The sequence below is a fragment of the Dioscorea cayenensis genome, chromosome 9 (assembly GCF_009730915.1).
Source record: "Dioscorea cayenensis subsp. rotundata cultivar TDr96_F1 chromosome 9, TDr96_F1_v2_PseudoChromosome.rev07_lg8_w22 25.fasta, whole genome shotgun sequence".
NCBI lineage: Eukaryota > Viridiplantae > Streptophyta > Magnoliopsida > Dioscoreales > Dioscoreaceae > Dioscorea > Dioscorea cayenensis.
Window position 1 is genome coordinate 1999605 of NC_052479.1, and position 63118 is coordinate 2062722.

At 31.2% G+C, this 63118-nt stretch overlaps 6 protein-coding genes across 8 annotated transcripts; 3 read left to right on the forward strand and 3 right to left on the reverse strand.

Moving 5' to 3' along the window:
• The first annotated feature begins 2497 nt into the window (after positions 1–2497).
• LOC120269023 (protein GRAVITROPIC IN THE LIGHT 1-like) lies at positions 2498–3982 on the forward strand. The gene is given in 2 exon segments (XM_039276315.1): positions 2498–3729; positions 3731–3982. Coding segments are annotated over 2 exon segments (1203 nt in total). The 5' UTR covers positions 2498–2693; the 3' UTR covers positions 3898–3982.
• A 251-nt stretch (positions 3983–4233) lies between these two features.
• On the reverse strand, positions 4234–7338 carry LOC120269022 (probable potassium transporter 9). The gene is made up of 8 exons (XM_039276314.1): positions 7210–7338; positions 6886–7120; positions 6520–6777; positions 6382–6435; positions 5991–6304; positions 5796–5919; positions 5468–5722; positions 4234–5390 (listed from the first exon to the last, which is right to left on the reverse strand). Exons 1-8 carry the CDS (start codon positions 7273–7275, stop codon positions 4486–4488), a joined length of 2211 nt encoding a protein of 736 aa, XP_039132248.1. The 5' UTR covers positions 7276–7338; the 3' UTR covers positions 4234–4485.
• Positions 7339–17451: 10113 nt separating this feature from the next.
• On the forward strand, positions 17452–18325 carry LOC120269333 (transcription repressor OFP1-like). Its single transcript, XM_039276667.1, has one exon. It carries the CDS (start codon positions 17599–17601, stop codon positions 18289–18291), a length of 693 nt encoding a protein of 230 aa, XP_039132601.1. The 5' UTR covers positions 17452–17598; the 3' UTR covers positions 18292–18325.
• A 7421-nt stretch (positions 18326–25746) lies between these two features.
• LOC120268803 lies at positions 25747–32799 on the reverse strand. Of its 3 annotated transcripts, XR_005539037.1 has the most exons (10): positions 32248–32799; positions 30914–31099; positions 29443–29535; positions 29125–29307; positions 28922–29024; positions 28661–28846; positions 27340–28559; positions 26637–27067; positions 26034–26344; positions 25747–25923 (listed from the first exon to the last, which is right to left on the reverse strand). XR_005539037.1 is itself a non-coding variant. In XM_039276069.1 (9 exons), the coding sequence occupies exons 1-9, from the start codon at positions 32494–32496 to the stop codon at positions 26287–26289; spliced, it is 2709 nt and encodes a 902-aa protein (XP_039132003.1). In that variant the 5' UTR covers positions 32497–32799; the 3' UTR covers positions 25747–26286. The 3 variants fall into 3 exon arrangements, 2 of the variants coding, with proteins under 2 accessions (XP_039132003.1, XP_039132004.1); XM_039276069.1 differs by having other exon boundaries at positions 25747–26344; XM_039276070.1 differs by lacking the exons at positions 25747–25923; positions 26034–26344 and having other exon boundaries at positions 26833–27067; positions 27332–28559.
• A 12266-nt stretch (positions 32800–45065) lies between these two features.
• On the forward strand, positions 45066–49557 carry LOC120269386. Its single transcript, XM_039276724.1, has 9 exons — positions 45066–45242; positions 45339–45401; positions 45496–45551; positions 46207–46300; positions 46494–46554; positions 47449–47530; positions 48241–48296; positions 48950–49013; positions 49157–49557. The coding sequence occupies exons 1-9, from the start codon at positions 45114–45116 to the stop codon at positions 49221–49223; spliced, it is 672 nt and encodes a 223-aa protein (XP_039132658.1). The 5' UTR covers positions 45066–45113; the 3' UTR covers positions 49224–49557.
• A 1055-nt stretch (positions 49558–50612) lies between these two features.
• LOC120268924 (UDP-xylose transporter 3-like) lies at positions 50613–58053 on the reverse strand. Its single transcript, XM_039276192.1, has 7 exons — positions 57802–58053; positions 57354–57538; positions 56877–56944; positions 53045–53177; positions 52144–52305; positions 51805–52068; positions 50613–50872 (listed from the first exon to the last, which is right to left on the reverse strand). Exons 1-7 carry the CDS (start codon positions 57920–57922, stop codon positions 50759–50761), a joined length of 1047 nt encoding a protein of 348 aa, XP_039132126.1. The 5' UTR covers positions 57923–58053; the 3' UTR covers positions 50613–50758.
• Between the last annotated feature and the right edge of the window lie 5065 nt (positions 58054–63118).

Here is a 63118-nt window from a genome sequence, read left to right on the forward strand (position 1 = left end):
CTCCTTTTCTCATATTGTTATTGTGTGTTTTTAGTGTGTATTTTTTAGGGTTTCCTATGTAGAATCCGACTTTCATTGGTGTGTTAGAACGATAATGAGTTTCAAGCTTTTCTATGTAATATACGTCTCTTCCATTGTAAAATATCATATTTCTATGTAATATACGTTTCTTCCTATGTAAAATATCATTTTTCAGTGTATTATCTGCATATTATTTAGAGTTTATATATCTCGCCCACAACAACCTCCCGTGTGGTGAGGACGGTGAATTGTAGCATCCGTTCTTCGCCTTTGAAACGAGCCACTGCACAAAATGTCTCTATGATGACTAACACCTGCGTAAACGTTGGAGAAACCCATAAGTTTAAAAAAAAAACCCCAAGGAGGAAATAAGTGAAATTCAATGGTTGCTTACTTGGACGACAGAAAGAAGGAGAACAATGACAATGGCAAAAAGAACAACGAAAAAAAAAATAAGAACAAGTGAAAAAAAGAATGAAGATGAAGATAAAGTACACCAAAAGAGGATAAAGATGAAGGCTTCTGCCAGTTCAAGAGAAAAGGTTTGATGTGATTGGTAGGGAGGCAAAAAAAGAAGAGCAATCTGTCATTTTAGAAAAACCACTAACTGGGTGTCACCAGTGAGGACTAAAAATAAACATGTGCAAAAAAAAAAAGGACTATATGGGAAGTGCATATGTCAGAGGGACTCGAGAGAGAGAAATTTTTGCAAGGATTTTCAAATAATTTTCCCTATTTTTTATTTTTATATTCATTTTTTTGTTGAAGTTTAGAGACTAACGGTGAATTAAAACCATGACAATTCCAGTTAAAAGATATTGCAAAATTATGAATTCATTTTTAATAAATTATTATTATTATTTATTGTTATCATTCTTTTGCCAATCATTTAGCTGAAATGATTTCTCTTTATCTTTTCCTGATTTTGTTCCAGGAAAAAAAAGCAAAACATTCTTTTAATTTTAGTAAAGCAAGCTTTAGTGAGTAATTAACATGAAATTTGGAATAAAGGGCTGTGGGCTCTTTTCCAAAGTACAAATAAAGATGTTTGATTTGAGGTTTTCACCGGAATCCCCGGATCAAATAAATCTTTGTTGCATGATTTGAGTTCAAAATCAAGATAATGTGATTTGATGTGACCCTATTTTTTCACTTTTTGGGAGTAAACAAACATTAATTGTTATTTTTGGTTGATCCAAGATCATTGGCAATATTAATTGATAAATATATGTTATTCAATAACCCAAGCACAACAAGTTTCTTTTAATTTGACCATGATTTGGAGGGAGCAATCAAATTTTTATGATTTTTTCTTTTTATAATCCCAGGGTAGAAAAATAATTTTTCAATAAATTATGAGTTTTTTCCTGTCTCTTTAATCTTAAAAATTCACAACCAATCACAGTGGTAATCATACTTATTTATATATTAATTTTTTGGGTGTTTATAGACATGTAAGGAAAAGAAAACTAAAAATTAAAAAAGGTTAATTATGCAATACTGTTAAAAGAAGCCTTGTCGTTTTAAAATCTTAAAGAGATGATCTAAGCCTAAAAGATTTATGTGATATTTTAGAGCTGATCTAAGCCTTTAAAAGATGTCTGCTTCAACTTATAATGATATGTGTATCTACTCTTTTGTTTGTAATCTCTATGTTTTTTAATCATGTTATTATATAATTTTTCTGTTTAAAAAAATAATAATTCACCCAAGCTAATATTGTGAGAGGAAATAGATCACTTAACCTTACCCTTGAAAAATTTTAAAAATACCATCCTTCTAATGTCCATGAGGTATAGGCATTTATTTATTTTTATGATTTTTTTACAAAAAAATATAAATAATGAATAAGGTTAAAATATCAAAATGGTTCATCTAATTTGCGTGTTTTTCGTCTTTTTAATCTCTTTAATATAAAATTCGTCTTTTTTTGTCTTCGTATTTGAACATTTTTGTCTTTTTGGTCCATCCAATTGACGGATTTGTCATTTTAGTTATTTCAGCTAATGAACTAGGGGACAAAAAAAATGAAAATGTGTAAATATGAGGACCAAAAGAGCGAATTTTACAGCTAAAAGATGAAAATGTGTAAATATGAGGATCGAAAGGATAGATTTTATATTAAAGAGACTAAAAGGACGAAAAACGCAGGCCTAATAAAAGAACAATTTTGATATTTAAACCTAATAAATAATATTCATCATTTCTCAGGAAAAAAATAATAATCATCATTAAATAATCCAAGTACTACTTTTTTTTTTATTATTTAATTATTTTTTTTTTTAAAAAAAAAGTGGCATCAGATGTGAACAGCACCTCAGTGAGACAGGACAAGTCCTACTTTCCCACAATAAAGCCTTTATTCAAAGCCATGCCAACACACAAATCCACTTCACATCAAACACAAATCATATATTTATCCACATTAATATAAATAAACACAGTTCATAGAACCTCAATAGAACCTCCTCCTCCTCCTCCTCCATCTCCTCCTCCTTCCAAGAACCTCAATATGACCACCAAATAATACAAAAAATACTTGTTTACATTATAATATTAATCTTCAAATCAACTTCTCTTTGTTTCTTGGAATGTGCACCATTGTAATTCAATGCTTGTTCCCACCTCACTTGGTCTGCCATTGATCTCTAGCACTTGAAGCAGCAGCATTCATGGAGACTGGTTCATCAAGAAAAGCAGCTGGCAAGTCTTCTTCTAGTGTGTTTTTCAGGATTTCCCAGCTTTGCAAGCTGAGATCAGTGGGAGTGTTTTCATCCACTGAAAGCAGGAAACCAACACACACTGAACCATTGGAGGAGACTTTGGAAGAGTTTGTGCTTTCTAAGCTTTTTTCCAGTATTTCTGCTTTGAAGTGTGGTTATGTTGAACTTCAGCAAGCTCACATCCCTTATGAGCCTGGAAAAATCAAAGCTGCTGATGAAGTTCTTGTGTCTCAGTTGGAGTCTTTGTCTGAGCTTGAGCATTTTTATGTTGAGAAGCAAAAGGGTGAGTTTTTGGAGTTTGAAAAACATCAGGTTGTTTTACAGGAGTTGCAGGCTCACATCCAAGCTAAAGATGCAGAAATACTTGGATTGAAGTGGGAGATTGAGGAGTTGGATTGCAGAAATGCAGAAATGATGAAGTTGGTTGAGAATGGTACTTGTTGTGTTTATAAAGAGTTAACACCAAATGTTTTCTCTGATGTCTTTGGATTGACATATAAATCTGTTCATCGTTTTGCAAAGCTTGTTATTAGTTTGATGAAAGTTTCTGGTTGGGATCTTTCACTTGCAGCAAATTCCATTGTTGGTTCTGTTGTTTTTTCGGAAAAATCGCATAAGAAGTATGCATTTGAAGCCTACATTTTCCGGAAAATGTTAAGTTGTGAGGAGGAGGTTGAATGGTTGGAATTAGACCATTTGAATCAAATTATGAGTTTCGGAGATGCATTTGATGCTTTGATGCATGATCCTGATTCTAGTTATGCGAAATTTTGTAGATTGAAGTATCTACAACTTGTACAACCAAAGATGGAGTTTGCATTCTTCTCTAATTTGCATCAAAGAATGTTTGTATCAAACGGTGGGCACCCGAAGACGGCATTCTATCGAGGATTTGCGAGAATGGCAAGATTGGTTTGGTGTTTGAGAATCATGGCATGTTCATTTATTCCGAATGCTGAGATGTTTTATGTGAATAACAGGGGATGAGTATTCAGAGAATTACATGGAGAGCATTGTGAATTTGAAGATCAACTATCTCGAAGAGAGGCTTAAGGTTGGTTTTACAGTAATGCCAGGGTTCAAGATCGGCGATAATGTTGTAAGGTGCAAGGTTTATCTTTGCGGTATGAAATTCTCCGATGATGCGCAATAGCTTTTACATTTCAGTAAGTCCTTACTATTCGGGGAATGCATACGACCATGTACAAGGTATGAAAGGCATTTTGTTTCACTTTCAATGAAAAAAAAATACTCTTTTGCTACGATACTCAGTGTGTTCTATTCGATATTTGAAAACAATGAACGAGATAATGCCGTGAATTATTATGTATATATAAGTAGTTCTTGGCTTGTGATTTCCATATCACAAGGGTAATTAAGCAGACAAGCCAAACCAGAACTATGAGTGCAAATAAGACTTATTGAATTAGTTCCATAGTGCTGAAGAACAACAGCTTAAGATTACAAGAGATACTCTGTTTTAACGTCTTTCAAGTACAATCTGAATCTTTTTTACTGCAATGTTAATCCTGAGTTCTTTTTTTCTGCTGATTTATGACCCAGAAAGTTTAGAATACACAAGGCAAACTTTTTCTAATATCACTCCGGGGAGCAAACATATACATGTAGATTTCACATATGATATCCTAGAGATTACTTCGCATTTTTATCAATCGATATATCTCTTGATATTGAGATTACGAATACATTGATTAGAGCTAACAGTATATCTCCTTGTAAGTTATAAGACATACACCATTCCAACTTCCAGTAGTGAAGCTGGAGGCACTCTGAGGGCCACCTCTGAACCCCTGCAGTTCCTTCTAAGGAAGTTGTAGGCCACATTGATGGCCAACTTCTTTATCAAAGACGATCCCGATTTTACCCGGACATGCGAGTGGCCGAGTATGAATGCAGTCCCGGCCTCTTGGGCCTCCTTTAGCTCCTGAAGCTCTTCTCTGACAGCCATTTCAACAATCTCCAGGCCATTGTTATCTGTCATGTTTGCAGATTGGATGCTTTGCATGTTTTCCCGTCCTTCATATGTTATGAACTCAGCCAAATTAGTCAGAAGCTCAGTCTCGAAGCAGTCGATGTCCTGGTGGACATCACGGTAGCCGTATCGCACGATGCAGCGGTAAGATCGATGATCAGGCGGCCCAACACGGCCAACTAGGTACCTCTCTGTTGGAGAAACAAAAGGAACAGGCACATACTTGATGCAAACAAAGACTAGGATCTTGTGGAATGCTGGGAGATTGGTGACAAAGCGAGAAAAGTTAGCAGGCACACAAGAGATTACGTCTGAGTAAACAAGACCAATACCAGGGACACGCGCAATGCCTAGAGTGTCTCCAAGAGCGAGGAGCCAGTCTATGGAAACCTTGTTGTGGAGATCATGCTCGTACTTCTTCATTGTTGTGTAGTGCCAAACAAACATGATGATCATGAGGAAGAATGCTAGAAGGATTGGGAGCCAAGCTCCTTCGAGGAACTTGACTAGTGATGCAGAGAAGTAGAGGAGTTCGATGGAGCCAAAGGCGAGGACAAAGGCGAGTGCAAGCAGAGGTGGTTTGTGCCAACATAGGATCATAACCAAGGATGTGAGGCAAGTGGTGACCATCATCACTGTAATTACTGCTAAGCCTGCATTTGCATTGACATTTGTTAAATATGGCAAAGAAAAATACAAGAGTTCATGATTTGGGAATAAAAGGGTGTACCTGAAGCATTGCCAATTTGTTTTGTATCTCTGAATCCCAACGCAACGGCGACACAGAGGAACATGAGCATCCAATTGATCTCAGGGATATAGATTTGGCCATGAATTTTCTTGGAGGTGTGTAGAACTTTGACTCTCGGAAAACAACCAAGCGAATAGCTCTGGTTTATGATCGAGAATGTCCCGCTGATGATCGCTTGGCTTCCGGCAATGGAAGCTAATATAGCTAACAGAAGAACAGGCCACCTTGCATCATCTAGAATCAAATGGAATCAGCCACTGAACTCAATTCAATTCGATGCAATTCGAGTAAATGAGAAATGCGGTACCTGGAACTGAGGCATAAAAGCCAATCATGTAACTTGTTTTGATTTCATGGTGTTTCGATAAGTATGCAGCTTGTCCCATGTATGCCAGTATCAGTGCTGGATAAACCAGTGCAGTGAAAGCAATCTGAAGAAGAAGAAGATGTAAATGAGAATCAACGAAAGAAATGCATGCAAAACAGTGAAAAATTATATCACCTGAATTGCACTGTATGAGAAGTGACCGAGATCAGCAAACATCGCCTCGGAACCGGTAATGCATAAAAGAATTCCACCAAGAGATTCCCATCCGCCTCGCTTTGTTTTCCTCAAGAACTTGAACATGTAATATGGTGATAATGCTCGGTAAATTTGTGGATTCCAGCGAAATATGTTATATACGCCGATAACACTAATGCAAAGAAGCCAGGCAAGAATAATCGGTGCGAATAGAAATCCAATTCGATGTGTTCCGTAGTGTTGCAGCATGAACAAACATATTATTATGACACAAGTAATCGGCACCACAGCATCTGCACAGATAAATATATAAGAGTATGTATATTCCAATTCCACTGATCAATCTTCGATTTGAAAGTGTAAAACTCACATTGATGGTGAACATTGGACAAGGATAACTCCAATCCTTGAACTGCAGAAAAAACTATCAGAAAAAAAAATGCAATTCCAATCAGTTCATCAAGAACAGTTGAGAACAAAGATCAGAAGAACAAGAACAGGAAAACACCTGAAATGGCAGGAATAAGCAAACCATCTCCAATCACCATACAAGTTCCAAGCATGACCACAAACAACAGAGCAACATGAAACTTCTTGTGATTCTCAATCCAAATCTTAATTCTTGAACTGTTGTTGTTGTTCTTCAATATTTCTGCAGAACATTCTGATCTGTATGTTGAGAGCTCTTCATCTGCAGCCTGTTTGTTTGGCAGAAGACTCACATTTGCATGTCTGCAAATCAATGAATACAGACCAAAAGTACCACCTGGAGAATAAAGCTCAAAAGATTCAAAAACTATATATATATATATATATATATCTAAATTTATATTTTATCTTTGGATCTGAGAAAGAGAAGCAATTAAATGCTGACCTTCACCATTGTCATCAGCTCTAAGAACTATAAAAACATACTTGAGCAAAGGAATGAGAGTGAGAGTCCAAAACACAAAAGAAAGAACACCAAAGACCTCAACATTTGAGTATGAATGAGAGATATCTTCTGCAAATGTGCTCTTGAAGACATACAAAGGGGAGATGCTCAAGTCCCCATAAACAACACCCAAGCTTTGATATGCTAAAATCAAAGTACTCCTCCATGAATTCTTCTGAAAATTAAATGAATAAATAAAAAAGACATAAATGAACTTGTAAAAGATTGAAATTAAGCAACTAATACATGAAAAATCAAAGCAACCTTTGATGAAGAACTCAAGAAGAAGTTCCCATTCTCAGTGTCCATGACAATTGAACAAGAGAACATGCAAGGAATGATACTTCAAGCAATGACCATAAGCTCAAGATCACACTTGAGAGTGATTGAAAACAAACACAACACTTGGATGCATCTTCTTGTTTGTCCTTTGCATGGTGAGTCAAACAAGTTGGGTTGCTTGTTTGCAAATGTGGACAAATGAATGGTCTTGAAGTGAGGGCTAGTTAGGTTTGTTATGAGAATTCTGAATACATGACTCTCTCATTCAATGATCTCTAAAGTTTTGCATGTTTTTTATTATTATTATTACAATTTTTTTTATTAATTTTTATTAATCTTTGTTGTTTAATGTGTGGACAGTTTTTTTCTTGAAGTTGGTGATGATGGGAAAATGATGTTATGTTATAAATGAGTATGATTATTAGACTAGTTCAATATTTTCATATCTAAATTAAACTAATTGATTTTTTTTTTAATCTTACTATAATAAATATTGTATTTATTTGAAAAATAAAATAATTAAATTTTACTATTCAAATTTGTGACTTGTTTATATTTCTTTAAAAAAAAAAGAGTTACATAATTTAAGACTATTGGTTTATTTAAAAGGTTAAAATAAATGAATTTAAACCTAGTCTTTATTATGTAGAATATTATTTAATAAAATTTTTGATAAATAATTATATATATACCATCTTATTTTATAGCCGGACACATTGGTTTCATGCCAGTTGGAGGCATACCATGGACTACCCATTGTTATAAAAATAAATAAATTAATAATAATAATAATACCAAGATTGACATGATACATATAATATTTTAATAATTATACCTGTACATCAATATTACTTTTTAAAATTAAAATTTATATTTATAATAAAATAAAAACTAAAAATAAAATGTGTGGCTATAAATGAAAATAAGTGGATCTACCTAAAACTATTATTACAACAATCATATTTCTTAATTTTATATCGTAATTATTTTGTGCCGCACACAAAGAGAACGGAATTGCATTCACTTATAATTAGTCAATGTTTATATTTTGTACGTGCATGTATTAGTGAAAAACACGTCAGCATTTATTGTAAAGTTTGCCCGGATAAAAAACAAAGTATATATGTTTCTTACTTTCACGGTAGGTAAGCAAGGATGAGTTTGAAATCCCAATACCATATATAGTATTATTCACTGTGATAAAATATTATATGCTGGATCTCAGCATGGAGCTCTTACATGAGAAATTATATTTTTTTTATCTTTTCAGAGTCATACATTAGGGAGATATATTATTATATGGTTATATTTTTAATATATTATTTTAGATATACATAATAGAGTTTTATTGTCTCACATATTAGTTTGACTCATATAATAAATTTTTAAATAGTCATTAAATTATTATAATGTACACTTTTGTATCTGTTTGTCTTTTTAACATTCACCAAGCATTTATTTATCAAAATAATAATAATAATAATAAAATTGAATGGCGTGGCCACACGAAGACCTAATTTATTAATAAATCAAAGAAAATAAATGGCCTTTAACAAGCATCTAATATAATGTACATGCTGATGGTTATGATAACCCTTCATCAGGTTTTATAGTAATTTCAAAAATAATCATGTTGACATAATTATTGGAGTCAAAATCCAACAACTATAGTGTATTTTTTAGTTTTTTTAAATTGTTATTGTTATAGTTTTTTTATTATTATTATTTATGGCAAACTTACAAGTTATTGTTTTTAATTTGATATATATATGCAAAGTCTAATTCGATATCATACATGTAGTCCCCAAAATGAAACTTAAAAGGAATTCCCACCCTCATAGACACACATTTGATGATGCATTTATCATGTACCTTTTTAAAAAAATTTGAAGACTTGAATAATGAATAATATAATAAAAAAATCGTCATAATTAAAGTTGGTCAGAAATACAAGAATTTATATATTTCCATAATTCAGGATAGATTTTTAAAAAAATTCCCTATTGTAGACTAAATAATTAATGTTCTATATATATATATATATTTAAAGAATTTGTCATATGCTCAGAAAACAAAAATTAGGAAGAGGGAGGCAGATACAGAATTAACAGTATTTTAATTAGTTAAAACAAAAATATAAATAATGTCTATTAAATTGTACCAGCCTATATGGTTGGGGTTTTGTTGTTTATATAAATATATATATATATATATATATATATTTGGTTTGTTGGGGTGTAAATTAGTTTGGACGGACAAGATCACACGGATACTGTTCCAAGTAAGGATTTTACTGTTTCAAATTCATCACACAAATTGTGATCACAATTTTTAACTGTTTTTGAGAGATATTGTTTTTAAAAAATACTATTCATCACATTTGCACTGTTTCTAAATATTACTGTTTATTTAATGAATGCAGTCGTCAATGTCAAATGAAAGATCATCACTGAACATATATTCATGGATTTGACTCATTTACGCACGCAAGTAAAAACTGGTCCTCATATATATATATATATATACTCATATATATATATATATATTACATGTAAATTTTAAAGAATAATTAGAGATGTGCAATAATTAATATATATTTTTATATATGTATATTTATACATATTACACTAACACATATCTGATAAGCCCTTGTCATGTTGTTGCATGATCTAGCTCTCAGTAATCTTTAGTTGCATATGTCCAATTGTAGTTTTTTCCCCTTCTCAAAATCTCAAAAAAAAAAAGCATCATTTTTGCAATTATATAACCATGTCTTGCATAGCTATATACATGGTACAAGTTACAACCAGATGCCAGCATGAAGTGCTCATAACCGAGAGTAAAAGAGTACAAATTCCAGTTCATTTAGATGCCATTCTTAATTAAATCTTAATTCTTAACCCTTGAAAACATTCTCCAAATGGAGGGCCAACCCACACACATGAATTAATGTATATAGATATAGTCCATTACTTTCTAAAATTCAAAACACTTAAACATGTATTTATGGTCACTTAATGAAAGACAGTACTAGATCAACAACTTAAACCCATGCATGCTTACAAGTGAGCTTGCGTGCATAACCCTAGAGTTTAATACACCCATAACCATAAGAAGACATAAATGCATGGTTCTCGCCAAACAGGAAGTATCATTCCCACGCTGGTCATAATAGGTCCACAACTTAGACCCATAAATAAAGTAAAATCCGATCTTCATAATATACTAGAAACCTACTTCTTTGTTACTTTTTACAACTTCGAGCTATAAATATTAATCCATAATTCCAACTTCAATGTTTTCTCTTTTTCTTATTGATTTTTTTTTAAAAAAAAAATGTTATCCTTAGCTTGGCTAATTACTTCAGAAGATCCATCATTGATATTTTATTTAATTCATTATTACAATTTAGCATAAAAATTAAAAAAATATATGTATATATATAAAGGGACTCCTTTTTATTAGCATATGTAGTTATTCACTTCTCTATAGAAAAATAAAAATAAAAGAAACCAAAATACATGGAAAAAAAATGACTTTAATCCTAATTTTTAGATAATTTGAAATAAATTACTTGATGTCATTATAGTGTAAGTTTTTTATGTATTAATCAATGACATTGAGAGTTCTCTTCCCAAACCACAAAGTCCATGAATATCTTCACATCTTGAGGTGAACATTCACCTATCAAATGTGCAAATGAAGCCATTTGGAATTTCTACATGAAAGAAAAATCCCTTTTTTATTTATTTATTTATTTGTTAAAAAGAAAAGTTCAACATGATGTTTACCTCTATCCAAATTAACTAATCTACCTACTATAACCTTTTCCATTAATCACCAAGTCAAACATCTCTCTCTCTCTCCATTAATCCCATTAAATTTTTGACCACCTGCCTGTCATCCATGAAGCACAACAAGATCCTTAAAGTTCATCACATCCCTCCATATCCTTGCCATATGCCACCTTTTCTCCTCTCCTCTCCATCTCCATTAATTAACTTTGCCTTCTCTTCCTCTCCCTATATATATATTCCCTTATCCACACTCTTCTTTCTCCTCTTCTTTCTTTCTTTCTCTCTCTCTCAATATAACTATTTTATGGCTACTAGTGCAAAAACTAGAGCTCTTTGCATGTCTCTAATGCTCATTCTCTTCTTTCTCATTATTGGCTTCAAAACAGCAAATGCAAGGACTTTGAAGGGTGTCATCAAGGTGGATTATGAGCATTCTTTGGATTTCAACTTGAAGTTTGAGGAGAAGCTTAATGACAAGTTGGCTCCACTCTTGCTTAACTTCCTCCCTAGAGGAACCATTCCTCCTTCTGGTCCTAGTAAAGGAACTAATGATATTACCACTTGAAGGTCTTTCAAGGAAAAAAAAAAACCTTGTGTATATATATACATATAATATTTATAGATATCCTTTAATTGAGTTGTTATTGTTAAATTATTTCATTATATTCTCTTGTAGCTATATGAAAATAATTGGTTGTAGCTTCACAATTTGTACTTAATATATATATATATATATGTGTGTGTGTGTGTGTGTATGTTTCTCAAAGAAGTCTCCCTGCTTCCTCCTTTTGGGTGTTGTGTTTTGTGTTGGCTACCACTTCTAGTGGTGGGTGGTGTTTGTAGCTCTCTTCCCTCCTGTCTGGTGGGGCTTTTGTACTTTTTGGTTTATTTAGATATTTATGTAATTTATTCATTTTTTTAAAAAATAATAATAATAATAATATTTCATGAGTAAGTATTGTTTTGCTAATTCCGTTGCACAGAAAAAAAGATTGAAGAAGGATATATAGAGAGAGAAAAAAAAGAGAAAAGAGAGGGGGTTAACGATTAAATTGTATATTAGTATTTGGACAATATTAGAATTTTTTATAATTAGTGAGAATTCAAATCAAAACTGAAAGACATATTTTAAAAAATGTAAATAGTGATTTGTGTTTGTAATTCCAGTCACATATGTGTATGAATCTATTTTTACTTGCTTTTGTCGATATTTTTAAATGTCCATGCCTTTTTTAATGACCAGTTGCTGATTTTGGTGAAGAAAAACTAGAAACGTTTTGAGGATTTTATTGAAAAGTTTGTAGACAACGTACGAGATGCATGGTTGTATGTCTAGGGTTTTCAACGTCATGGGGGTGACAACATCTGTGTTACTGTGTAGATTGAAAATGTAGGGCTCACACGGTTAGGATGTAGCTGTAAACTTGGGGTGTGGATGTGGCGTAAATGATAAAAAAGCAAGCGTCATGCTCTCCAATTGAATAAGATTGAAATATTTTTTTTAAAAAATAAAAATCATTAAAAAAATAATAATTATTAAAATAACATTTTATGAAACATTAATAAAACTAAAATTATCCTTACAAAAAACTAATATAATTTTTATTTTAGAAAACAATGGTGATTAAACTACTATCGTAGACTTATTTAATTTTCTCTATTTTTCTTTGGTGTTTGATGTTCATTTGTGTTGATGCAGCAAGACAAATGAAATTTTTATATAAACCTATTTTTTTCACTGTCTCTTATTTTAATTTTTTTAATAAAATAAATTTAAAAATTATTAAAAGTGATATTAACTTCTCATCACTTTATGAAAGTGTTATATTCTTTATTTTTTTCATTTCAAATCATTTTTCATACTACTTCAAAAAAAAAAAAAAATGTTACATCTCCCTTTTCATAATTTCAAATTACTTTTCCTTAATTGAACATGTCTTAATATTAAAGCGCTCTAACTCATCCACCAATTTATGGATTAGTAGTATATAATATTTGCTTCAATAACTTATTTTATCTTTAAATTTTTTTTAAGAAGACATTGTAAAAAATATTTATTTAATAAAAAATATTATATCTTTCATACAAATTATGTCATAGAAATATTTTTCCCTGACATCACCTCTAATTTCAAGAAAAACATTTGTATGATGGAGAGACTTTAAGTGATAATCCCAAATTTTAGAGTTAATATGAATTCAAAATAAGATAAAGTAATGTATGTCTCGCTGAGCACTAACCAGAAATACCATAGATGATGCTTTTAATTAAGAACTAGTTTTATTGAGTTAATTATTACTTATTTACTTAGAAATTATAGTAGGATGATCATTTGTTTATAATTAAAAACATACTTAAAATTATTTTACAATGATAAAGATCTTGCTTGTTTATACATGATGATGTTTTGCAGTGATAATATTCTATTCAGATGCTATTATATTAATTTCTCATGGCATTCAATCGATTTCGTTTTGTTTTTGACATAAAAAGATACGATAATAAAATCTTAAACTAATAATAAATATCATAAAAATCACAATTTTTTTGAATATTAACTTCTTCAAACCTCAATAAAATTTATATAAATCTATTTTAATTTTAAGTTACAAAGATATGAATTGAAGAGAATAATATGGATAAAACTAAAAATAAATAAATAAATAAATAAATATCAAGGGGAATTGGGAAAAATAAAATCTAAAATAAAAATAACATGATGAAAAAGAGCTTTAAAAACAAATATAAAGAAGATGACTTAGTTCACATGGTTGATATATATTATTTGCTAGGTCAGGCACAAGAGCAATAGAAAGTCTATAAGATCAGGGTCTGTTTGGCTGCAACATAAAAAAAAAAATATGACATAATTTTATTATGCATGAAGTGCAAGTGATTATTACGAAAATTATAGCATATTTTATTCATACAGAATGAGTGTTTGGTTAACAAAATAATAAATAAATTACAGAGATTAGCCGGTCATCGGAGGCTAACCGGACCGCCGTCGTGTTACCGGAAACCATCCGGCCGATGGCCGGACCACCGGAGGACCAGTGACGGATCATCAGAGGTCGGCTGGACCACTGGTGGATCATCGGCGTGTCATTGGAGGCCAGTGGACCGGTAGTCGGACTGCCGATGGACTAGTGATCGGTTGCCGGAGGTCGTCCGGCCCGCTGGCAGGACCGGTGGCCGGTCACCAGAGGCATCCCGGATCACCGGTGGATTGCTGGTGCGTCACCAGAAGCCGGTGGATTGGTGGTCAGACTGCCGTGGACCGTGGGTCGGTCGTCGGAGGCCAGCCAAAGCCGAAGGCCCGGTTCTGGGAGGCCAGGGCCACCAATGACCGGTGGTTGGGTGGCTGAATAGAAAAAGAGAGAATTTTTACAATGAAAAAATATTCCACTAAGAGTGGAATATTTTTTTATGACATAATACCTATATTATGTCATAATTTAATACTCTAAAATAAGCACCCAAACATTCAATATGACATAATTCTCTGAAAATATTAAATTATGGTATATTGTATAGATTATGTCATAATTTTGGTATATCCAAACAGGCCCTCAGACAAAGACCTTTATTATTATTTTTTTGTTACTCTAATAAAATGTGATAATTTTTTTTGTTAGAATAATAAGTTGTGTTTCTTATTCATTTGTAAAATATTAAATTACTTACACTATCATAAATTAATACATAATTACTTTTAAATGTTTTAATAAAATATATGAATATAGTTATTTGATTAAAATTTAAAATATAAGATATGCATAAACGGTATAAAGTAAATAAAAGAACAATTGAACAATGAAAATTTTAATATTAAACTCAAAAGTTTTTTTTGTTGTTACTTCCCTCAACTGTTTGACAAGTCGATATTTTTCTTAAAGTAGAAATACTTTATAAAATTATTGATTTTTTTCTATTTTTAATGATAAGATTTTTTTTTTCCATTTCTATAAATAGAACTCTAATCTGTTTGTCACTCTCTTGTATTGTGAAACTAAGCCATCCAATTAATCTGTAATGCATGACATGATCTCTTCCCACCTTGAAAGATGCATGCAATATTCCAAAAAGAAGTATTAATAGCTAAAAATTTCTACTATATGTGGATTAATTGATTAGTCTCCAAGTTGTATAATTAATTACCTTAATTTTATTTTTCTTGTCTTCTAATTACCACTTTTTATAATTTCTCTTATTTTAAGCATACCAAATTGATGACAAGTCTAAATCATCTTCCCTTATTTATAGTTCTAATGCTCATCTTTGATTGGTTTAATGTGAATATAGACAAAAAAAATAAAACATTTAAGGTATGACAAAGAAGACTTACCAAAGCCTTATGTTTGCTTGGAGTGGCTAAACGTTGTTGTGTGGTCTATCATTGAATTGATTTTAACTATTTATCTGTGTTCCATTTTTTTTTAACATAACTTTAATTTTAATATTAATTAAATTATATTCACATAAAAAACTAATAAATTCTGATTAATCAAAATTACAATGTGATTTTGTAGTTTGTACTATCAACAAATCATACATTAAAAAAAAGATTATGACCAGCTAGCATTAAATCAAAAGTGTGGTCCTTATTTGTTATAGTGTTGGTGTTTCTATCCAAGGGTTTAATAATCGGACCGGTCGCAGAACCAGTTGGCCAACCGGTTCGATCGGTGCCGGTTCAATAATTTTCATTTTTAATTTTTTTAAAATAAATAAAAATTATTTAAAAAAATCAGAAAATTATAAAATAACTCAGAAAAATCAGAAAAAATGGGGAAAATATAAATATAATAAATATATATAAGAAATTATAATTTTATTATTTTTAAAAACTCATTTGCCAAGTATTTTTGTTTCCGAAGAAAGCTCAAGAGACATTATTTTGTTTCTTGATTTATGTTTATATAGAAAAAAAGAGAGAAATTTTAATTTTAATAAAAGCTTGATCCTATTCTACTTTGATTAAAAATTTAAATTTAATTTTAAATAAAATTTGATTTTTTATGGATAATGATCCCGATTTATCTATATAAAAAAAATTTCAATTAAAAGTTATAGCTCATCCCTCAGATAAAAAAAAATTATTAAATTTGAGTTTTATATAAAAATTTGATTCTATTCTAATCGACAATGATACTAAAGAAAAAAATATTTTTAAAAAATATGTATATAAAAGCTATGTACCGAATATAAAGGTAAAAGAAATACAATTTAAATTTTTAAATAAAAATCATAAGAAAAAAAAAAGCTGGAGAAATGGAGGAGATCCATGTGCATCTCCTTCTTTGATGGTGGGACCCGAGGGAGAGAATGGATGCTCATGATCTATCCATCCATGTGCATGTGTATCTCATTTTTCTTAATGGTGGGACTGGGGGATTTTTTTTATAAATAAAAAATCATAGTAAACCGGTCTGGTCCAATCTGATTCTTCTGGTTCAAAACCGGTTCATAACCGGTTCAATCAAAACCCGGTTTATATGAGTGAACTAGAGTGGTGGCCGGTTCTTGGTTGAACTAGTTGAACTGGCCGGTCCGGTCCGGTTTTTAAACCTTGTTTCTATCTCTTTTATTATTTTTATTTTTAAGATAGAATTAATGCTTTGAGCTCACATAACATCAATTTTAATTAGCTTAATCATCTTTGATCTCTTTTTCATCTATCAATTTAAGTTCTTAAACTTTTAATTGAGCACATTTAATTTAAAAAATTGATATGATTAATTTTCTATTGATTTAAAATTTTAAATCAGGATAAAATCTATTTAGTGCATCTCACAACCAATGCACAAAATTAACAAAAAATAATTTTAACTTTTTTCTAATACATCAATTTTTTCAATCATTTAACCATATGATCCGATGGGCTCTATATTAATATGAGACAAGATTATTAATTAAGAGCTTATTATACTCCTAATAATAAAGAATTTTTTTCAACCCAATAATATGAACTCAAATCATTTGTTTAAACGATTCTAAATTAATCTTTGCCACCATGATCAACTTCGTTGACTCTAACACATCAGTTTAAAGTTTTTTTAGCGGCTAAGCGTTAAGAAGGCGGAGATATATACAATTCTTAGTTGAGCAAGTGGAGACAACGCTTAATACATGTGAGCGCTTGAACCACGGCTTACATTCCTAAAAATATACATCAGTTTAAAGTTTTTTTAGCAGCTAAGCGTTAAGAAGGCAGAGATATATACAATTTTTAGTTGAGCAAGTGGAGACCGAACAGTGTTTAATACATGTGAGCGTTGAAAACTACTGCTCACATTCCTAAAAATATACATTCATGCATTAATCAAACTTTTACCACTTACAAACAATTTTGCAGGACCTTATATCAATTGGCCTCTTGGCGGTTGGCAAGACATCATTTTAAAGGTGCAAAGAGCCAAAGAACGTCAACTCTACATCCTAAACTCCATTTCATATTTGTTAATGCCATCCACTAAAACCATAGGACACTCCCAACTATTTATCCCCCTTCATCCTCCATCGCTTCTACTAAACTCCATTCCATATCTAGTGATCCCAAAAGTGTGAAACAATGGGAAACTATAGGTTTACACTATCTTCCATGATCCCCATTAATGCATGGCTCTACAAACTCAAGCACATGAACAAGAAGAAAAACACCACCACCACCACCACCACAAAGAGAGACCACAAAATCATCACCTCATCATCATCATCATCATCTTCATCTCCCCCAAACCAAACCTCCATCCTCCCAAGAAGACCCTCAAACTACCTCTCAACAAGACCTCAAACTCAAAACAACAACCTCCCAAACTCCCTACACACTCCCTCACCTCTAGACCCTCCAAGGAAGTCCAAGAGAAGATCAAGAAGAAACCCGGAAACCGATCAATCTTCATCAAACTCTAATCATGTTTTCCATGTCATCTCTAACCTTCAACTGCCACCGGTTGCAACAAAGTCTACGGTGAAAAACAAGGTTCACAGGAGAAAAGTGCACATAAAGTCTCCAAGATTGAGCGTGTGCATGACAAAGAAGAGCCTTGCAATGGCGCAAAGTTTTGCGATAATGAAATCATCATCTAATCCACAGAAGGACTTCGAGGACTCCATGATGGAAATGATCGTCGAGAATAATATTCGGTCACCCGGTGATCTTGAAGAACTCTTAGCTAATTATCTTTCACTCAACTCTTATGAGCATCATGGTCTTATTGTCAAGGTGTTTGAGCAAATATGGTTCAATCTTGGTCATTCTTAGAATGATATCATTGTTCAATATTCATGTGTGTGTATATATATATATATATATATATCAAGAACTCTTCTTGATTTTTTCTTACAATTTCATATCATAGTGCATGCATTAATAGATTGAATGAGAAGAAGAATGGTAAAACATAGAAAAATTAAAGTAATCCATGTGAAAGTAATTATATTCTGAATGGAATTCATTTGAAGGTGTCATTCTTTCAGTGTTTTGGATTCCTAGAATATATAACATATGTTTGATATGTTGCCATGTAGACATGAAAACTTTGCATTAGATATCATGAGACATTAAAACTTTGCATTAGATATCATGAGATGGAAATAAAACAAAAGGGTTGTTTTTTTTTTTCTTCTTTTTCTTTTCTAATTATCTATGTTTGAGGATTAAAAGCAAGAATGAAGAAAATGGAAAGGTTGTGAGGATTGGTTTATTGGTAGCAAGAAACACGATTTAGTGTGGATGATAATTAAAGTGTACCAATTGAGAATAACTCCCTTTGTCATGTTAAGAGTCTTACACTCAAAGTGCTTTTTTTTGCTACATGAGTTGAATTCATTAATGTTGAAGTAAGAAATTCTTGCTTCATTTTCATTTAAAGATAGGGTGTTAAATAGTATATATATTCACAATGTGTGGGTGTGTTATATCGGAGTGATGTGCAATTTTTCATCATATAAAAGGTCAAATTAATCAACATGATTAATGAGAACTTAATTATTAGAGAGATGGTGAGTTCGACTCCCATTGCAGAATGAATGATTGAGAGATATATAATAATAATAATAATAATGAAAGGGTTTATATTTTTAGAAACATATATTATTAATTTCATTTAATTTTATCCATAAAAATTATTTTATAATATAAGTCATTTTACTAATAATTAGTGTTCCCAAACCCTAATCTCAAATAAAACATAAACATGCAACTACTGTTTAGTGCAGTGGTTAGTCACATGGGTAGTGGAAGAGCAAGTTCTAGGTCGAATTCTTATGTTATAGAGCTGTAGTAATACTGTTTATACACTATTTTTCGGCTCAGATACTATTTATATTATCGTTTAAGTTGGTATGTGAAGTTCTTTATAGAAAAAATTAAATTGTGAAAAAAATTATTAGCTCTATATAGTTCCTACAAATCTTCTAAGTAAGCATGTGACAGACTTTAATAAATTTTTAGATGGATCAATTAGTCATTATAACTAGTGTAATTTGATGCCTATCTATCTCTTAACAAGCCTAAGGAGGGGAAGCTAGTCACCTATTGTTATTAAAAAAAAAACAGAAACAAAAAACCATCCCATCACCGTGAGAGATATAATAAAAAATAAATAAATAACCCTAAAATTAATGAACATATATTGAAACATAAAAAAGCAGTGGATGCAGTGAACGAGAATCAAAAAAGGGGTGGACCAAGAGAAAGTGAATCCTTGAAGTGTCTTGTGAATACATAGTAACAAGAAAACATTTTTGTGAAAAATCCATATCTTCTCTCTAATTGTCTATCCACATCTTCCTTTCAAACATACCAAATATCTTTGGATTCCACTTTCATTTGGAGAGAAATAATAAACCAAAGGAACAAAAAGAAATTTCACAAAGTTATATTAGGGTTTTAGGATAATTTTAGGGCTTGGTCTCTAGCTTTTTCTCTTTTTTTCTTCTTTTTTTTCCTTTGGAAAAATCAACTAGCTTTGTTTTATTTGCATGGTAGCATCCAATACCAATCACATCCTATATATCTTTTGCAAAAAATTAGCATCAAAGGAGGGGGCTTTCAATTGAGATTTTGACTACGTCTCTGCACTTTTTCACACTTTTTTACTTTTTCTTGTAATCTATTATTTATTTTCTATAAATAATCATTATAAGTTTTTGTCATCTATTATTAGAATCATTGGTTAATTAGTTTACTTACAAAATTTGAGAATTTGTATACTAATAAATATATTTATACGTTTAGTCTAGTCTAGGTTAGGGTTTTTTTTTTTTTTTAAATAAAGGTATATTTTTGTTTAAGAATAAAACATCTAATTCTCTCTAAAAAATTTATAATGAATTTATTATCCTCTAGTTAATGAAACAACTATTATATTTAAAACTAAAATAAAATTAGAGAATCCCGGTTGGTGTTAGAACAGGAGTTGACCCAAGTGGGGCCGGGAATGGACCCCAAAGCTTTGGGGCCCACCAATTCCTCTTTTACCAAAATTTGTGGACCCGGCCATTTGGAAGGTCTACAATTTAGAGAAATCAACGTGGCATTTCCTTATTGGATTATAGTGATTAATGTTTGTTTTTAGTCATATCAACTTATTATTATATCTGTTGGCGCTTGTGAAACAGTGGATAGATCATGGGCTGGTCTGCTAGCCATGGATTTTTTTTATTATTTTTATCAATGGACGATAACACCCCTTAAAATATTTGTCAAATCATAAGACAATAAAAATCTATCATGTATATATATATAATATAAATACTCAGTTATTTAATTTTCTAATTATACAACCCTAAAAAGAGGGATATATTTCTTCTCACAATAGATCTATTAAACACATTTAAATAATACTATAAACAGTACCCATACTTAAAAACAATACATGAATATACTATTGTAAATAATATTATAGGCACATAATTTTGACCCTATACTTGTCCACCCATTGTCATGTGATAATTCACCCGGCATGGGTTATCATGTTTCCAAATTCTTTCTTCCATCTTCAATGTCAATTTTCATCACTTTCTCTTCCACCAAATTCAATCTGCATCAATACAATGAGATTTAGGACCGCACAAGATATATTTATAATTTTTTTTTAGTTTTATAGTGTAATTTTTTAATAATTCATAATTAATTATAAATTTGTAATTTAATCTTTGTTGATTTATAATTAATTTGAGTCTATATTAATTTGCTAAATGACAAGCAAAAATTGAAATAATTAACATAGAAAGATGATCAATTAGAAGCAAGTAAAGATATTGAACTGATCATCATGGTCTATGAACGTAACAGATAGTAAATATAAATATGTAATTAATATCTATTTAAATGATGTCATAAATATGTAAACATTCCTACAAAATTTTATATGTTATGGTGTACAAACTATATTAAAAGAAGAAAAAAAAAATCTAAAAACCAAAGCAAGAATGGACAGGTATAATATAAAATGAAGGTAACAAGTTTAATTTAAAAAAAGTTAAAATAAATAAATGATATAAACTGCATGATAACGTAAAATGATTGTGAGTCTATATGTGATCATTATTTAAATGTGCTTTGTGTATCATAACAGTGGATGGATAGACCCGAAATTATGTTTTAGTGTAGTGTAGCAGTATTTTATTGATATTATAGTAATATTATTTAGTAGTCAATGAGTCCTCAATTGTAAAAAAAAAAATATTTAAGATATTTTGTATATTATAATATTATTAATATTATAGTAATTAATATTCAATATTTAGTAGTCAACAACTCTATCTAATCAAGAGTACAATCTTGTAAGAGTGTGAACAAGTGTTGTGCTGATTAGGTTTATTTTTCTGGATAATTTTTATTCTTTTTATTATCTCATCTTATTTAAGAGTTTTTTTCCTAAATGGATACTTTATGTGGTTAGATTAAATTAATCGAGGAATCAAAACATAGCTTAATAATTTTTTATTTTATTTATGTTTGAGAGATTTCAAATTTAAAATTTTTCAAGCACAACGGAAAAAAGATAAAAAAAAATTACTTGTCATTAATTTGTCAAAAAAAATTAAATCAATCGTCTAAATCCTACCATTTTATGAATAAAACTTAAACATTTAATAAACAACCCTTTGTCAAGAAGATGAATATAAAAATTAAGACAGTCAACCATTGGATAGTCCAGATCAGTATGACATCAAAGTCAGAAGTGGGAGCTCATGGGATCAAATCTCTCCCCAACAGTGATTGCTCCCCGTCATCGTTTATATCATCGCTCACCCGGGATTTCATATTATTCTCATACCGTCATATATACTATACATCCCGAGTCCCCAAGATCTGCTTAAGATCGCTTTATATTCATAAAAATTGACATTATTGCCTATTATTCAAAAAGACAAGAATGAACAAACTAAAGGTATACGGTACACACAAGAGGATATCTCATCAGCTTAATTGAAGTAATGAATGGCGGGTGTGTAGTCACTTAAGATATATAAGCAGTACATTCTCGAAAAATACAAAAATAAAAAGATAAAATAGAACAAAAGGACAAAAATAAGAGTGAAGAGAGAGGACAAATATCAGTAACAAAGAACAATGATACTAGCATTAATTATGCATCCCACTCTATAATTTTAAGTAATTATAATACTATTTATTCCACCTCACACCGTTCATCTCAGTATTTGACTATCAGATTGACATTACTATTTACATTTAAACATGATCTGTAGTTGTTAGATTTGAATTTTCAAATCTAAAGACTGATATATATAACAACATCGGTAGAATTATTTATTTACTGATATACTTAATATATTCGTCCTTACATATATATATATATATATAGTAAGGATTCTTTAGGACGCACTGATTTGGCCTTGTTATCCTTCAATGGGCATCACAAAGGGACAAAGGAGTAGGGCAAGAGCAGCAGGACTCATATATGGTGGTGCAAAAGAAATAAAGTACTGTTCATTTGCCACATGAAGAGGTAGAGCAGAGGGGGTTAGGGACATTGTCAATCAAGTTTTGTTTTCATGATTGCTTAATTTGTTTTTGATTGGAGAATTTTTGTCATTTATTATCCAAAAGCTACAATAAGAGTGTTATCAACTTTGTTTTTAGTTGTTTGAATTTCATGAATAATTATATACTAAATGATTATTTAATTATCACTAAGTGGAATCATATGTAAGTGAAAGTACAGTATAAATAAAAATACTGTATTTCAATTTATATCTGTTTGGTTTGTTGTAATTAAAAATGATGTATTTATTTTTTATTTATTTAGTTTGATTTAAATTTAAAGCTACAGTTCAATGTATGTGGATGGTGAGATTATCCCAATTATCTATTATTAATTATTTAATACTATTCATAAAAATTAATTTAAATAAAAATAATTAATTAAATTAATAAATTATTTATTAAATTTAAAATATTTAATATTTTTTTAAATTTTATTACTTGAAATTTTTTTAAAAAACTTATACTATTAATTATTTTTATAATATTTTCAATTATAAAAATATTTTATGATGAAATTAATTAATTATATAAATATTTGCATTATAAAAAATATAATATTTATTTAATTTTAATACCTAAAAAAATTATAATAGATTTTTAAAATAATTATAATATTTTCAATTAAAAAATATTTTTGTTATAAAAATATTTAATCATATAAATAATATTTTTATAATTAAATATGAGATGAATATGATAGTGACTGGATGCCACTCATATTACTGCAAAAGTACTCTAAACTATAAAATATTTTACATGTAAAACTCATTTTACGGCAGACCAAACAACTTTTACATATAAAATCAGTTACATTACAACTACTTACAACTACTTATAGGTAACCAAACAGCCTAAATGATTTTTGAGACATTGGTTTTTATTGTGAAATATTAAAAAGAATATGTTAAAAGTTGGAATATGTAGTTATTTAAAAAAGAATTTATTTATTATACAATATCATTACTAAGCAACATCATATTATTAGAATTAAGCAAGCTTTATAAAGGTGATGTTTTTATTATTAATATAGTTTGATTATTTGAATGAATCATCTTTATTAGGTGGGAATATGACAAATAAATTTTTTTTTTGTTTAACAAATATGGACAAGCCACGTCAAAGATATATACAGATGTGGTGTTACTATATTCATACAAGTATGATCTAACATGAGCTGAGATTCAATCCTGACTTCTCTGTGTAATATGAACACTTTATGCAAGGTACTGGGTGTTAATAAAACATACTCATAATCTATCAATATTTCACTCAAATCACAATTAGAGAATTAATAATAATAATAATAGTTTTAATTTTAATAATAATAATATAGAAAAAGAAAAACTACTCACAAAAGAAAGTTTTCAATACCATAAACAACATTGCTATGCGAGTAAAACAGTTTTTATCTTGAGATAAATATAATAACCCAAAAAAAGTTAATTCTTTTGATTTTTTTTTTATTCTTCCAATTTTGATAAATTAAACCACATCAAGTAATTATACAAGTTCATTAAATGCAAATTGTGCATGTCCAAATGTGACCAAATTGTGACCTATAAATCTTATTAGGTATGAGATTAAATACCATATGAAATGAAAATATATCCACCCAAAACTTTGTTGCCATTCAAACCAGCAATTAGTTCTCATATACAAACACTTGACCATTCTCTTGTGAAAATTAAAGCACATCTTGAATGCAATTCTTTAGTGGTCCAAATTCATTGACTTTTATTTTGGTACCAAACTTATCTTAAAATGCCATTTGTATGAATGTGTTGCATCCTTCATGTTATTTGATTGGTTATATTTTGTTGGGCCTAGTTTGATAGAAGAGGTGATATTTGTTTGTTTCAGTGTATGTGGTTCATGGATTTAATTAATAGAATATGAGAATTATTATTATTATTATTTCTCTCACTAATCTCTCAAATTCCATTTCTATAATTAATTATATCATTATCATTAATCACTCATTATTTGCAGAGAAAATTGGTTACTTAACCTGTATAAAATGGATAACTATTGTTAATACACCCCATAAGTATTATATTTATTCATTCATCTCTACAAAATATTTTTATTCTTTTATATAGTTTTATGTTTATAACTCAACTAAAAAAATTTATAAAAATAACTCTTGATTTTTTTTATTTAGCTTTTTTTCAAGAAATATATGATAAAAATAAGTAAAAATAACTTTTTTCATATAAAAAAATTTAGTTGGTTTTTTTTAAGGCTTATAAACAAATAAGGTATATAAGTAAACATAATTGTTATAAAAATACACAATCAATTATTCATTTTTACAGGTATATAAACCCCTTTCAAAACTTATATATATATATATATATATATATATAGATATATTACATACACTGTGACACTACGACACTTTAAAAGAACTTTTTTCAAATGGATCAGTATAAAGATAATATAATCTGAAGGAGTTTTACTAAAAACAACTGCCAAATATAAAATATATTTTTAAAAAAATTTCAAATTAATTCAGATAGTCCTTGAAAACAAAAATTAATTTTATTCAAGTGCTCTTTTTTTTTAAAAAAAAAAAATTATAAACAAGCTCATTTGCAAATATGGAACAAGAAGAATAAAGAGAATGGCATCCATCCAAGCACCAAATTTTCCCATTTTTATAAATATATATTAAACTCTCAAAAACCATCATCTAGATTCTAGTCTGAAAAGGTTTCATCAAATTTACAAAGCTCTTTCCAGATCCATGCAACAAACCAGACAAAAACAAGCCCATACAACATGCTCATCATAACAACCACATGCAGTCGATTTAATGCCGATAACCGGATGGACGACGATGAAGCAGCAGCGATGATCACCGGTATCTCCTAAAACCTGAGTAAAGATGACTCTCTAAGTAACAAATCGAACGACGACGATACAACAACTAGTTTATGTCTGAGAGACTGTTAAAGACAACAAGCTACAACGACAACCAAACTTACTGCTTTCACCACCCACAACCGGAAAACTGGGCCGCGACAGGAAATAATTTTTAACAACAAATCCTGTTTATCCCCACCTGACGAGGGTGGAACGGTTATTGACATTTACATGGAGCACCGATGAATACGGCGTTCACTCTTGCACTTCGGATGTTGCTGCTGCCCCCGGTGAATTTCCACCACGAGGTTCAACAGTTTAACACTCTCTTTATGTAATTGGATTATCTTCACATGTATTGAAATTACAGTGCTGTCAGCCAGAGAGAGGAGGGAAGTCGTCATCGTCTTTCAATTGATAGGACTGCTTCGGCCTGCAAAAAATTTGAAGGTATTTGGTAGCATTCGCTACGATAAAAAGAAATTACCAAATGCCGAACCTCAATGCAGTTAATAGATTAGGATAAGTTTTTCACTAAATAGCATGCCTGCCATGTAGAAGAGACTGTTAAGACATATGAACTATTGACCATATTTATTTATAATTGTGACAGTGAACTTGAAGACCAAGACAATAAATGAGTTAACCTAATATGCAAATCGGACTGGTAAATATTGTCTTGTTTTTCATTGTTTGTTAATATTTTGTATGGTAACGATAATTACCTTTCACTAGTTGAGCTTGGAACAAATTTTTGAGCTGTTGGTGTAAGAATCACTGATGCAGAGCTCTGATTATGAGGACTGACAGAATCCAACCTCCTACCGGGTTCTAGCAAAGATGACCATCCAAGTGGAACACTGCCAAATTCTACTCTGCCATCAGGTGGAAACACAAGTCCATTGGCTTGCGAAACTCCTTTCACAGTGGGACGAGGAGCTTGCAGTATGTCCAACAACGCAGGTTTGCCACGGCCACTACCACCTAAACCTAAACTGGGAGACTGTGATGGCGAAGGTGGGTCATGACTGACTTTCTCTTGGAAGCTCATGTCAGGTGGTGTCATTGGCCGGCCATTGTTCCGGTTCCTTGGTAGAATATTTGCTGAAGCCCTTCCTCTTCCATGTGTTGGTCTTTCTCGGTAAGTACGATAATTCTACAGAACCCAAAGAGAAAAAGAACTTTCAACAAGATGAAAATAGAAAGGTAAAAGTAAATACTGCAAGGAGCTAGTATCAGTATATTATTTTCTATAACAGAAATGATTTCTCAACGTAAGTTGTTCCATTAGCATATATATATATATATATATATATATATATAACTCCTAAATAGATTAGTTAACCAAATCCAGAAACATCTATGGACAAAAATTTAAACAAAAGATAGATCAGAGTCAGAAAATTAAGTTGAGTTATACATGCATACCACCGCATTTGCATTTGGAAAGTAAGTGCCAGTTCCACGTGGCTTCTGCAAATCTTCTCCATAAGTGGAAGGTGCTATGGGGGAGCTTACAGGATAATGACCATGAAGAATTGGTTGTCCATGCACAAGTCCATTTGCATTCACAGGCATATAAAAATTTGGCCTACGAAAAGCATCCCATGAGGTTTTGCCACGATATGGGGGTGGTGATGATCTATGATTTGGATATCCAAACCCACTTAACATGAACTCATGGCAAGATTGAGCATACAGAAGACTTTTGTAATGTATTTCAAACTCCCCAGTAAGATCTGCCAGGCACGTGGGTTTTGGACTTTTATTATCATTTCCATCACTGCTTCCTGCAACGATGTCAACATTGCTCAAATTTTCTGGTTGGTGAATCTTCCAATTTGACGGTGTGAATTCCTCAATGTAACTAACAGATGTAGAAACCCCATGGTTACTAGATATCCAAGACGGAGTACCACCTGATGACTCAGTCTCATGAGAGTCTTGCTGAGTAGGAATAGAAAATTCATCACTTCGAGTAAAGCCTCTAGTATATTTCTCTGTTCCAAATTTGGTAGGACCATTTCCAACCACATCTTCTGGCTGGAAAAAGTGGTGTGGTGCATAATATGCTGGACTGGATGGTGAAAGGCATGTTTCACTGTTTGAGGGTGACTTCAATGTGTCAGCCATGTTTTTTGAACTGTTAGTTCTACTGGTAGCAAGATCCCTAGCATCACCAGTCAAACGTTTTCTTGACACAGCATTTCCATCTCCAAGACCATCTGCTTCCACTTTTACATGGCTCTGCAGGTAATTGACAGGAATTTGGTGATTGAATTGATGTTCCCCTGATTGGGCTCTGGAACCACGGTCCTCATCCAAACCCAAAAATTTAAGTCTGTTGATTTCCCATACTCCATAGGATTCAGCATGAGGTGATTGCAGAGTTGACTCATCTTCCTTGTGTTTATTGGCCCTTAAATCGAATGGTGCAGGGCCAAACCCATCATCATCAATGATTGTACCATATGTATTAAAGGGAGGCTCATCTTGCACATCAGGTCTTTCCCCACTCCCATGCCTCTCCAAGGTGTTTGTGAAGAATTTAGAAAGTTCCTCTGCAATTCTCTCTTCAGACAGTAGAAGAATCCGACCAAGTTTTCGGGCACCATACGTAAATGCGCTGCGTATCCGATAAAAGTTACCTACAGAAGTGTCAAAATATTAAAACAAAATAAGCCAAAATTGAAAAGACATGTAAGAACCAGAACAAGAACTTAAAGGAAGCGCAACAAAGGATTAAAACCTTTGCTAACACTACGTCCCAGATTATTGTTCTCTTTGAGCGGATCAACTATATTCAAATGTTTTGGCATAAAAGCCCGAGGGCTGTTCTCTCCTGGTCTAGGTGGAACTGAGAATGAATCCATACTGCTTCTGAGGAACTCCTTGCTGAGTAATAATTCACCTCCATCATTTTCTGGTACCTCAGCTGTAGAAATAAATGTAAGCATCAAGAAATCTAACTTGTAGGTCAAGTGAATCAGATTAATTAGAAGTCACTTACCCACAAGTTCCGGTAGGGAAGACAGAGGTATTGGACCATGTAAACTAATGCAAAAGTTGTCCCAATCAAATTTGCTGTAATAATCCAAAAACCTGTATAGAACCTACAAAGAGAGACTATTATGAAGATGTAATAAATATAATAAAAAAGAACTTTACATTTGGAGATCCCTTAATAAAGGTGAAGCTCCTTTAAGAACTCACCGCTAGAGGGCCTTCCAAAGATGAATGGAAAAGATGGAAAATATACAAGACCAAGGTCTCCAATGCATATGTAGAAATTAAGCCATGATGAGCACCGAGAATTCGACTCTCATAGTAACACCATGCTTTTATCAGTATGATACTTTGTTTGAAAAGATTTTTCTTTCCAATGACTAGGTCAACCTGAATTGAAGAAACAATGTTGATGTAAGCACCTATGAAGACCAGAACAGTTTGAATAGATGAACGGTCAGGAAGAAGGCACAATTATATTTAGAAAATTATGAAGAAGAGAGAACAATTAAAGTTGGTAGATACCTTCTCCAGGAAGCATAGTGTACAGAGCCCTCCAATTTGATTAAAAGAGATATCTACAACAATATTTTGCACCAGGCATTTCACAAGTTTTACCTAGAACCAGAAATCCCATCAGTCATCATCAAATTAAAAGTTTAAATGTCAGTGTAATCTGTTTGCCAGTAACTTCACATATACCCAATGTGCAGAACTCTACAAAGTTGGACCATGATAAATTTACAGAAAACATTACAATATCGCCCAGACAACTTGTTGTCCAAACTTTGCAAAAACTTTATTTGAACATAAACATGCAAATATATATGACAGAAATCAGAATGAGTACCAAACCATAAAGAATCACATGGCCTACTCCAGTAATTATGACCATGAAATTATTACGATCGCATCTAACAAACTTAAAAAACATTCAGGTCACAACTCTCATTGTTAAGCATACACTAAAAGGTTTTTCCAGTTATTAATAGCATAACATATATATAGTATAAGCTATAAAATGGGTCAGAGAAATTGCCATGATTCTGGCAATCTACTAAACTTCAGAGACCAGTAAAATCTAGAAATCTATGAAGAAGTATGAAACGTTTTGGTAACATCCAAAGCCAACTGAATGATACAAATATGAGACCCAATATATTCTATAAACTAATGAAAGCAATATTAAGGATTAGGTATGCAAACCATGTTTAGATATATATCGCTTGGCCAAAACATGACTTAAATAAGAGAATAACAAAACCTGCAACAGACATTGAAAACAACTCAACAAAAGCAAGTAGCCCATGCTAACTATTGGTTATAAAGAGAGAAAAATACCTCTATAAACATTGTTTGATTCAATTAAGTTATACAGATTTGGCATTGCCAAGTATAATGGAGCATGATGCAATATGGAGACAGTCATGCATAATCATCTAATAATCTCAAATGATGCAAACTATGGAGGCCTACTAGTTTTATAGTTTTATAGTGAAACCTTCAACAAAATAGCTTCATGCTTACAAATTTCTTACAAAGACATTGAGTTGTATTCAACCATGAAACCTCCATAAATACATTGAAAACGTGTCACCAATATGCGGATAGGACAGTAAACACAGATAAACGGTTATCTTTAACAAAGTATTCCAAACTATGAATAGACCCTCAGCTTGATAACAAGCGCTCAAAAATACCAAATATCTTCAGTTTGAGAGACTGATTAGTTTGACAATGGACAACAAGAGCGGCTAGAATATCCAGGCAGAGAAAAGAGTATCAGCCAACCTGATATGGTCAAAAATGGGAAGAGATTGCTCATCCAAAAGAGTGGAAACCACAAGGATCCATCAGGATCACACACCACATCACTCAAAAATCTTTTACAATAAAAACTTTTGAAAAAACTATATATGTCCTTCTCATGGGGAAAATAATAATCTGAAACAAGTAGCATCTCCTGATCATGAACAAAAATTAGCAAAATTTATACCTCTGCATTTATGTATTGGACATCTTTCACTTCAAACTCAGAATCCTTATTCTTCTCTTCAGCTTCAAGTACATAACGTACTTCATTGGCCAAAGCATCCTCATATTGAGGCATGCCAAGCGCTGTAAGATCAATATCCCCATCTGGAAGATATGTCTTCAATGGAACAGAACCAAATGGAAAAACCTGCAGATAGCAGCATAAAAGAAATTGAGAGACAAAAATTCTGGAAAAAATATAAGTGATAAGAACAGAATGTATCCTCTAGTTATTGCCAAAGAAGGATAAACTGCATTTCACAGGACCCCAATAGCAGTGAGACAGCATTGATTACACAAATCAAACACTTAAACATCAAGAGGTCTATAGGCTTTAAAGAAAGAGACATACATACTGGCACTCACAAGCATGCGTGCAAATTGTTCTCTATAATAGTTGCCCAACAAACCTCATAGCAATGCATTCAGTATATTAATTTTCCTGCTCATCAAAACACTAGAAATGCAATATGAAATTACCATCTACCTCACTTTTTATCATATAAAATTAATCACATTCCAGCTAAGGGTCTAAAAATGATTGGTTTTTTTTTTTACATGCCATGATTTTAACATCCTTGAAACATGAAGGAACCATAGATAAAATAAAAGTCAGATACTAAACATTAGCGCTGACTATTTTATTAAATTGCATTTCGACTATTAGATTCTCCAAAAATCAAAATTGGAGTGATGCTGACGCACAATTATTTCTCAACTACTACACGAGCTATGAAACGCACATAAACTCAGAAATCATGCACATGTGCATCCCTGCATAAAAGTAATTTTTTCCTACGCTTCACTGTCAAGTTGAAACTTTATATTTCAAAGCTCTAAATAGGAGAAAATCGCCTAATTCAATATCCACTAAATGCCTTGCCATTATTGCTCAGTAACAATGGCACCATTCATGTCAATCTTTACAAGAAGCCACATCCACATATTCTATACTACCATATGAAACAAACGTCGCTTATCGACAAACACAAATCACTGGATAAAAGCAAAACAAATAAAAAAAAAAAAACTCCGATCTTGTCTGTGTCAATCTGACAAGTAAAAATACTCTTTACAAAGGGGACAACTCTAAACAAACACACAAGCATTCATCACATTTGTACCAATGCCAAAACAATAGCAGAAAACCAATAATCCAAAGAAACCAGAGAAATTCAAACACATTAATCAGTAAATTAACAATAAAATAAAACAAAATTGTATAGCACAAACAGAACAAGTATGAAGTATAAACACAGCAAAGTGTTTCACCAGCAAAGGAGTTGAAAGAATAACCTCAGAACCAGTAAAGTGTTTCACCAGCCTTTGAACATAATCCACCACAGCCCGTCTCCGATCCTCAGACACCCGAGTGGGTTGAATCCTCTCTATGATCGCCCCGGTAGCATTCTCAGCACGGCGCCACCGCACAGACTCGATCACCATCGGATGAGGGTTCTCCACAGCCGGAGGCGACGCCGGCGCGGGGTTCAACTCCCCGGCCACACCATCAGCCCGCGGCAACCACCCTTGCAAATCCCCCATGCTAAAAAAAAACACCTTCACAAACAGATCAAACACAAAATGATATATCAAAACACCATCCGAACACCAAAAAATCGCAAATTTCAGCCAAAAACGTCATCGGCGGGGAAGATAAACATCAAGTTGATCGCCAAGATCCGATCTTTCCACTGCGAATGATCGAAGAATGGAAAAAAGAAGGGAGATTAGGGATCTCCCAAGGGTTTGATGGTAGATCCGATGGTTTTGATTTCGGATTCAGTCTCCAAAAACCCTTTGCGGAAGGCTCTCTCTGTTTTGGGGTCTCTCGAGTCTCTACTTAGCTGATTTGTGGAGACATTGGAAAGCAAGCGTTTTTTATAATATATTTTATTTTATTTTTTTTATTTTTTTTCTTTTTTTATTTCTCTTACAATAAAGACGTGTCAACGGCCCATTTTGATAAGGGCCCACCAACTTGGCAAGCTTGTAAGAATTAAGGTTTTTTTTTTATTAAAAAAAAAAAACCTTGAAAGAATGAGGTGAATGGAATTTTTTTTTTTTTCATTTTTGAAGTTAATATTAAGAGCAAGATAATGTAAAATTAAGGGAAATTTCTACTGAAAATATAAAGGTTTGAATGAAAATTCAAATTTAAATAATAGTAAATGATTTTGAGTTCATTATCCTTACAATAGGTGAGTGGTAGTACCATTAACTCTTATGAGACAGATTGAGAATTTGACTATTTCTCAAAACATAGTTGAAAATTTAAAGTGTGTAGGTGAGATTGCTTCTCTGTATTGTCAAAATAAATATAAATAAATGAATAAATAAATAAATAGAGTGATTTTAATTTGAAATTATTATACATGTAAAAAAAATAATGTAAGAATTAACTATAATATTAAACTTACTATATAAAATTTAGTTAATACAATTTTGATACACAAAGAGATTTGAATGAAAAATCTAGTCATATATTTATCGGTATAAAAGAAAGGATAATTTTGATTATTTATTACCTAACCATCTATGAAAATGTGTTGTGAAATAATTTTAGTAAATACAATACCATGATGATTATATTTATAAAGAGATTTGAATGAATGTAGTTTATGGAAATTTCTAAGAAGTAACCCGTGGACTTCTTTTTCAACTAGAATCAAAAGAACCATCAAGTTTTGAGATCCCCTGCGAGAGAAGAGTGTGATTCGGAGGTTCAGGCCTCTATTTAGTCCACCAGCTAGTTCTATCTAGAGTTGTTTTTGACCCCCTAAGAGGAACTATTTCTGTAATTAGGGGGATTTTTCTTTCAATATTTTTTTCAACTTTTAGCGAATTTTTTTTTTCAACTAGATGAGAAAAAAAAAATGAGGTGAATGGTTTTTGTTTTTTTTTCCTCATCTTTATACACTATTATCCTTTCATGAACTCTGTTCTTGTATTTTTTTTTTTATAAATTTATTGTTTATCCATTAAAAAAAACTGAGTGAGTGAATATATTTCTATTTTTTTGTGAAAATATTGAGCATGATATGTAATAAATAATATAAATCAAAATACAATTTTTTATTCACTATAAATAGCCTTTGAATAAAAAGCTAGCTCATAAGTTAATTTATGGACATAGAAAATTCATTCTTATCTCTTATTAACCCGTTCTCTATGTGCCATGTGATAAAATTATTTAATCAAATTTAATGTTGTGGTTATTATATTAAGAACATTAAGAGACTGGGAGATTAATATTAAATTAGAGATAAAAAAAAAAGTTAATAGAGATTCTTTTAATGTTAATATTTAATTTGGTATAATCAGTGATACAGGACATTAATTAAAAGATATTTTTTTTGTGTTGGATAAAGATAGATATGAATGAAATTTCAGTGAGGTTTTGATTAGGATGTGTTGTTAAATAATTTTAGCTATGCATGTGATTTTTGGTGTATATATTGACTGCAACCACTGATAAATGAAGTGAATTAATTTTTAATTAGATATAAATAGATTTGAACAAAAAATTCACTTTTTATCATTGACCATTTTAATCATTTGTAAAAATATTCTGTTTAAAATATGTGTGTATATATATATATATTAACCACACACATCCTTTTTAATTCTCAAGTATGTATTTGGAAAGAGTTAAATTTTTTATTTACTTTAGGGGTTGTTTGGTTACCCGTAAGTAGATGTGATGTAATTTGACTTACAGGTAAAATGCCAATATAGGTTGTTTGGTTTGCTGTGAAAGGATATATGCTGTGATTTAAATCACTGATTTTTGGCTTTTTGCTGCATTTGGACTTACGGCCAAATTGGTCGTAAGTCAAAATGCAGGGAAATGTTTGGATTAAAGTTACCCTCTAGCCAATCACGTGACCCTTTCCTCTTCGTTCAATCTTTTCATTCCCAGCAGCTCCTGCGATCCAACGATCTGATCTCCCTCATGTTGCCAAGCCCTCCCTTTTTTCAAAGCCTTGTCCACCAGTCGTCGATCCTCCGATCTGATCTCCCTCTTGTTGCCCTCCATCTCTCCTGTGATCCCATCTCTCTCGGCTCCAGCTTGCAGGTAATCTCATTTTTCTCCGCCGATGCAATGAATCAGATATCTCATGTATTTCTCTCTGATTATCCACAGATTTGGTAAAGAGTGGTGACTGCGCTCTTGTCCCGTGCTTTGGTTTTCAAAGGACCATTGAAGAAGTGAAGTAGGAGAAGGAGAAAGAGAAGGAAAAGAGGAGTTTTTCAAGATTTAAAGAGGTCCTTTGATCTATTTGCATCTTTTTTTTCCTTTGTTTCTTTAGGTTTTCTGAGTATTTCCTGCAAGCATTTTCTATCATCCATCTATGTTCATATTAGATGCTTTAAGAACAAAAAAAAGTTTCGATTTGTATATATAATTGTCCTTTCTCTAGTTTATGTTATGCTATTCTATTTAAATGACTATTGTGAATCAGTTAAAAATGTTAGGTGGAATAAATTTAATATTATAATTCTATGTTAAAAATAAAGAATAATATATCAACCGTTATAATTTATATATGAATAAAAAAATAATTATAATGTTATATTTGGAATATAATAGAGAATTTAGGGTTTTTTTTTTAATTTAGATCAATGACAAAGATAATTAAGAAAACTTATTTAGAATGGAGATTTCTAGAGTTTTTTTTTAATTGGATAAATTTATCCCACAGTTATTTTTATTTAGATTTAATTTTAATAAATATGAAATATATTAATGATTTTTTTCATCAAATGCACATAACCTGTTAATTATGAATCATCTAATCAAGTCTTTATAATTATAGATAAATTTATCAAATTTACAATTAAATATTAGGTTTTTCTTGAATTACATTAATTTAGATTAAACTTTTATAAATTTCTAAAAAGTCAAATTTTCAGAGACAAACTTACACCACGTGTTAATATTGTCATTCAATAAATGCATCCGGCAAAGTCAGTAATAAGTATTTAATACTATGTTTTAAATATTAAATGACACATTGTATTTTGTGGGGACGGCATATACGACAATTTTATCAAAAAAAAATTTTTTTTTTTTGATAGCCACGTGATTTTGCACATGGATTAAATTTTCAGAGAATTATTTTTCAAATAGTTAAATAAAATAAACATGAAAACATGTGATATTAGTTTTAATGAGCACGGATCTCCTGAGTACATTGCGGAGATATAAAATTTACTAATGTTTGTATAACTGATCCATTATTTGGATTTCAAACTAACGGTTATCTATTGTTTATTTAATAGTATTATTGTGTTTATAAATAATTATATAGTAAAACATGGGATATACAGTATTTTGATTTACACCGTCCAATCAATTGTTGTACGGTATCGGAATAAATCTCAACCGTTCAAATCAATTTTAACTAAAACTTGATAGTAAAAAATGAAATGTACAGCATTTTGATCTGAACCGTTCAATTAATTGTTGTACAGTATTTAAATAAATCTTATCTATTCAAACCTATTTTTACTAAAACTGTATAAGTTAAAAAACCAAAACTTAAAGCTAATCAAGTCAACTAAATCCTAATTAATCCTAACTATAGCTTTTTTTTTTTTTTACTGTGCTCAACTACAGACATTATAATATATTTGCTTTTATCTTGTATAAGCTGAGCTTTAAATAGCTTTTTCAATGGAACACGAACATATTACGTAGGGATTTAGTGTTAATAAACCCGATGATCATTATATACATAGCTAATGTTTGATTAAAAATAAAATAAAATAATATATTATATATAATATTACGTATTAAAATAAATTAATTACCAAAAAAGGTTAATTTATGTACTTTTTAAAGTTGTATAGTGATTATTTTAGTGCATTGTTAAAAGATGTGCATATAAACTATAAAGTGTGGCATTAATGAGGAAAATATTGTTTACCAAACTAATTGGATTTTTGCGATAAAATTAAAATGAAATAAAAAAAGAAGAATAATGATTGTGGGAAACGTGAATATCTCAATTTTTTTAAAATAGGATAAAAGTTTTGATTAAAAAAAAATCTCTTTCTTTTGACAAAATTACCAAAAAGCCCTTACATAATATGTTCATTTTTGGGGATAACTCAAGATTGAACTACAAAGTTCATATAAGATGATGGCACATGTGCGTTGAGGTATTAACTTTACATTTGTGCAAGTTATTAGCTTCTTTAAAATAGAGGGTGCTCATCGCCAATTTGTCAAAAAAAAATATATATACTTCCTCTGACCTTTGGTCCTTTTTACTAGTCTATTTTAAGTAATTCACATGGATTAAAAAAATCGGTTAAAATTAGTTAGTAATTTAAATTTTATAAAAAAATTATATTAAATTTTTAAGATTATTTTTATTCAAAATATGATTTAATAAAATATGTAGTTGAATATAATTTATTAAAAATTGTAAAAGTACATTAAATGTAAAAAAAGAGTTTGAAAAAATAATATTTAACATTTTATAAATGGATAAGAAAAAAAACTCTAAAATGGGACAAATAAAAAAACTGAATTAGGTATATAAAAATGGATTTTTTTTAAAAAAAAAGTAAGACAGTATAAATATAATGGGACAAATAAAAAAAACGGAATCAAGTTTTGAAAAATATGGATTTAAAAAAAATATATGAATACGATAGAAAAAAATAATCGCACTATATCTTTTTTAAATTTACAAATTTAAAAGTGTTATGACACATAATAGACTGGATGCCTATTAATGCATAATTCTTCATTTCCCCAAACTCCTAAATTTTTTTTATCTTCAAAACTCCTAAAATTATTAATCTTCTCATGTTTTTTCCTCTTTCCATAATATTTATGAAAAAATTTAATATGACTTTCAGGGGTCGTTTGGTTCACAGTAATGTAAAAAGATTACCACGTGTTACATGGCAATCTGAAAATATTGCTACGTTTGGCATTGCACCGGTGGTATCTGGATGGTAATATTACATTAGCAACTTATAAATATTACTAAGAAAGTTGGTAATCCGATTACCACCAAATTTGATGTTTATTTTGTATTACCGTGGTAATCTTATAACTTTTTATATTTTACCAAATTGATTACCATAACAACCAAACACGGCAATGAACTATTCCGAATAATAAGAGTTCCCAACCAAATATGGTTATATCAAATTACCGCAATATTCCTAACCATATAACATTCTCACTCATATTACCATGGTAATCTTATTATGTGGTAATATGTCATTACCACGAACCAAACGGCCCATCAATGAATTTTAGTCTATAAATAGAGGTTTTGTAATTTTGTACAATACACAAATGAAGTGTATTAGAGCAAAAGAATTTTAATCGCCATGATTTGACACTAAGTTAAGGTGACGTGGCAATCATTGTGACGTGGCATAAATGATGACATGGGAAGCATAGTGACGTGGAAAGGAGTCTTAGATTGCAGGAAAATATCTTGGGAGATCATGGTGGAGCTATTTTCAGTATGTGCTATACAACTTGAAGGCAAGATCTTATCAAGACCATATTTAGGAGATTTGATTGAAGACTAAATAAAAATGGATGCTAATTGAAGAAATGCCTATCAATTGTATGATTGAAGACTATTGAAGGTATGAATTGAAAATTATTAAGGGTATGATTGGAGACATGCCAAATTGGAGAGATACCTCTTGTTCGTATGATTAGAATGATTGATTGAAGATCTATTCTTGGGAAGATTTGAAGGCCAAACTTGGGTGAATTAAAGATCAAATTTGGATAGTTTTATGAAGACGCACAAAGTCGTGCACCCCTTGCATGGGGATTGCGTGGTGAATAACTAAGGAGGTAGGCAAGTTGCTAGTAGTCGTGATCGGGAGATCTAGCTGCATCGACTCGGACTAAGCATGACCTGCAGATTGATGGGTCTTGAGGTCGCTTCGCGATGGAACCAAAACTCAATCAAGTCAACAGTCAGGGCCATATTGCAAGCTGAGTTACAACAGGAGTTGCAACAACTAATTTTAGAAAATTCTAAATTTAGTAGCCGCGGAGATTGTAAAAGAGGTTTATTTTTGGGACGTTGAGGTGTCTATATAAGCTACCTTGCTCTGAGATTATAGGTGACACACGAGCTAGAGATAGTGTGGGCACTAGACAATCTAATGAGGGTAGTGATATTTACTTTGTGAGTGTGAGTAACAAAATGTTTGTACTCATGTATTTTCACCTCTTTTAGTGGATTGTTTATCTCCGTGCTTGGCCCCAGACGTAGGTGAGTGTACACCGACTGAGTTGCTAATTTCGTTTGTCTTCTTTTGTTTGTTTTGTATGAAATTTTTATGAGTGTTTGAGTGTTCTCTAAACCCACAAACCACACCGACGGAATTAACAAAGTGAATAAGAAAACTATTTTTCTCCTCTCCATTTTAAGTATTGTGTTTGTTTGTTTTCTTAATTTTATAACATGTTATCAACACGAAATCTCTACCTTTCAAGCTTCAAGAATGAATATTCATTTGGTTAATAACAACATCAATGATATAGATATGTGTCTCGCTGATAGTACAACAACTCGCATTATCCTCAAAGATAAAAAATACTTCTCTTATTTAGTAATGCAAGAAGCCAATGTTAGCACTATAGCAAGTAGTACAAAGTTAATTGAACGCTCTGGAATAACTAATTTGTCTTTATGTAGAGGAACAAAATTTTATATCAATAATGTATTATATTCTACCAAGTCTTAAACAAACTTGTTAAGTTTTAAGAATATCCACCGAAATGGATTTTATATTAAGACAACTAATGAGGGAAATATTGAATATCTGTAAATTACTAGTTTGATCTTAGGTAATGAATACATATTGAAAAAATTACATGCATTTTCCTCTGGTTTGTACTACACGTATATTAGTATAACTAAAACATATGCTACCATAAATCACAAGTTTACAAATTATAATACATTTATTATTTGGAATGAGCGGTTGGGTCATCCCTAATCAATTATGATGCGAAAAATGATTGAGAATTCGTGTGAACATCATTAATCAACCAGAATATTCTTCAATCTAAAGATTTTCCATATGTTGCTTGTTCTCAGAGAAAGTTGATTTTTTTATCATCACCGGTAAAAATTGAAAATGAGTCTCTTATATTTTTGAAACGTATGCAAAGGGATATTTGTGGGCCAGTAGACCCACTATGTGGACCATTTAGATTTTTTATGCTTCTAATTGATGCATCAACTAGACGGTCTCATGCATGTTTATTATCAACATGCAACCAAGCATTTATTAGATTGCTTACTCAATTAATTCGATTACGAGCACATTTTCCTGATTATCCAATTAAGAAAATATGCTTTGATAATACTGCTGAATTTTCTTCCCATATTTTTAATGACTATTGTATGTCCATTGAAATTGATGTTGAGCATTTTGTAGCACATGTTCATAGACAGAATGGTCTTGCAGAATCACTCATCAAGCGTTTGTAATTAATTGCAAGACCATTACTTATGAGAACAAAACTTCCAATTTCTTATTGGGGGCATATGCTATTTTGCATGCAACAACTTAAATTCGCATCAAACCAACAAGTTATCATAAGTACTCCTCTTTACATTTGGTTTTTGGTCAAGAACCTAATATTTCTCATCTAAGAATTTTTGGATGTGTTGTTTATGAAGCAATTGCTCCACCACGTACAACGTACTAAATGGGCCCTCAAAGGAGGTTAGGAATTTATGTTGGGTATTAGTCTCCATCTATAATAAAATATCTAGAATTATTAACAAGAGACTTATTCAAAGCTCAATTTGTTGATTGTTATTTTGATAAACAATTTTTCCAACATTAGGGGGAGAAAAATAAACAACTGGTAAAAGATATTAGTTGGAATGAATTATCATTATCTTATATTGATCATCGTACTAAACAATGTGAACTAGAAGTTTAAAAGATAATTTATTAAAATAGTTTAGCTGAACAACTACCATATATATTTATTAACCCAAAGAAAATGACTAAATCACATATACCAGTTGTTAATGCTCCAATCAAAATTGATATCCCTGTAGGACAAATTAATGTCGCAAATGAATCCAAAGCATGCATGAAGCGTCGCAGGCCTGTAGGTTCCAAAGATAAAAATCCTCAAAAAAAAAGGAGCTAAGAATCTATATGGCCAAATCGAGGATACAATAATTCTAGAAGAGTCTTTAAAACAATCCCCAATTGTAGAAGAAACACAGGTACCTAAAATTTGTGAAAATAAAGAGATCTCGATAAATTATGTTCTAAATGGAATAAAATGGAACCAAAATGAAGTCAACATTGACAATATTTTTGCATATAATATAGCGTTAAATGTGATAAATAATGATTATCATGAACCAAAGTCGGTTGATGTCACGCCCCGCTCCGCGGGCTCTAGGACACAACAACTGCTACGACAATCTGAGGAGGAATACTCTACCACTCAACCCTCGAGTTGCCGTAAGGCTAATAAAAACCCAGGAATCAACGATATCAAATAACAAGTACAACATGATAAAGAAAGTTATGGAAATGTAGGGAAAGCATCAACGATACCAATGGATAGAAAAGTATGAGAAATATCCCAATAAACAACCAAGGATCATGGATACAACAATTTAAAGAAATAATAACAACCTAAATCAAACTCTTTACTTCTCAAAGTAATAACTAACAAGAAGAACTAATAAAAAAAATGAACAACCAACTCAAGATCATCAATTCTCTATCAATGAAGAAAAAACAAGGAGAAGGAGCTTAGCTCAAGGATTTAAAAATCACAATGGATGAATCTTGGCTCTAAGGGTGGAAAGGCAATGCAAGCAAACTCCTCTTCTAACTCCAATGGAAGCACAAGAGAGAGGAGGAAGAAAGAAGAAGAGAGATGGAAGAAAGGGGCAGCCAAAATGACTCAAAAACAAGGCTTAGCCTTAAGAACGAGGCAAGCCCTGCCGGCGCACGCCGCCTGTAGGCTCCTGGCTAGGCTAGCCTGTGGGTGTAAGCGGCCCGCAAAGGCTTGCTTAGTGAGTCTCATGAGCGCGGCGACCCCAATGGCTGTGTGCACACAATTCGTCCTTCAGTTGAAGCCTTGAAAATGAGCATGCATGTGCACGTACCACAGCGCCAGGGTTCATTTTAGCACATTCAAGTCATTTCTGGACCCGTTGTTCGTACGCCTAAGTCAGTTGAATATAAATGGGTATTTGTGTGAAAACAAAATGATCTTATTTGTCTATGTATTTTTATAAAGAGATCCGAAAAGAATGAGTTTGTTATAATTGCAGTTTATGTTGACGACTTAAATATTATTAAAACTCTAGAAGAGCTTCAAAAGACTGCAAATTACTTAAAAAAAGAATTAGAGATGAAGGATCTTGGAAGAACAAGACTTGGGTTACAAATTGAACATTTGAAAAATGGGATTTTTGTGCATCATGAAGCTTACACTACAAAAGTGTTGAAACAATTTTATATGGATAAATCACATCCATTGACTACACTGATGGTCGTAAGGTCGCTAGTTATGAATAAAGATCTTTTTTTACCTCGAGAAAATGATGAGGAACTACTTGATTATGAAGTACCATAATTTAGTGCAATCAGAACACTAATACGATACTTGGCTTGTCACTCTCCTTCTCATTTTCTCTTCCTTGGCCATTAGGAGGATAGAGGGTTTCCAGGGCATTTATTGGGTTAGTTTGGGTCATTTGAGTAATTATCACCCAAGCTTACTCACCAATGTCTTTTCTTGAATGTACAAGGACATTGTTGTCTTTTGCCAAATGCTTATTCACTCTTGTCTTTGTTTCATAAGCATGAGGGTAACTTAGTCATTTTTTGAAGTCCATGGTATTTTGGTTAATACATTAAATATTTAGGGGAAAATGGTCATTTCCCCTTAAAACCTTATCCATTCCTTTAAATTCAAGGTTCCTTAGAGGCTAAGCTTCTCATTCATCCCTTAACACTTCTCTTCTTCATTCCAACGGCTGACCCTTTCTTCTTCTTGCCTAATTTTGTTTGGTTTGAATTTTAGAAGGTAATTATCCATTCCTTTCATTTATTTGGATAAGGTATGCATCTTCTATGTTGTGCTTGTGTTTTTAGCTCTTGAAATGGTTAGTTAACTCTCATGCTCTTCCTTGGAAATTTGTTCTCAAAATCTTTGTAATTGTTTGGCTATTTAAAGGTTGTTTGAGTTGTGAATACCTTGTATTGCACCTGTGCATCCATGGAATTAGTATTCCTTTGAATTCCATGAGTTTTGATGGCATTTATGTAGAGTTTTGGTGGGGGAAAGAAGGGTGTTTAAGAGCTCAAAATGATGCCATAGATTTGTTGATTCATGTGCCTTTTACCTGTCAATTGTATAATTGTGAGAACTTGGTGTCTTTCCCTTGGATTGTTGATGAGTTTGGTCTCGGGTAATGTAGCAATCCTGATTTTACTATAGCACCGATAAGCTTTAGTTGTAGAATCCTGAATATCCAGTCAAAATTCTACACTCCCACTTGAACTGACCCTCGTAGTAATTAGCTAGACACATGAATCAACAAATCTATGGCATCATTTTGAGCTCTTAAACACCCTCCTTTCCCCCACCAAAACTCTACATAAATGCCATCAAAACTCATGGAATTCAAAGGAATACTAATTCCATGGATTCAAGGGTGCAATACAAGGGATTCACAACTCAAACAACCTTTAAATAGCCAAACAATTACAAAGATTTTGAGAACAAGTTTCCAAGGAAGAGCATGAGAGTTAACAACATAGAAGATGCATATTTTATCCGAATGGATAATTACCTTCTAAAATTCAAACCAAGTACTAATGTATCTTGTTGGTCACACAAGACCTGATATCTCATTTGTTGTTAATTTATTAGCATGATATAGTTCTTCTCCCACACGAAGGCATTGGAATGGAGTAAAACATATAGTTTGCTACATTCGAGGTATAATGGATATGGGCTTGTTTTTCTCAAATTTACATAAATCAGATATAATTGGTTATGCGGATGCAGGGTATTTATCTGACTCACATAATGGTCGATCACAAACAGGATATTTGTTTACATGTGGTGGTACCATTATTTCATGGCAATCTATGAAACAAATTATAACAACCACATCATCAAATCATGCAGAAATTTTAACAATACATGAGGCAACCCGAGAATGCGTTTGGCTAAGATTTGTAATTCAACACATTCGATGGATTTGTAGTTTGTCTTCCAGAAAAATGACCCCAATAGTCCTATATGAAGATAGTCCTAAATGTATTACCCAACTGAAAGACGGATAGATAGAACAAAGCATATTTTATCATAATTTTTTTTACTCATGAACTTCAGAATTTTGATATTAATAAAATTCGTTCAAGTGATAATCTAGCATATTTGTTTACCAAGGCACTTCCTACGACGATATTTGAAAAGGTAGTCCATAATATTGAAGTTCGTCAACTCAAAGATCTTTAACTAATATTGTCATGATTTTTAGCCCATTGGATTTTTTACTAGTAAGGTTTTAATGACACATTTAACTCTTCATCTCCTAAAACTCCTAAACCTCTTCATTTGCTGAACTTTTAAAACTCCTAAAACTATTGATCTTCTCATGTCTTTTCATCTTCCCATAATATTTATGAGGACGTTTAATAGATGTGACTTTTCAAATGAATTTTAGCCTATAAATAAAGACTTTGTAATCTTATACAATACACATAATATTATATACCAAATGAAATGAATAAGAAAGACTATTTTTCCTTTCTCTTGAGGTTAACTATTGTGTTTGTTTAATTACTTTCTTGATTTTATAACAAAAAAAAAAAAAATGATATGTTGGCAAATATGAATAAACTAAGGGGCTAGAATGGGAAAAAGGAAAATATAAATAGTTACACTATTATTAATTTAATTAAAGTTAAATATTTTAATATTAAAATTTTAATTTTTCTAATTTATGACGTTTATTAATACCAATATTTTTATTAAAAATCAATTGTTATAAAAAAAATTTAAATTAATTATAATTAATTAAATCTTGTAATAAAATAAGGTAAAACTCTCTCCTTTCTGTTTTTCTCAGTCGCTGAGCATCTCACCGTGTTCTGCCATGGCGAGGGTTTCCCTTCGATCCATGCTCTTCTTCTTCATCTTCTGGTTCTCTCTCTCGGCGTCGATCTCTCTCGCATATAGGCCGGGAGATGTTGTTCCGATGAGCAAAGCCGGACAGTATCATGGGGTGAGAGATCTTGGCATGAGATTTACCAAAACCCTAATTTTTATACATTTTTTGCATTGATTTTGATGATTTTTGTTTAATTTTGTGAAATTTCAGTCAAGGACTGTTTGGCATGATGTAATCGGTCGGCACTGCCCAATGTTCGGTGTTAATCGTGAGGTATTGTGCTACTGCTGTCGCTGTCTTGTTGCTAGGGTTTCCTCACCATTTTCTTGTGATTTTTTTTTATTATTTTTGTTGTTTTTTGGATTAGGTTTTGATCCCGATTGAGAAGCCGGTTGGTTATACTGGAGCTGATCCTTATAAGATGTGAGTTTATTTTGAAGGGTTTTTTTTTTTTGGTTTAATTCTTTGTTGTTATATAAGATATCTATGCTATAATTTGATGTAGCAAAAGATAGTTTTGAAAGAATGCTCAGTTGCATATTATAGTTAAACTATAATTGTAAAGATTGACAATGTTGATTTTTCAGTCCAATTCTAAAAAATTTGAGTATGTGTTAGTCCTGCCTAGTCCCATGTTGACTATGAGCTTTATGAATCTTGAATTGTCAGGAAGTTAAAAGTTTTGAGGAGTTCGGTTCTACATATTCTGCAACCTTCATATTTGGAGGAAAATAGCCAATGTGTTGATCATCATAAGCATGCACACATATTATCATGATCCTTAACAGGAATATGCATGCATGCATACATTCACCCTATTCACTGTATAATATCCACTCAGCAATTAATTTTAGTTTTTGTTTATTTCAGTTTGGGTTGTAGTATTACCGGTGTCACTTACAATCCTAGGTGTCTCATATTGACACTATGATAACTAGGATATTTTTGTGAGATTTGTGTGCAGTCACCCATGCTTTTTGGATATATGGTTAATTAAGTATGCTCCAAAACTTATTCATCTGGAGGAGATATATATTTATGTATATATATATTTCTTTTTGACATGGCTAATCTGCAGATCATTCCAAGTTGGTCATGAAAAATTTCTTATCCCATGGCTTCTTGTTATAAACCGCAAAAGCCCTGAAGTTCCAATGATTGATGTACATTTGGTAAGCAATTGCCTTATTTTTAAATAAGCACATGTTTTCTTTGGCTGTTATGGTGAGCTATGTGAATTGTTTTATGATTATATTTACTCTTTAATAGCAGCTCTTACAAATATAATACTTTCATGAAAGCTCTTAATGTTGGATTTACATTTTAAAAGTGTGATATAAAGAACAACTTGTACTTATCTCACAGAGGTACACTGGAGGTGATCTACATGGCGTCATTGCAAAAGTCATAGATATGCCTCATCATTGTATGTACTATAATCGTCTTCACTTTGTTTTTGTGCATTTACTTTTATAGTTATTACTCTACTTTTCATCAACATAAAACTTCTCACTCTCCACTATTAGGTTTCCTTGAAATTTATCAATGTGAATGATGATTATCCAAGATTTGTATTTTTTCCCCCTTTGGCATACAGAATTTTTGAATCTATAGAGGTCTAACCCAATCATTACCTTTAAAATTACTTGATGAGAGAGAACAAATTTGTGAAGAAATAGTTGACATGCTTGCCCTTGAGGATTACTGATGCAATAGAAGATCTTTATCACCTAACACTCATCCTCCATGGAGTCTTATCTAAGCAATAGAGGATAATAAATGAGCTCCACTTTGATCGAGGACACCTTGTGAGAGAAAATAGCATCATTTATCAGGTTAGGCCATCATCATGCTTGTCTAAGTTCAAGCTTGGTTTGACTTTTAGACAGTTAAGTCCAGGCTGGCCTCAGTCCAAGCTTGTAGCCCTACTGCCAACTCTTGGCAATAAAAATGTTAATTCTATTTAAAGTTTTGAAGTGGAGGTGTAAGGTTTGTCTTAGAGGAAAGTCCACTCCATCCGTCGATGATAAGGGTGGCTTCTCAAGTTTTTATACTAAATGTCTAGGAATAGAGGCAAAGTTACATGTTTTAGGATAAAATATTTGTCATACTTTAACTATAATTAGAAGTTAAAGAGATCCCAAAAATATGTTTTCATTCGACTTTTAAAGCCAGTATTTAAGGTTTTACCTTTCACTAAGGCTTGGTTCTTTTTAATGATTTGTTGCCTATGAGTGTTTTGACCTCAATGGAGTAAAATATACGTTTTTACTTACATTTTTCTTTTTCTTTTGTTTTATTTATGTCCCTTTGCAACCAGATATTGAGGTTCATGAGGATATTCACAAACACTTTTGGGATCCACAGAACTGGCCTAAGCATGTTCTTGTCCGATATACGTGGTTAGTATTATTTCGTGAGATTGTTTGGAATATCTTATTCATAGTTATGATAATTTGCCTTTTGGGGAGCTCTAAAAGAGTGTATTTGGCTGTGATTTTGCACAAATATCATATACATTGGACGCATGAGGTCATCCTTCCATTTTCTCAAATCAATTATTCCTGCTATAATACTTGTATATTAAGCTAATTATATAACAGGACTATGGGTCCATCAAGTTTCATGAAAATATTATCATACAAATCCCATTCATGGAATGTGAATAGTAGCTTTCAACATCATATTTTCCAGAAGGAATTCTTTAATGCGTACCTAATTTGCACACATTATGAAAAAATTGATATTGTAACAAAATATTTTATATGAAAGCCTTGCGTTTTCTTTCTTTCCAAACAAAAGCTTGCCAAAAGGTCTGTTAAGGACTAGTCTAAAAACCACACCTTAGACTAATAATACCTTCGGAGACCTTTAAGATTTCCCCCTTCGTTGGACTCTCAATCCTTTCTTAAATGAGATTTGTTTTCTGGAATTCATATTCTTTTCTGTTCTAAGGTAAACAGAAATAGATCGTGTGCAAGTTTTTGTAGTTGGTATGCTAACTGGCTCTAAAACTAGGACCTTGACCTATAAACTTCTTTAATTAACTATTCATGGTCTTGTCCTTTTATTTGACTGTTAATTGATGTTTACTAAAAATATATTATGGCAGGGAGGAACATTCAGAAATTGATGTTGCAGGAGGGTTCTATGTGTTATTTGGATCAGGTAAATTCCATGTGTATATTTGCTTGAAAGAAACCTAAATTCTTTAAGTTCTGGTAAAAGGCAATCATTCCATTCTTGAACCCCTGTTTTCATCTAGTGCTGTTATGATGTTGAAATTGGGATACTTCAATATGGAGTTGTTCATGAATCAAGTTAATCATATTCTTGCATGTTGGTTTTCAAATATGAATTTTGTTGCTTTTAGAATATAGCTTGCAATCTACATAGGAAGCTAGATTTCTTTTATTCATATTTGACAAAGTTATTTTTATTTTTGTTTACTAACCTTAATCTAACCATGGTGTTTCTGCCCTGAAATTGGGTTTGAGAGTGTTTCTTTGAGGTTCAGATTGTGAAAGAGCTAGCAACATTTTTGCTATCAATCCGCGTAGGAAATGAGAAACAGGCATCACCCATTTTTTTTTACTTTTTTGTCCTTAATTATAGTTTGGTGTAATCTAGAAGCATTTTCATTCTGTATGTAGTGAAATGGAAATATACCATCTGAGATTTAATTTAAGAGGAACTGCACATCAGTAAATTGCACTGATGAATGATCCAGGAAATCAATATTACCACATGTTATACATTTGCTTATAGCAAAGAATAACAATCTAATTTCTAAATTACATTTGCAATCTGCTTGCATACAGGTATTGTCCTATCCTTCATTCTTGCAATTTTTGTGTTGCAATCATCCCAAGATAAGCTCGCTAGGTATGAAACTCCATGCTTTTCTTTTTCTGTGATTGTTTTTCAGCTTTTACCATGAGGAAGAAGAAATTTAGAATATTGTTATGCTTACATTTTACAAACGAGCGCTTTCTTTAAAATTGTAATGCAACATTGTGGTTGCTCAGGTTTGTGAGGGAGACTGTTGCGGAGAGTAGTATGCCTGGGGGAGGAGGAATTGCGAAGGTCGAGTGATGAATGATCTCCTTCTTATATTCCGGCAAGACATATGATTGGCCGGCCTTGAATAATGTCCAGTGAGGAATGAGTCAAAGACAGAAGGGCCTCTTTCGAAGAGAACATTGATTGCTTATTTTGAGATCATGTCTATTAAAGAATACGAGTTGGATATCCGAATGTAAAATGGAAACTAGAGATCAACTGTTGCTAGTTTTTTTTTTCTTTTTTTTTTTTTAGTTGGAAAGCCAAATTTCTGACCTGTCAAGACTAGTCTCAGTAGTAGCTAAAAGAAAAGTGAATACATTGTTGAAACTCTATTGAAAAGATGTAGTTAGGGTTTTCTGTTTCAGTCTGATATTGCATTTGTGTGTTTGTGACTCTAAGATTTTGAGCTCTTACTACTTGTTGGGCCTTGAGGTTTAGGGACAAAACTGGCAAGTGAATAATATATTTAACATTCCATCTCTCCAAATATATATTTTATTTTAGAAAACAGCCTTAATTATCATTTTTGTTCTCTTCCAAACCCAAAAATGTGTATCTAATTTAAAATTAATAAATTAAATATATTTTATTATTAAAATGGAGAAAATTAATTCCAAAATTACTTTGAAAAACTTGGAGCAATACTAAATTATTTTTAAATTATGTGAAGGTTTTTGATAGTTTTATAAATTTCATATTAAAAATAATGACCTTATTTGGAACTAGTTGTAGAAGAAATTTACTGGATTTATCAGCTAAAGAAAGTGTGCATTTTCAGATAAAAACAAAACAAATTGAGAGATTCTTCCGTGAGAATAAAGTTGGAAACCATGAATTTTTAGAAAAATAGATAGAGATTCAGATTATTACATGGGAATGAGTGGTAGGTTTTTAAACGTTTTCAAAAATTGACATCTATGACAAGAATTTGTCATATAATGGATCTGATCCCTGAATACAAACGAAGTTTATATAATTTTCCATTCTATTTTGACACTTTTTCTGAATGAGTAATTTAATAAAAAAATAAATATATTATTGATAATTATTATATTTTAATATTTTTTTGTTACATGTGTCAAAAGCTCATTAAACACTACACGAACTACACCTAAATCGACCTCGAATACAAAAATCCTGTATAAAGCTACTATTGATGACTATAATAACAGCCAAACTATCATCTTAACAGAAAACATTATGCAAGTTATAAGAACAAAAAAAATATAAAAATAAAACATAAAATAACACAAAAAGGGCCAGTGTACATAAGCATCAAAAAGCAGACTACATTTTTTTTTTTTTTTAATCCTGGATGGCATAAGAAACTGCTATAAATTGATGATGATACAGTTCCTATGATGAATAATAATTTTTGGCTAACTAATTTCTTACAAATCTCAGCAAAAGAATAATAACTAAGCAAAAAATAAGATATCTTCCTGCTCTACTTTGAAAACTTGACAAGCATCTCTCATGCTAGTTGATGCCTCCAATTCATAGTATAGTCCTCACTAAATATGAACCATAATATGATTGTACAAAATCAAAGGTTGACATATGACTTAAGCTTGTAGATCTTTATTTGATCTCCATACTGGGATTTTCGGGCCAAGACAATCAGTTAAATCAGCTCCATTGTCAACAGCAAGCAGATGATCAGATTCATTTTCCCTCACCTATATATGTATATATATATAATGAAAGAATAAGTAAGACGTAAATAATGATACACCAAGCTTGAGTTGAAGAAATGTCGGTAATATCAGCTTCATATAGTAACCCATCAAAAGGTCTCAATATAAAACAACAGAAAAATTGTAGCTAATAACTGCATATACATGAATACAGAAATGACAGGCTAAACATATGATGGATGCTCTTTCCATTAAAACAATTTATCCCTTAATTTATTTTCTCCAACACTCGAGAACATAACTATGAAGATTAAATTGTTGTAGGAAACTTCCTAATGCAAACAGAAATTGGTGACAATTGCGAAGAAGTTTCAATCTAATTCATGCGGAAAGCCTATGGAAAAACAACATTAAGAAAGCAAGGACACTCTCATTGTGAATTTCAACACTTAATATAGACTCCAACAATCATGCTTCAGTTTGTTTTTAGGCAACCTTTACACTGATTTATTTGACATAGACATAATTGTTACTGATTGGCAGAATCAAGTGTCAGAAGTGATTCAAAAACAAGATGCATGGCACATGCATACATATATATATATATATATATATATATGGAGCCTCCTTCTCAATATATAGCAAACTGTGACAGAATGATGCTCATTCATAATAATGTCTAAAAACAAATACTTTAAAATAAGGAAACTCATTTCCAAAGAGTTTCATTGAAGCAACCAAAAGAAAATACATAAATAACTCTATAATTTCAAGCTACTCTTGGCATTCAAGTACTCCCTTATATTTTCAAGGCTATATTGTGAGCATGACAAACTAATATTTGAATAAACAGTTCTTGTGACATGCCTAAATTTAGGTCGCAGCTTTATTGGAGAAAAAAAAAACAGAGACCCCAGGGTACAGTAGAAGTCAAAAATTTGAGAAAAAATAAATCCTAGTCTTGTTTCTGATACCTGAATTGATGATTCAATTGCCTTTTGTTGACTCTCCATTGAGCAGAAGTAGGAATATAAGATCATCCCGAATAATGCAATCAAAATTCCCAGTATATTTCTCCAGTTAAACGGATCACTAAGTAAAACATATCCAAATGCCAAGACAAGACAAGTTTTTAGATGTCCTAAGACTTGATAGGTGATGGGTGATGTTTTTCCAATTACAAGAAACGTACTGAAGTTGACAGACACAGATATAAGACATGATAACAAAATGAATACCTGCAAAAAAGATTCATGGCCATAATGCACCAAAAAATAAAATGTAATAAAAAACAATCTAGTTTTGTTATTTACCAGAACTTGAGGGGTGTACTTGAAGCTAAAAACATTGAGGTTTGTCAGGAGCCCATCAAGAAATGGGCCTGTAATGAATAATGTCAATGCTTGGTACGGCGAAGACTGATACAAAAGTTGAGTTGAAGAGATCTTAAATCTCTTTTGAATTGTGTTAGTCATCTGAGAGATGGTTAAGATCTCAACGGCAATCAATAAGATGAGTGTGAAAATAAAATATCAATAGTTGAATCAGCTCCAGAAATCATTTTCAAATCAATGGAATCAGAATCATCAAAAAGGGACAAAATTCTGAAACTTATGAAAAACAAACAAATAGTTGTAGATATTATTGCAAAACAAGCTAGGCCTAAGTTCTTTAATTGTCATGTAGCAAGAGGTGCTCCTACATGTTCTAGTTTGACTTCCTCACCAAAAGGGAACAAGTAGGTAGCCCGCTTCAAAATAACAAACCATTTAGCAAGTTCTCGATGAAATAAATAAATAAATAAATATAAAGAAGAAGAAAGAAAGAGAAGCATGTGGAGTTATTAAAACTCACTCACAATGAAACTCTACGGAAGAAAGAATAAGATTTGACATTCAAATATAGTTGCAATAAAGCCAGTGCAAAAACCTATACAGCCATACTCGGTGACAATATCAAATCAGGAGGTAAAAACTAACACTCACTAACCTCAATGACCTGGGCAGCACTTTGACTCCTCTATAGCAGGGGGTATACACCTTGACATCTACAAATAGGAAAACACAGCTTTTCATCACGGGCTGATTAAATACCATTTCGCTACTACAGAAAAAAAATAAAAAAATAAAAACACTGGCTTTGCTCAACCAAAAAGCGGCAATCAAGCAATTTATGTGAAATGAAGAACTCCAATAAAAATTCCATGAAAGATACAATTTGAGCAATGCAGGTTGTCATCACTGCAAGCAAAGATAAGACAGACCCTAGGACATTCAGTTGCAGATCAGTTACAGTAGCAACACCAACACCAAAAAGAAGGATGCTGAGTGCTAACTGGATAGTCCTACTGCAACACCAAGAGAAATAAAATCAACAGTTAGATAAAAAATAATAATTAACTTCAATCTCCATGATTCTTTAACAAAGCAGTAATAATAATATGTGAAAAACAAAGGGGCAGTGCATTAGTAATAATTACAATGAATATTAATGTGCACTTTTTATAATATGCAGCCCCAACTCTTACAATAAGAAATACTTATCCAAACAGATAAAAAAATAATCTTGGAGAGGATAAGATGTTAGAAATTTGTAAGGTTGCAAATCCTAAATTCCATTTAGCAAGAACGCTAACAGTAATAAAGAAAACAAGCAAAAAAGGAAGAACATACCATAATTTATACAGGTTGACCCAGAACGGGCTACATTTTATTTATGTTATTGATACAAATTTTACTATGAAGACCAAATCGAGGGTACAAAATTGTAGCTCACAATTTCTCTATATGTCAAACCTTACTCTAAGGATACCTCACAATATTATTTCCCTCTCACTTGATACACATTTCCAAAGGGTAATCACCCCTTTTATAGGCAAAAATGGCTCACCAACGATAGCTTAGGCATTTGGCATTGTTGTCAATTCCAGTTTTTTGTTTTCAATTTCAAGTTTTAGAAACAAAACTAATAAAAACATGTTTGACACTTTTTTTGTTTTAAAAAATTTTAACAACAATCCTCGTGTTTCAAAAAAAAAATGGGAAACAACATTTTTATGTTTTCAACTTTTTTGCAAAACCCCTCCTCCCACCATGAAACCCCTCCACACTCTCTCTCTCTCTCTCTCTCTCTCTCTCTTCTTTTGGTTTTTTATTTTTATTTTTTAAAAAAAATCTCTCTTTTTTTACAAATTAATACCAAGTCTTTAAAAATAATATTTTTAAGAAAAATATTTATAAAAATTTATTATTTGGCATGTTAATATTTTATAAATTAGTTTATACAGTATAAAAAATTATATTTTTAGAAAATATTTGTGAAAATTATTGTTTGACCCCTAATTTTTAAAAGATATAACATAATAAATATATATTTCAAAAAACTATAGTTTGAGCTATTGACTTTTTACTTGATTTCCAAAAAAAAAATTATGATTACGTCTCTATAGCCCCTTCTTCCCTTTATTTTTTTTTAAAATCGGATGGGTCCAATCTGAATATATTTAATAATACAACCAACTAATATAAAAAATATAAAATATATGAATTTGCACAAAATAATAATAAACATCATAATAAATTTTTGTACTAACCCAACGTGTTTTTCATTTCAGCTTTTTAAAATACACAACAGTTAGTGTATCCAAACATACTTTTGTTTTTAAAAAATTGATAACAAAACAAAAACAAAGCAAAAACAAAACAAAAGCGAAATAAAAACAATAAAACAAAAAAACAAAAACGATGCCCTATTGCATGCAACTTTAGTTGGATTTCAACAAAAACAAAATGGAGACACTATCGCTGCATGCAACTTTAGTTGGATTTCAACAAAAACAAAATGGAGACACTATCGCTGCAACGGAGACATAGTGTTTGATTTGTCTCCACGCGAGAAATTGTTACATGTGGAATTCAAAATAAGATAAGATGATGGTTAATCACATGGGCTACTATCATGTATAAAAGTAAATAATCACATGGATGGCTATTTTTAGCCTTCATTCTTGACTTAGCAACCACCTTATTTGACTTGCTAGACCAAGGTTGGTGAGAAATTTTTGCCTATGAAAGGGATTTTTACCCTTTGGAAATATGTATCAAGTGAGAATGCAATAATATTTGAGAAATCCTTGGAATATTGTGCCTGGCACAGTTTTGTACTCTCAATTTGTTGTTCATAGTAAAATCTGCAATGATAGCAAAAATAGAACATAGCCTATTCTAGGTAAACTTGTATAAACTATGGTGCGTTCTTTGACCTTCCTCTATTATTGTTACCTTTGTTGCTCTTCCGATCAAAGCTTCTACCTCTATCAACATTTAATGCAATACTTGATGTATAGCGCCCCCACACACACACACAACAAAAAAAAAAGTCTTTCTTGAGAATTTCTTCAGCAAGAATTGCATCTCTGATTTCTACAAATTTCAACTTAGCATCACCTAAAAAATTAGAAATAGTTGCTTTCATTGATTCCCAACTATTAGACAAAGATGCTAACAACACAAGGGCACGCAATTCATCATCAAACTGAATCTCTGGCAATATCGACTGATTGCCTATAGTATTGAAACAGTTTAAATATTCAACAACAGCCACACCTTCAACCATCTTCAAGTTGAAGCATTTCTTGACAAGGTGTATTTTGTTGTTAACAAAAGGCTTCTCTTACATATCAAATAAGGCCTTCATCATGCCTTCTTTCTTCATAGTTCATGGTTTTGTTCCCAACAGTAGACATAATTTCTTAGCTATAGAGATAGTCTTTTATTTGCATCGTCTAGAAGGCCAAATCCATGCCATCGAACTTTGCAAATCCCAAAGCAGGTCTCTCTTCACTGAATATTATTCTTCTCTACGGCCAGGCTTTGATACCAATTATTAGGAATTTGTAGAGTCGCGAATTCTTAATTCTACTTAACAAGAACAATAATAATAAAGAAAACAACCAAAAAAGAAAAAAACATAAGATTTTATACATATTCAATCAAAATGGGCTACATCATGTTTTTGCTATCGTTGTAGGTTTCACTGTGAACAACAAATTGAGAGTACAAAATTGTGCCTCACAATTTCTCTCTGTGTCACACCTTACTCTTAAGGATTTCTCACAATATTATTTCATGCTCACTTGATACACATTTCCAAAGGGTAAGCATCGCTTTTATAGGCAAACATGCTCACCAACCATAGCTTAGCAATTTAAATAAGATGGCTGCTAAATTAAGAATGAAGGCTAAAAATAACCACCCACGTAATTAATTACCCTTATGCATAATAGCAGCCCATGTGATTAGCTACCAACCTTGATTTAAGCTTCCTATATTAACCTAAGAGCCTATGTTGAATGCTTATTACTAAAAAAGACATAAGGTTAATCTACATCAAATAAAGATTTCAGTCTTTTGGAGGGTATCCTGAACAACAAAAAATGCGATACGGAGAAGTGAGGAAATAGTTGAAAGTGAGGTAATCGGTCCACCAAGAAAAACCAAGAAAAACAAAGTGTGGAAAGTATGGCAGCCCAAAAAAATCAGGTAGAGGCATGGAAGTTAGATCAAAAGAAGAAAATATAGCTTTAGGGAGTGGATGTTATAGGCTTCCAGAGGAAAACATGGAAAAACAAAAAGGAACAAAATAAAGGTAAATGTTCTTAATGAGACCAGACATGTGATCAAAAAATAAGATTAGTAAAGGTAAAGATAACCATAGAAACAATAAACACTTTTTCTGCTCACCATTGATCTTTGTTTTTGTTTTTTACCTTTTTTTTTTTAAATTTCATTTTTCAACAAAAGGAGAGGTGGTGAATAAACAATTAAAAAACATCTTAACTGATCTTATGCAATCCATTTATGGCTATGACAGTACTGATTAAGAGATGATATTACACGTATTCCAACTTAAGTAAAAAGGCAACAAATAAAAAACAAACTCTTTAACCATAGTTTCCAGTTAAATTAATTTGACCGGAAAAGAATGAGTAAAATAAAGATACTTTATCTTTTATTAGATTTGCAATGAGAATACACAAAACACTGACCTGAATTTCTTCCTGAAGAATAAAGTTTCCAGTAGAACAGTGCAAGGAATGATGGCAAGCTTTGTCATCTGGAAATAAAAGGATGTATAAGAGAAGTAAACGTAACTAAAATCACCTATCCACTAAAAGAAATCGCAATCTATCCTAATAAACACACTGATGATCGACAATGCAACATTACATTAGATATGCTAATTTTAGGCATTTTATCCACACGTGAAGCTATGAGAATAGAAGCATACTCAAAGCACAAATTACTCTGCCAGTAGATTGAGTTGCTCACAAAATCAGAGACTTGCACTAGAATAATGGGCATGCATGAAAGGTCATTTGATTTTTAATCCATGCTGTGCTTTGAACTCAATTCACAGTATGGCATAAATTATCTCTCATTTAAATTCTAACAGGACTCATTTCCAATAACTATACAGCATGATAATTTTTAGAGAAAAAAAAAAAATCGGCAAGGAATGGCACCTGATAAAAACCAACAGAGTTGAAACCTAAACTCAAATTCAGCAACCCAATTGAGATCCCATTGAGTATCCCAAACCCCATCACCGCCCTCGGATCAAAAGGCTTGTGCTCAAACAATTTCATCCATAGTGCCACATGCAGTGAGCAAAACGTAACAAGCAGATGCCAGCTCGTCAAGGTTGTTGCTGCAAAACCATCCATCAAGCCTTAAACACTAAAAAACACCTCAAAACCTAACAAATCACTAGCACTTCCTCCTAAAAACTCAAGAGGAACCCAATAAAAATCATACATTGAAATAGGTGGCACTCTCAATCCAATTCTCTCAAATTAAGCATAAAACATAAACCATCATCAAATTAAAACCAGATAAAACGAAATCAATCCGAATCACGCATTTCAATCCATGAAAATCACATGGAATCGCAAAAGAGCTGAGAATCCTCACCGAACGTGAACCCCAGGGTGGAAATGAGCGCTTTGTTGCAAATGACGATGGAGACAGAGGAGACAACGGAAAGGCTCAGTGCGCCGACAGTCCCAAGCTGGAAGCGAACCCCATCACCCATCTCCAAGCTCTGAGATCTCGGAGCTCAGCTCGCCGTCGCCGGAGACATCGGAGAGTTGAAATCGAAACCCTAGATCCGATCTTCCTGTTTTTGGTTCTCAAAAGGCAGTGTTTTTATGAACAAAGCGGGCTTCTTCCCAAATTTTGTTTTCGTAATAGAGTTTTTCACAAAACCCCTTGGAAAGTTCTAAATATGCACAGAAAGAGACATTTATACATATATGCCCCTGAAAACCCCAAAAATTATACACATAAGCTTGTAAAGTTACATGATGAGCGAGAAAATATTATTAAATTATTTTAAAAAAAAATTTGCCCTTGCTTAAATAAAAAAATTATATAAATAATCTTTTTGTAATTATATGAAATTATGTTATAATTTTTTAAAATCAAAATGTACAAAAAAAAAATTAATCATATAACCTTAGTTATGTATGAAATGATAATTATCAATTAATAAAAATTGGTGTAAGTGGCAGAGGTATAGGTGGCTTAAACAAACAACTGTTGGAAGAGATCTATCTTTTATAAGCTCCCAAGTTCAAATGTTGAAGGATTAGATAATATATATTATTATGAAATATTTTTTATGTCTAGTCCTGGTTTTTCTAAGATTTTCTATTTGTATCTATTCTATTTTTTAAAATGTTTTTTTATTTAGAGAACTTTCATTTTTTAAGCGATGTATAAATGTCTTTTATTTTTTAAGTGTTATATAAATGTGGTTTATGAATATTTAAAAGTATACCTATAAAAACATAAAAATTACCTCACTCCAGTCATTAAATATTAAAAGTTAGAATGTAATTTTAAATAATCTTGCAAAAAAAAAAAAACACTTCTTGAAAATTATTTGGGAATAAAAAACATTATTACATTTCCTTTTCCAATAATTGAAAGCAAGCATAATTTTTCTTCTTTTCTTTTGCCATTCTTTTCATGTCACCTTATCATGTCCCACATAGCACTATTAAGTGATGACTAAACTTTGTGAGCACATAAAAGCCAACTTCATTGCCATTGAAAACATGTTTGGTTGTTGTTGAAATTATTATGTATGTATATGTAAATGTCATTTGTCATGTTGAAGTCCATTGCTTGACATCCACTAACAAGGCAAAGAGATAATGCATCCACATCCATGGCCAAATATTCACACTAAAATCCAACCATCTTCCCAAAGTATCACTCTATTGCCTTCCCCACTTAACATAAAGACATCTTCTTTTTTAAATCTCACATATCATTGTGATTCATATTTCCAATATCCATTACCTAATCCCATTAAAAAAAAATTTTTTTTTTAATAAAAATATCTCTTTCCAAAACATCAAAGAATTTTTTTTTAAAAGAAAAACAAATGTTCACACACTTATGTAATCTAATGTTGCCAAACACAAGATTTAACTGGAGTCAATAATAAAATAAAAAATTATCATAATAATTAAAAATTAATAATAAATATAAATACACATATAATTAAATTTAATATTTAAATTATATAATCATAAATAGATATATACCAATCAAAATAAAATAGTCAAAAATACATATCAATTAAATAATTGGTTTAATAAAACAAATTAAAAAATTGATTTTTGACCTCTTAAACTCTAATGATTTTATTCGATTCCTATCTTGATCAATCAGGTCATATGATATTGACCTAGTTTTACTGAGATCGGTTTAAAATGTAATATCCGAATTAACTCTATGACCAGTTCTTTGTTTTTCTAATGAAATCAATCAGGATGGTATGGATCTATATCAGTAATGCATTCGATATATTAAAAATAGTACGACATCGAATCACATAATTGTGTGTAGCCCACAAGTAGCTTTAGCAAAGTCCTACTATAAAGATGCATGCATATACCTCCTTAATTAAAGTCAAAATCACAACTTGCTTTATTTTTGGACAAAAAGGCACTCATATGTTTACTTGTTTATTAATTTATTTTTATCTTTCATCTATTTGTGATCTTCTTCTGTATATTTAAAAGATTGATGCCGAAGTCCCATTATAAGTTATTATTTATAATTTTCCATATTGCTAAGCTCCTCAAGTTATGTATCTAGTTGGGATTATAGACCATGTCATTGCTGCTAATTAGAAGGGTTCTTTTTTCAGGCATACCCTCACAATTATGGGTAATTGCCAATATATTACTGTTGAAATTATATATATATAAGGGATTTTTTTTTTTTTCAAACATACACGGTTTATTAATTCAGCTACTTAGGAGTCAAAATTCACAAGGGACGATAAAAGTCATGTTAGGTGTATGGCCAGTAGATTATATAATAAATTTTTTTTACTATACAAACATCGAGAGAAAGAATACGATATCTCCCATAGGGCCACAGGGGCCCCACAATTCTTCCATACAAAGAATTAAATCATGCGCCTTGCCCACCACTGCATTATGTAATTATCGTTAGGCTACTAGTGGCTTAACTTAAATTATATTTATTTACATCCTTCTCTGCCCATAATTAATTGTAAGTTTTTATAAAGTATATAAACAAGTTTTTTTTTTCAGATATAAAAGCAAATTTGAGTTTTACATGGGTATATTGGCAAATACATACTTTTTTTAGATGTATATAAATAGTTTATTCTAAAAAAAACTATAGTCCATATACTTAGGCCTCCGGTGACACACCGGCTGTCCACCGGTGGTCTGCCCGACTTTCCACGGCCGGCCACCAGTCCACCAACAGTCCGATGGCCTACCGGTTAGCCTCTGACGACCAGTCACCGGTGGTTACGCCGATCTCTGGTGACCGACCACCAGTCCATCGGCGGTCTGGTAGTCGATCCCCCAATCTCTATATTTTTTTTTATTTTGTTAACCAAATATTCATTCTGTAAGAATAAAATATGTCATAATTTCTGTAATAATCACTTACACTTCTTATATAATAAAATTATGCCACATTTTTTTATTTTGCAAGCCAAACAGACACTTAGGGGGTGTTTGGTTGGCATACTTGGAATGGGAATGAGCCATCAATGAGTCCAACCCTTTGTTTGGTTGTACATGCATGGGAGTAAGAGAGGCATGGGGAAGGAGTAAAATCATGTGTCATTGGTAATCACAATCCCCTCAAATTTGAGAGGATTCTTCATTCCTTTATGATGCCTTGGAGATAAAATGACACTTTTGCCCTTGCATTGAAACCATGTATCCTATTTTACCATTTTTTTAATTTAATTTTTTTTACATTCATTTTTTAACATTCAATTATTAATGTTAAAGTATAAATTTTTTTTTAAAAAAAATGAAAGTTTATAATTAGCAATTTAAGTTTTATAAAAAGCTCCTTAATTTTGATATATGATTAACACGATAATTAATAAATAATTAATGATCCCAATGAGCTATTAAAATTAAATATTTATTTATAATATTGAAATCATTTTAATATTTTAATATTTTTTAAAATAGTTGTCACTTAAAAAATTAATTATTATATATATAATTATATTTATTTACATAAGCGTATAAAAGTTAAAAGTTATTTTATCATTTTATAATATTTATTTTATCTAATGAGTTATTAAAATTAAATATCCATTTGTAATAATAAAGTAAATTTAATATTTTAAAAAATAGTTATCACATACAAATCATAATTAAATAATAATTAATAAAAATTTAATCATAATTCTAACAAATATTTAAAATAACAATTGTTTCAAATAATAAAGAAATAAATAAATAAATTTAATTATAAATAACAATTGATTCAAATATTTTTTTTTACTTTAATATGTTATATATATTGTTATTTATTTCTATCAAGGTTATAAAGGTCATTTTACCATATTTTCTTCTTTTACTTTTCCCATTCCCAATGAACTACCCTCTTATACCTTACCAACCAAACACATCCTTCATTCCCAATCTCTCTCCACTCCTCCTCATTTTCATTACTCCTTCACTCCTTTCCATTCCCAATCCGGGAACCAAACGGCCCCTTAATCTTTTGATTATAATATTGCAGAAGTTCAAAGATACCCTTTCATAAAAAAATAATAATAATAAAGACAAAATAAAAGGCCACCAATCCTTGAATATTATATTTTTATTGGTCCATAACATAAGATAACACGGCCATTTGACAATTTAATGATTTATTGTATAATTTCTAATAATATTAGAGTTTAAAGAAGGAAGAGAGTTTCAATGGAGAAAAAAAAATTATTTAATTAAAGAGAAAGCATTTATAGAAATATTTGATTAATTAATTTCAGCCAAAGTTCAAAATAAATAAACAAATAACTAAATTAAAAGAAAAAAATTCTACATACAGCCAATAAAAACAAATAGTTGCTAATACACCCTCATAAAAATTATATTTATTTATACATCTATAAATGTTTTCATTTGTTTTTATATGTTTATAATTGAAAATCAGCTTACATATTTTATCAAAATATAATTTTTTTATATTTTAAATTTTTAAAATAAATGAAGGGAATAAAGTGAAGAATTTTTTTTTGCCAATGAGGTATATTAGTAAATATTATTTTTTTATAAAGACATATAGATCTTTTTTCATGTTTACTGGAAATATTAATTAAAACACCAAATTAAATTTTTTGTATTTTCTTTTTTATTCGATAAATTGTAGTTTATCTATTTTTATAAAAAATAAAATTATAAAAAAAAAATTAATTGAGAGGAGTTTTGTCTTCAAGTCATGGAAAGATGGGTAGCATGATACTTTTATAAAAGGTTCATACTTATGTAGGCATGCTTATGCATTGTGGACTATATGAATTATTTCCTAATTTATGGGATCTAACGTGTCATATATTATATAAAAATATAAATTGAATAAATAAGTAGCTAATTTAACATATCCCAACTCTCAAGTGTCATTATTTTAATTTTAAATCACAATTTAGGATCTTGAAGTTTTAATTGGCGTAGCATATGCTCCATGTTCCATTGGAATATTATTTTTTAGTATTATTATAGTTACTTTAAATCAGACTTCACATACGCATTCAATTTTCAATATAAATTTTGAAATTATATGTTGGGATTAAAAAATTATTAATACATAATTAATGATTTTTAAAAAATTTATTAAATACATAAATTGAAAATATGATTTTTAAATAAGAAAATACATATCTCCTAATTTCAGTCAATTATTAATGATGGTTGCTTGAATATATATA

Bases quoted from the DNA above. Each gene is read 5' to 3' on its own strand.
- LOC120269022 (XM_039276314.1), bottom strand. From the start codon at position 7,275: ATGTTCTCTTGTTCAATTGTCATGGACACTGAGAATGGGAACTTCTTC. The intron at 5,920-5,990 runs GTGATATAATTT...CTTCTTCTTCAG, and splicing joins TCTCATACAGTGCAATTCAG to ATTGCTTTCACTGCACTGGT. The intron at 5,391-5,467 runs GTACACCCTTTT...ATGCAAATGCAG, and splicing joins ACAAATTGGCAATGCTTCAG to GCTTAGCAGTAATTACAGTG.
- LOC120269333 (XM_039276667.1), top strand. From the start codon at position 17,599: ATGGGAAACTATAGGTTTACACTATCTTCCATGATCCCCATTAATGCA.
- LOC120268803 (XM_039276069.1), bottom strand. From the start codon at position 32,496: ATGGGGGATTTGCAAGGGTGGTTGCCGCGGGCTGATGGTGTGGCCGGG. The intron at 29,536-30,913 runs GTATAAATTTTG...TTCTGGTTCTAG, and splicing joins TCCAATACATAAATGCAGAG to GTAAAACTTGTGAAATGCCT. The intron at 26,345-26,636 runs GTAATTATCGTT...AATTTTTTGCAG, and splicing joins CCAAGCTCAACTAGTGAAAG to GCCGAAGCAGTCCTATCAAT.
- LOC120269386 (XM_039276724.1), top strand. From the start codon at position 45,114: ATGGCGAGGGTTTCCCTTCGATCCATGCTCTTCTTCTTCATCTTCTGG. The intron at 46,555-47,448 runs GTATGTACTATA...CTTTGCAACCAG, and splicing joins CATAGATATGCCTCATCATT to ATATTGAGGTTCATGAGGAT. The intron at 48,297-48,949 runs GTAAATTCCATG...GCTTGCATACAG, and splicing joins CTATGTGTTATTTGGATCAG to GTATTGTCCTATCCTTCATT.
- LOC120268924 (XM_039276192.1), bottom strand. From the start codon at position 57,922: ATGGGTGATGGGGTTCGCTTCCAGCTTGGGACTGTCGGCGCACTGAGC. The intron at 57,539-57,801 runs GTGAGGATTCTC...ATGGTTTTGCAG, and splicing joins CACCCTGGGGTTCACGTTCG to CAACAACCTTGACGAGCTGG. The intron at 53,178-56,876 runs GTCAGTGTTTTG...TTGGTGTTGCAG, and splicing joins TTCTTCAGGAAGAAATTCAG to TAGGACTATCCAGTTAGCAC.